Consider the following 61,054-nt stretch of genomic DNA (forward strand, 5'->3'; position numbering starts at 1 on the left):
GTCCCCTGAGGCAGCTGTTGCAGCAACGCGGACACGTGGTCCAGTGCGAGCCTGGCCATGGAGCACGTGGGCGCTTTTCCCCACCCGCGTCTTCCCTACGGTGCGCACCTGCGCGCGTGTTCTCCCCCTCCCCCTCCGCCCCCCTCTCTCTCCAGGGGCCCTTCCTGTGTTCTAGCTGGTTTCCTAAGCCCACGTCTTGCACGGCTCCCTTTTGCCTCCGCCACTTTGTAAATAAACTTTCTCTGGTAATTTGAAAGAAAGAAACAAAGAAACGGATCCCAGCGCTGGAAACGCAAGGACGGCAAGGGCGCACGCGCGGAGGGATCTGGCTCACGGCGTCCGGGGCAGGCGGGGAGGCCTCTGGGGTGGGGACGGAGGGGTCTTGGGCAGATGGGGAGGTGTCGGGGCAAGGGGGGATGCGCCGGGCAGGAAGCCAGGTGGGCGGACATCACGGAGATCAGACAGCGTGCGTGTCGCGGGGAGTGGGGGGGCGGCCGTTCACACCCCATGGCATTGGGAGGGCAGGAAAGAGGACAAAGGAACAGCGTCTGGGTCTGGTCGCCATGGGAAGCCGGAGATGAACCTCTATGAAGTGGGCATCTTATGCCCACCGTCTCCCACGCAGCCAGCACGCATCACCTGCCCGCCTTCCTGTGCACACACGGTCAGCGTTCCTCCAGAATCGCCCGGTCAAACGGGACCCCGTGCAAGTCCGGAGCCCCTGAAACGCTCCTTTGTCCTGCTGCGGCCGCTGTATCCTCCCTCTGTGGTCCTCGGGAGCAACCCAGTCCACAGGGAAGAGGGAACCAGGCTTTTGGGATCGAATTTTAACTTTTTTTTTTTAAGAAAGCCAGTGCACATAAGCATTGCACTTTCTTTTTCATTTCTTTTTTTTTAAGATTTTATTTATTTATTTTTAGAGAGGGAAGGGAGGGAGAGAGAAACATCAATGTGCAGTTGCTGGGGGTCATGGCCTGCCACCCAGGCATGTGCCCTGACTGGGAATCGAACCAGCGACGCTTTGGTTCGCAGCCCGCGCTCAATCCACTGAGCTACGCCAGCCAGGGCTAATTTTAACTCCTTAAACGTCTCTGCTCCAAACCTCCGCACTGCAAAGCACTGCTCTGTGGGACTGCAGGACCCGTGAGAGCACGCCTGGAAGCATGGATGCAGAAACATACAGATAAAAATCTCCATTTTAAGATTAAAACGTTACATAAAGACAGAAGACATTAAAACACACTGAAACTCTATTTTAGGAATTTGTTGATATCCATGAATCTATCACCTTCACCCTGCCCCCCCAATGGGCTTTTTCCTTAACAGCAGACTTTAAAACAAATTGAGACACTTTGTCCACTGAGAGATGACAATATAATGAAGATATGGTACATACATATACCGTGGAATATTACTCAGCCGTGAAAAAGAACGAAACCTTGCCATTTGTAACAACATGGATGGACCTAGAGCGTGTTCTGCAAAGTAAAGTAAGTCAAAGAAAAATACCACGGGATTTCACTTGTGTGTGGAATCTTAAAAAAAAAAGAAACACCACAAATAGTCATAAATATAAATATATTTAAAATACATAAACAAAACAGAAACACACCCATAGATATAAAGCCCTGGCCAGGTGGGTGAGCAGCTTGCTGCTTCCTTGTGTGCACCAACAGGCTGCGGGTTCGATTCCCCGTCAGGGTGCGCAGGCAGGTTGGGAGTTTGGATTCTCCCGGTCAGGGCGTGTACGGGAGGCAGCTGATCGGTGTCTCTCTCTGGCATCCATGTTTCTTTCTCTCTCTCTGCCCCCTCCCACTCTTCCTAACATCAGTAAATGTATCCTTGGGCGAGGATTCAAAAACACAAAAAACAAAACAAACAACAAAGAACAAGCCGATGGCTGCCAAAGTGGGAGGAGGTGATGAGGACACGTGGATTTTTTTTTTTCAAGCCACCCCCGGCGAGCGGTAGACAAGGCCAGGGGCAGCGTGTGTGTGCGCGCGCTGGACGACCTCGTGGCCTCGCCTGGCCCTCTCGCCCTGCCGCTCAGTGGCTACTTGGAGGCCTGCCCATCTCTGCACTCCTCACCCCGACCCTTGAGCCTGAAGAGGCTCGACACTCATTCCTCATAGCAGACGCAGCCCCACATCTGCTGAACAGAGGCAGACCACAGCACAGCATCCTCACCGCCCAGGGCGGCTTTGTGTCCACTCTGCGTGAACGCGACGAGGAGGTGTCCAGAACCCTCGGCCACCCGAGGGACTCCCGTGACAGGTCACGTTCCCCAGACACAGCCCCAGTGCGTCCCCCCCGCTGTGTCTCCTCTCTTCACAGGGACCCCTTTGTGGGGCAGGGGGCTCTCAAGTTGGCCCCCCTCTCCTGAGCCCTTCACGACCGGGATGCGGTGGGGGGTGGTGGTGAGGGGGGGCGGTGTGAGTCTGCTCTTCATGCCGCGTCCCCAACCTTGGGCAATAGTACCCGCTCCGTGCGTGCCGCTGGAGTGCCAGGCGTAGGAAGGGCTAACACGGGGACTTGGCCGTGTCATTCAAGAACCGAGACCAAGGTGTGCGTGGAAGGCAGGTCGCTGACGTGAGGGCAGGAGAAGGCAGAACGGAAGAGCCCTCCTTAGACACGGAGGACAGGGCGGAGGTGCCCGGAGGGACGGGGGTGGGGGAGGTCGGAGCGGGTTCGGGGGGCGGGGTACAAACGGTGATGGAAGGGGACGTGACTCGGGGTGGTGAACACACAGGACAACATGCGGGCCATGTGCTGTGGGACCGTGAACCTGACACCCCCAATATTTCATCCCCCCAAATCACCCCAAGCAATTCAAGAAAACTTTTTTTAAGATTTTTAAAAAGATTTTATTTATTTATTTTTAGAGAGGGAAGGGAGGGAGAAGGAGAGAGAGAGAGAGAAACATCCATGTGCAGTTCCTGGGGGCCGTGGCCTGCAACCCAGGCATGTATGTGCCCTGACTGGGAATCGAACCTGCGACGCTTTGGTTCGCAGCCCGTGCTCCATCCCCTGAGCTACGCCAGCCAGGGCCAAGAAAACTTTTTAAGAAAATAAATGAAAAAAGGATCAGTCTCTCTTGAGCAAAATAATTTAATGTTCCCATAGCACTCTACGTATCCTTCATGTGTCTGAACGGGGTACCGGTTAAACAGGGAGCTGTGTCCACAAACATACGTGTGCGTCATCTATGCACATGTTTCCAGTCATGAAACCCTGCCGCTCACGGAGTGTCTGGAAGCCCCCTTGCATCGGACGCCTTAAAAACTTGGGATGAACATAACCGTCTCCCACAGGAAGCTCATACCAGCAGCTTTCCGTAATTCCTGTACCACCGTATCCGCCCGAACCCTACCGCCTGCTGAGCATGCCCAATGCGCTCTTCCATAAGGACACGTCTCACACAGTGTGCGGGATCTCTGGGCAGTGTCTGGAATGAGCAGCCCACGGGGAAAGGCAGCATCTATCCATCCTGAATATCCTGGATATCCATCTATCCTCCTGATTTCCGGGAAACGGGGGTAAGCGGCTGGTGGCTGTATTTTAAATAGCTCCGCCTTCTCGCGGGAAGCAGGACACTGGCCTTGGGTCGATACGGGTATGGTGAATAATGGCTTGTGTGAGCTCAGTAATACTGACAGCGATCGCCTTCCGGTTGGTCCCCCGATGGGGACTCGTGGCCATCGGTTGCTCGCAAAGGGGATGGTTGTTCGGTCACTCTCCCGGGGCCCAGGCCGAGGTGGGCGGATGGCTTTGAACACGGGGCTCTCCGCGTCGCTGGAGGCCCGGCGGAGTCACGCCGTCGGTGACATCCCCGCAGACGGTGGAAGACCTGTTGCGCACACCCCCGAGTGGCAGGGTGGGGTGGGGCGGGGAGGTTACCTTTCACAAGGTCCCAGCATCCGTCTGCACCGCCCTGGGGTACACTCCCCCTCAGGCACTGACACCAGTGCGCGCACTTGACCGCGGAAGGCGTACATCGACCATCTGTCCCGGTGCGCGCTGTTAACCTTGACTTCTTCCCCACGGGGAGGGACCTCGTGGGGCTCTCGCCGGGGCCCTTGGGCGACCAGGTAGCGAGGGGAGAGCAGTCCGAGATGCTGGGTTTGCACCGTGACAGTCCCCCTCTGCTTGGGTCCTGAAAAGAAGGGCGGGGCGGGCACCGTGCGTGCGTGCGCACCTCCTGCCCGCAGGCGCGCGTGCACGCAGCGGCTACGCGGCTACGCGCTCCCTCCCCCGTCCCGGTCCTCGGGGCGACAGCGGCACGACAGGCCGGAGGACGAGGCGCAGCACATCTGCAGCCACGGCTTCCACAGCAGGTTCTGCGGGGACAGCTGGTTGGGCGCCGCCTGCACGGTGCGCGCGTGGCGCTCCGCCGCCCGCTGCATGGCGTCCACGATTTCCCAGAAGCGGGGCTCGCCGCTCGGGGTCACGGGGCTCGTCTCCCGGGGGTCCCGGGACAGGTCGAAGAGCAGCGGCGGCTCGTGGCGGGTGACGAAGCGCCCGTTGCAGAAGCACACGTGCGTGAGGAAGCAGCCGTTGGCGCCCTCGGGCGTGAAGTTGGGCGTGAAGAAAAAGGCCTTCCAGATGGACGAGCCTGCGGTGCGCAAGGACACGAGCTGGGGTCACGGGGGCGGGGAAAGCTGGCCAGGGTCACCGCCCACCAGACCACACGCCCGGATCTCGCGGGCCTGGGCTTGCAGCCCGGGAACGCCGCGGGGTGATGAAGGGTGACATCTGTGTGTGGGGGCCACGCAGAAGGCAGGGAACCGGCGGGCGTGACGGAGCCGCAGCTGCTGCAGTGCTGGGGGTCTGCACAGACGTTCAAACCCAGGCATCCCCCCCCACCTTATTCCACGCCCCTGGCTCTCCCTGACCCCTCCTGTCCTCCTCTCTGCCTCACGTCGTCCCAATCTCTGCTTCCTTAGGCAGCGTGGCTGTGGAAACGGCGTAATAAGCCCCCTTGTTTCAGCACAGAACTCACACAGGGCTGTCGTTTTCGTCCTGTAAACTGGCCCGGAAGTGTCCGGGGGGCTCTCCATAAATGCACACGGACGGACAGAGTGGGAGCCCCCAGCTCCGCTCCCTGTGGTTCTCCACGCACAGCCTGCGTGTCCGCCTGACGCCAAACGGGAGGAAGGGGCAGCCTCCCTGCTCCCGCGTACCCTGCGCTGTGCACGCACGCAGACACGCACACACACGCAGGCACAGACACGCACGAGCACGGCCACCCAGAGCCAGGGCACAGCCGGGACCTCAGAGAGGCAACCTGCCCTCTTCTCAGCCTCAAGACCGTGCAAATGTCTGTCACCCGCCGGCCCATGAGCGGGGGGCCCAGGACGGGGTGGTTTTGCAACGGGGCACAGACAGGGTCTGGGCGGGGCTGGGGGGCCTTCTGATGCAAGATGGCGACGAGACCTGCAGAACTCTCTCTACCCATGCACCAAGCACGACCGACCTGGAACAGTGTGGTCTACCTGTTATTCGCTGAATAAAGGTGTCGAACACTCCAAATCGGGGGAAGTCGCTGGCCCCAGGGTGGGCTCCATGTGCCACGAAACCCCCCCCCCACCGTGCTAAAATGCCAGAAAGAGATGTCTCGGCCCGCCACAAAAGGACGGATGCATCTCCTGTTCATTCTGCAACGTCCTCACTGCCTGAAGGGCCGGCTGCCGATCAGACACCCTCCCCCGCACGCAGACAGACGGAAGTCCACAGAGCCGTGGCCTGGCTAAGAAGCACGTGGCCGGGAAAAGCAGAACGCCCGTGCGTGGACCCACTGGGATGAGCCACACAAGACCCACGCCCTTCCTCACGCCCTGCTGACCGGTGGGCCCTGTCCATCACGCGGCCTCCGCCAGCAGCAAGCCTCCCGCCGCCGTTTCATCCGCTCGGAAGGTTTGCGTGTATCATAGCAATGATGGCAGCGGCCGTAATTATAGGTATTTAGCGAGTGACCGATCCACACACACAGAGAATGAATTAATGGGATTCACTGTGGGCGACTGCCACGGGAGCGTGCCTGGTCCCCAGGCGGCCTCCGGCCTCAGACCAGCCGGCGCCAGGGAACGTGGCCTGTCTGGGGTCTCTGAGGGAGGACCTGGGAGGCCCAGGGCTAGCGACCCACTGTCCACGGGTTCGAGGACCCATGATCCGCAGGCCCAAACAGGACCCCCGTTACCCGCGGGTGGCCACACTACAGAAACGCCACAGTTCTTCTCTGGGACCCAAACACCTTCGGATGGGCCCCCCACCTCCCGAGGGCAGGGCCACCCAGGACACCCCGCCTTCAGGACACACACGGTCCCTGGATGGGCACGGTGGGGCCCCCAACCACTTCCTGTCCGTGACCTGCACCCTGTTGCCTGTGGCTCGGACCCCGAACGAGCCAGCCCCTGGGGGTCGTGGGTTCGACGGCACGCTCTCCCAGCCCCCGTGGCGGGCAGCGTTAAACTCACGGCAGAGCGACCACGTGGAGAAGAAAGAAGACTCGGACAAGGGCTGTGGCTGAGCATGCCTGACGCCCCGGCTCACCTGGGACCAGCCCCTGGTGTGCACGCCAGGGAATGGGAACAGGGAACCTGGTCCGAGGCAGGCACACGCGTCCCCCCAAACTGTCCCCCTGCCCGCCTTTGTGGAGCCGAATCCCCCAGGTCAATGCAAGAAGAGTGACCTACGGTGCACTTGAGGTTTGGGGGCAGGCTGCTCAAACGTGAGGGGGCATGATGACATCGGTCCCTGTTGAAGTCACGTTCCTCCCCTCGCCCAGAGAACCGAGTTGCAGAGTCGTCATACTTCCAGGGTCATTAACTTATAGGGGACACTCACTCTCCATAAAAGGTGACAGGGGTTCCCGTTACACAAGAGTCGAAACAGGATTGTAGCTGTTGAGCTTTGGGAAAACAAGTCCCAAACGGTCATATTTCAGCCTCCCACTGGTCCGGACCGACCGCCGCTGGGATGCGAAGCACCTGCCGCCAATTTGAGTTCCCTGGGCCCCGGGGACAGCCAGCCCGGCCCGAGGGGCGGAGCCACGTCCTGCTGGCTGTGCCTGCCCACGGCCACGGGGCCAACACGGCCCCCCACGCGGTGGGCCGCACGTTAGCAGCGACACACGAGCTAATGGATGCCTGACCGCTGACCCCCGCTCCAGCCCACCCGGCCTGTTCCTCACCCTGACACCCGGAGGTCCCCTTCCCTCTCCTCAGAAAGGGTTCTGAGGTCGGACGGCAGCCCTGTGCCCACTAGGAATCACGGAAAGTGCCCCACCAGGCCGTCCAGGGGTCACTGGCCACCCCCGAGCCACGTGGACCCAAGAGGGCCTCAGCCAACGCACCAGGCGGGCACGCACTGATGTGTGTCTCCAGTTCACGGGGAACTCCGTGCACGGGGGAGTCACCCCTGCTCACGCCTCTCTGGCAGAACACGGTCTCACACGTGAGCAGCGTGGGAACCCACCCGCTGCTCAGCTGACGACTGTCCACCAAAGAGCTGTGACTGTCACCTCCCCCGTGAGACGTCCCGTCAAACCGCCGTGTTCACAGACCAGTCCCCCTCCCCCTCTCGGTGCACTCCGGAGCTGCTCCCCGAATGTCCACAGGACCAACAAGTACATGAAAGGCCAGGTCGCCCACCACACGCCGTGCGCGGTGGCCGAGGCGCCCGCCACGGGGACTCAGGGTCCGGTACCACCTGACACGTGAGTGAGACAGGACTCACGGAACCACGGCTTCCGGAGACCCTCGAGCCGGACAGGTGACTCCATCCAGCATGGCTTGACCGTGATTTCTGCCCTTTGGTGGCTGGTCTGAGGCAGGGGATCGTAAGACCCTGTGTGAGAGGATGCGTCTCTCCAAGAAGCAGGTTTGATCCCGGGCAGCGGGGGGCTGCTGCCTCTCAGGATCGGGGTCCCATTCCCCCCATGGACCCCTGTCTCCTGTCTCCCCCTGCCCCGCTTCTGGGAACGCCCCCTCACTCCGTGTTTCTGCGGCAGCCCCCGACCCAGCCCCCGACCCGACACCCGCCCTCCGGCCTCTCCCTGGGCGGGGCCGCCTTTATTTCACTGCGCTTTTTGCAAAGTTCAGGGCATCCCTGTCCTTTTTTAGACACTGGAGCATCGCTGAAATGGAGCTGATTGCATTTTGGGGGGCTCCGTGGACACAGAGGTGGGGAGAAGGGCAGCTCTCCTTCCCTCGAGGGGCGAGACCTGCGGTGCTGCCAGCGCCCCTACCAAGGGTGACGGCGTCCCTCCCGGGGGGGTTTGCACGGAGGGACACGTGGCCGGGACAGGCACACATGGCCCTTCCAGGCCTCGGCCCTGCGGCTCTGGGGTCCGCCCCGCCCCCCGAGAGAAGCCCCCAGGGCAAATGCCTGCACATAGAGGTGAAACTTTGTTTTCTATGGGGGAAGGTGGTTGGATGCCTGCGGGTTACGGAAAGGGAGCTGTCCACTTTAAAAGTAACGGACACGGAGCACGCTGGATGACCTGTCCCCGGTGCCCTGGCTGCATGCACAAGGGTGGGAGACGGGGGTGCCAGCAGCCGGCGAGAGCCTCGCTCTGACGTGGAGAGGAGCCCCCGGTCGGCAGTTACGAGGCGCCCGGGCAGAGTGGCCACCTGGAGCCGCGTCCCCCAACACCCCCGCCGAGAGGGGGGCTTCGGCTCACCTCCCGAGAGCACACTGTGTGCCCCGTCCAGCCTCACCGTCTGCCTCAAAGCCACAGCACAGTGGCATGAAGAATCTCTGCATTTCCACCGACCCTGAGGCACCTCAGTGACGTGAACAGGATCTCAGGTCTACGTTTAAATACATGGGGGGAAAAAAAAACCCCAACCCTGATGCCTGCCCGCTCACTTGGGGTCATCCGCTGGTCCCACGTGCCCCTCTGGGCCGGCCAGAGGACAGCTCTGCACGGGGAGTCGGAAAACCCCAGCGCGACACCGTCCCTCACAGAGCCCACGACCGGAAGGACCCAGCGCCCAGCCAGGGAGGCCCCGAGAGCGTCTGAGCCCGTGAGCTCAGCCCCAAAGATCTACGTCTAGAAAACCCACATGATCCACGACGCCCCACACACAGCTGAGTCAGGACCCGCCACCCTGAGGCTCCCGGGGGGCGGGGGGGGGGGACAGCAGGCGAGCATTCCCCTGCGGGTCAGGGCGCCACTGTGCACAGCGCCAGGACGGAGAAAGCTCCTGGAGGGCGGGCCCAGGACGCGGCGTGTCCCAAGGGGCTGGGGGCACCGCAAAGCATCCTCCAGGAGAGCAGAGCAGGCAGGCCCTCGCGGGCGGGCGCAGGGAGCTGCGGGCCCCCATCAGCGGCGGCGTACGGAGGAGGGGGGCTGAGCGCAGAATGGGAGGGGCGCAGGGACACGCGGCGGTCCGAACGTGAAGGAAGGGACCCCGTGCCCCGCCAGGCGGCAGCGGCTGCCTGTCCCAAAGCCGGAGCCGCCAACCCCTGGCGTCCACGTGGTGGGCGCCACGTCCGCCGATGTCCGGCCCGCACAAGGGCGGGAGCAGGAGGAACGAGAGAAGAGGGGAGGTGGCACTCAGAGCCACGCACAGTTGCCCGGCAGGCCCCCCCTCCGTGGGTCTCCATGGGGATGAGCCCCCCCAGCACGCCCCTACACACGCACGGCGCGCGGGTCGCAGGCGGCAGCCGAGGCAGGGGAAGGTGGGGGGCGGGCGACTCACTGTTGCGCGGGTGCCAGCGCACGGCGTTCAGGTAGAAGTTGCAGTAGTGGAAGAGGAACTCGTGCTCCGAGTGCCGGCTGCGGCTCTGAAGCAGCGGCATCAGGTCCCGGCCGTCGATGACCCTGTGGGACACGCCAGGCGGGCGTCAGGCGCGAGGGACGGCACGGTGCTGGGGCTGACACCCCCCGACGCCCGAGGCATCCTTCCCGGGAAAGGGGGCTGCGTCGTGGTCACCGAGTAACCAACACAAGGACGCCAGCTGCCCAGTGTCGGGTGCCGTCCACCATGCGGCGAGGCCAGCCGCGCCCCGCCCCGGGCAAACTCCTGCAACCCTCCAAACGGCAGCAGGAGGTGAGGCCGTTGCCCTTCCGTGACGATGCGATAAAGAATCACGGGCAGGGAGAACAGGGAGCTTCTCCAAGCTCCCGGGACCAGCAGGAGCCCCTGGGAGGCAGCCCCGGCTGGCCGGACCCCCCACACTCCGAAGTGTTTCCCCCGCTGCTTCTCCTAAAGCCCCTTTCCTGCCTGCTCCCTGGGCACCTGCCCCCAACCTGAAACAGTGTGGGGGCCCAAAGAGAGTCGTGAAATAAGAAGGTAAGCAAAATCAAGTGATGTTTTAAATGCAGAAAATCCTAGGGAAAAAAAAAAAAAAAACGCTTGTACAGGAAAGCGTGTATCTTTCACAAAAGGGACGCCAAGTGTCTGTCCAGAAAGGCATTTTTGTCCTTGAAATGTTCCGACGCATCAACTCTGAAGCGTCATGGTTGAGGATGAAGGAGGGCCCCTGATCAGCGTTTGCAGGCAGGGAGCTGCTCACCCGGGTCGCGGCCACACGGAGGGGACCTATTTGCGAGCATCTACGGCACGGCTGCCCGCAGGTCACCAGCCGTGGGCTCAACACCAGCAGGTCGCCGGTTCGATCCCCCGAGGTCAGGGCACACGCCCGGGTTGCGGGTTGGGTTCCCAGCCTCAGGGCTGATGGGAGGCAACCCAGCGATGTTCCTGACATCGATGTCTGTCTGTCTATGTTTCTCTCTCTCTCTCTCTCCATCTCTCTGTTTCTAACTTTCTCAAACCAGTAAACCCTGGCTGGCGTAGCTCAGTGGATGGAGCGTGAGCTGCGAACCAAAGCGTCACAGGTTCGATTCCCAGTCAGGGCACGTGCCTGGGTTGCAGGCCACGGCCACCAGCAACTGCACATTGATGTTTCTCTCTCTCTCTCTTTCTCCCTCGCTTCCCTCTCTAAAAATAAATAAATGAAATCTTAAAAAAAAAAAAAAAAAAACCCAGTAAACATATCCCCGGGTGAGAATTTAAAAAACAGCAACAACAGCGGCCATGGGTCTTGAACCCTCAAAGCTTGAGCACGGCCAAGCTGCATGGTGTTGCCTTCCTCGCACGCGCCCGTGTGTGTGTGTGTGTGTGTGTGTGTGTGTGTGTGAGCGGGGCTGGGGAAGGGACGTCTCACGGAGGAGCGTGAAAACCACAAGAACCTCAGACGTGAGCAAGGAGACAAGCCCGCGAACCACGGGAGGTGGGCAAAGCTCTCCAGGCCTCCGCTGCGGCAGAGCGGCAGTGTCCTTGTGCCTGGGTCCCCTCCCTGCCCCTCTGCGCGTCCCTGGCCGCTGGGACGTGCGGCCCCGCGGCGGGACATCAGCCCGGCGGCCCCCCAGCCAATGAGCACCGTCTGTCAGCCGGCTCCCCTCACCAGCCCCCGACGGCGGCAGTGGCAGCGTGCTGGGGAGTCAAGGTTGAACTTCAGAGGAAGACATGGCATTTAGGACTCGCTACGTGAACGTGCACACTGGGGAGCAGGGCCCTTACGTGGGGGCCCGGCTGCTTGCCTTGCCTTGCTGCTGCCGCCGCCACCGCCAAGGGGAGCAGGACCCCAGGTGTGCCATAGGGCACGGCGGTTCCAGGGGGCGGTGCCTGGTGGGTGTGTCCTTGGGCAGGAACAGGGGGCCCCGGGCATGTGGGAGACACATCCGTGCAAGGCCACACTGCACGCCCCAGCCCGGGAGTCCACGTGCCAGCAGGACAGCAGCCCTGGCAGAGGGGTTTCTGCGTCCCAGCTGCCCCCAGGGAGGGCCCCGCGTGACCAGTCCCACAGCCCACCCGACCCCCAGGTCTGACGGAGACCCGGCCCCGCACCCCCCCAGCCCCGGGGAGTTCTCCGCGGCACGGTACCTGTCCCGAGGCAGCTCGGCCCCCGCGAGCGTGGCCACCGTGGGGAAGATGTCCATGTTGCTGGTGGGCGCGTCCACCTCCACCCCAGCCTCCAGCACGCCCGGCCAGCGCAGCAGGCCCGGCACGCGGATACCGCCTTCCCAGTTGTTGCCTTTTCCTCCTGAAAGGCAAGGCGCACAGGTGGCAGGGAGAGCTGAGTCCTCTGCAGGCTCGTGCCCGGGCATCCTCAGACAGGCAACGCAAGTGTTGCAAGGACACAGACAACGCTGCCTTAAAAAAGTGACCCAGGAGGCAGGCGCTGCTGTGGGTCCTGCACGCCCCGTGCCACCTGGGGTCCCCCACGACGGCCTCGTCACCTGTGAGCCTCAGCAACACAGCACTTGCAACCACAGCCTCAGTGTCAGCGTTCGAACCCACGCCTACATTGTCCCAGCCTCGGGGAGCAAAAGGGTGGCACCCCAAAGTGCCCATGCCCCACCCCCAAAAACTTGGGGCTATAGGACCTGGTGTGGCTGAAGGGGAGGTTATCGGGACTCCCCATGTGGGTCCGGGGTCATCATCAAGGTCCCTACGAGGAACAGGGGGGGACACGGGGAGAGGAGAGGCAGGGGCTGTGGGGAGAGAGGCCCCAGGAGAGGCTGCGCTGGAGGCTTTGGAGGTGGGGCCAGGTGACAGGCCGGGGGGCCAGGTGACAAGAGATGCGGGAAAAGGCAGCCAGGGTGCACTCCCCGGGAACCTTCAGAGGAGCCACAGTGCTGCCGGCACCTCAGCTGCACCCGGTGTCCACCTCTGAGCTCCAAGGCAACGAGAGGATGCACGAAGCTTCCAGCCACCCGACTGGCCACAGCTCATTATTACGGCAAGCCCCGGCTGATAAAGAACCGTCAGTGAACCACGGGGCTGCCGCTGGCCTGCGGTTAGGAAGGCGTGGCCACCCCAGCTCCCAGCCGCCGTTCAGGACCCTCGACGCTCTCCCTCTCACCCCGTACGCTCAGGTCTGCCGAGGCCACCCCCCCACCCGTGACAGCCCAAGGCCGGTCCCCAGTCCCCCCATCTGTGTCATCAGCCTTCCGCACAGGCGTCAGCCAGCAGTGCGGGGGCACCTGTGCCTGGACCGAGGCTCTGCAGTCCCTCCCCTAAGGAACCCACTGCTTGCTAGCCACGGCCATGACCTCGGCGGACGGCCACGGCCAGCAGCCATGACGCGACCTCGGGAGCTAGCAGGTCTGGGGGCAGAGAGCGAGGCGGCGAGGGGACCACCGTGCGCAAGGCAGCCTGCAACTACGTGTTTGCCGACGCCGGCGGCTATAAAACAAGCAGAAATCGACGCTCTCCACGGGGGCCGTGTCCTCCGGGAGGCAGGACAGCCACGCCCAGTTTTACGACACGGGAAGACACGTGTGGGTGTCCGCCACCGCCCTGAGATAAGGCTGAAGGCAGGCGGGGCGGACGCAGCACAGCTGGGCACGGTGGCTCCTGTTCGCATGTAGCACACGGCTCCATGTGTGACTGGGTCTCCTGTGCCACACTTCCCAGGAAGCACACGGCTCCATGTATGACTGGGTCTCGTGTCCCGCACAACAGGACGCGATGTGTGTGCCTCTAGGTTCTGGGGGAGCCCGGCAGACGGGACCGCCCCTTTAGCCCCCTGCTCGGTGGCAGGGACATAAGGAGGTCCTGAGCGCGGCCGAGCGCCGGCAGAGCCCCGCGGGTGCCGGGGGACCCAGGACGGCGCGGCGCGTGGGAGAGCTGGGGGCCCGGGGCCGAGGCGCGTGCCCACCTTTGTAGATCCCGTTACTGCCCCCGTGCACGTCCCCTCTGGCGGTCACTTCCTCCACGTGGGCGCCCTGGTCCGACGAGAAGTACACCAGGGTGTTGTTCGCCAGCCGCAGCTCCTCCAGAACGTTCAAGATCTGCCCTGAGGGGAAGGAAACCGTCCACGTGAGAACACGGTTCGGTCCGGACGGAGGAGGCGCAGCCCAGGTGGCCTCGTGGGCGTGTCTGCCCGTGACTCAGGGCCGGAAGGGGAGGGGCGTCCGCCGCTCTCCCTGGTGGACCGCGAGGGACAGGAGGGGTGACCGGGGCACGCGCCGGCAGGCCCGAGCGGCCAGACAACCAGCAGAGTCAGTCCCGGAGCTGCGTGGCACCCATCAGCCACCCCGGGGGCCCTGGGCAGTGCAGGGCGGCTCCGCAAAGGGACCCGATAAAGTGTCCTACGGGACTCAGGCTCATGGGTCATCGGTCACCGTGTGGAGGAACTGGCCAGGAGACACAGGCCAGCTGTCCACGGTCCTCGAGTGACCAAGAAGCCCAGCACGTTGTCCTTATTGACTAGAAAGAAGAAAACGCCCAACCGCGGATGTCCCTCTTGTATGAAGAAATCTGTCTACAGATACTTCGTGATGGATTGCTTCTTACAATTCTTATGGTAGGTACTCAGGTCCCAAGCCACCCAACGCGAGTTATCGATACCGCTCCCACGTTCCTCTTTCCTGTCCTCGCCTCCTTCCCCCAAACCTACCCTCGCGTTCTGCCCCCAGATAACAGCTCTGCAAATCCACAACATCATCCCCGTGGAGAACCACCACCACGGCAGCTCTGTCTGCACGCACACACAGGGTGTGCTCACGTGTTCTCCTGCTTACGCCACGTGGAAGCCTGCTTATACCACCGTGAGGAGACGCGTTTGCGTCATCCGCTCGACCAGGGACAGCGGCCATGCTCCGGAAAGATACGTGAGCGGCTCCATCTCCCACAGGGAGGGGGCGAGGAAGCCAGGAACCAAGCGTGAGGTCCGGCTCTGAACCCAGATCCCCGAGCTCCGCGTGGTCACGTGGATGGGCTCCCCGAGAACCACTGGGCAGTAAAAAGGACACTGGCAGTGTGGGGGTGTGTGAATTATAGGTATGCCCTGGAATATCCCCACACAATGCACACGACAGCCACCGTCTCCTTCCAATGAACCCAGGACGAGGGCCAGGACACAGGATGGGGCATAGGGTAAATAAGTGTGGATCAAAGTGCAGATGAGAGTTTTGGAACATCCCTGCCGGGCAGGAGTGGGCAGGGGTGTGGGCTCCCTGGGCAGACAGTCCAGAAATCTCTTCAGGTTCCGTGACCCCTTGCAGGGTCCCTTTCCGACCCGCAGGCTAGAGACGGCATTGAGCATCTCCTAGCACAGTCAGTCGTGTGTGTACAATGCTGCGAGAAGTGGCCAGGAGACACTGAAGTCCCTCAAGTATAGTGGTTGTGAGTCACTAAGTGTTTAATTATTACCATTGTGGCTGTGGCTGCCGCTAGGCTGCTGCTGCTGCTGTCCCTCGGATTACGAAAACACTGCCCGATAGCCTAGTAATACTGTTTGAATTCACCGGTCCGCGGCCTCTTGGATGATTGACGATGCTATCTTCCTTACGGAAATGATTTATAAACTTTGAGACGGACATGCAAGGCAAAAGGGCATCCCAGGTGGGCTGGGGACCATGCAATTAAGCTCCAGGCTTTGCAAAAGGGGTAACGTTATGACAGACTTTGGGTAGCCCAGAGGTGAATGATTTATAAGGTAAATTACTTGCAACGCCCCAATCAATACTCAGCACAATGCATGTGTGAATATGTATTACAGCCTCACCTGTGGGTCTGCCTTGGCCCTACCTAGCACCTCCCAATCCTTTCCTTCTCTTATGACGTGCTGTTTACCGCTCCAGGCTAAGGTCAGAAACAGCCTCCTTCTGCAGAAGATTAACAATTTTGCCATGAACGCCCATGTGGCGGAAGCTCCCGTTATAAGCAGCAAAGAGACAGAAAAAAACCCCACACAATGCACGTTCCCTCATTTGGTTGGCTTATCCGACACCCTGCTTGGGGTCAGGCTTTGCAGGTGGGTGGGCGCACCTGGAGCAAACGTTTAACATCAAGAATAGGCTGATGACGGAGGGGGAAATGAGTCTTTGCAGGCCAGGACTCAGCCGCAAGAACAGGGGCGTTTAAAACACACGCCGGTGAGAGCAGAGTCCCTGACGGATGAGATGCGTAGGTGGTGCGTCAGCTCTGGGGGCAAACGGGTGGGTCGGGCGGGGGGTCACGGAGCAAGAGCAGGGAACACGGTTTCAGCACCGACAGCCACCCACGACGGGGGAAGAGGGACAGTTAATCCAATTAACGTCTCATCTCAGAGCCCCTGGTGGCCACAAGCTGCCTCGGTCCCCAACCGCAGAGGAGCCCTGGGTGCCGGCTCTGCAGTGGGAATGCCCTTCTCTCTCCTGTTGACAGCTGGCGTTGTTGTCCGCGTTCCCCGGGGGACAGGAGGCCCCGCCCGGACGCCTGCATCTCCGGGACCGCCCGCACCTGTGCAGACCAGCACTCCTGCAAATGAACAGACGCCCCAGCCGGCCCCTGGAGCGACTCCCAGGGGAGAGACCCACACCCGTCATCCAGGAGAATGAAGGGCCGCCCACCGGCCGAGGTGGCCCGTGGCACCCACACAGACAAGGTCATACAGGGCAAACTCAAGTGTATGCAGCACCCACTAAATTATTAGGTGTGTTGGGCGCCAAGACAGCGGCCGAGGAATGTACGTTGTGCAGGGGAGATGCCACCGCTGCCCACTGACCCTCAGGGTCCCAACTCCGCGTGTGAGGTCCTGGCCAAAGAGTCCGCGATTTCCACCCAGATCTCACGGACCGAGACCCTCCCTGACCAAGGCCATCTCTGCCGGTCACCGCCCTGTGCAGGAGGATGCAAAGCTCCGTGAGGGTAAACGCACAAAGAATCCCCACCACGGACGCCTGGACCTTGCTTGTGGATGAGACAATCCCCTCTGTGTGTCAGAATAACATGCGACGTCCCTTCACGTCCCTCTCCCGCGTGGCCTCCCCGAAACGCAGCTCCAGACGAAGCTCAGACGTCACCTTGTGTCCCCGCAGCCAGGTGCTCTGCAGAAGTGGGGAGGCGGGCTGCGGCCCCCTGGCCCCTCCCCACCACCCGGCCCCTGTCTGGGCTGCTCAAGCACTGCACCCGCCCCTCCCTCGGGACACACCCCCTTGTCCCTGTCTGTCCCCTCCCAGAGCTCCCGGAAGTATCTCGAGTCCCTGAGTAGCCCGAAGTTTTCTTAAGTGTTACCATCATTGTATCTCTCGTCCAAGATACAGTGGGCGTGCTGTCGGCATCCAAAACTGTAACTAGGGAACGGACCAGCTCTTTCCCTGTGGTTCACTGCTGAGTGGGTCCCCTGCGTGCCTCGGCCTTTCCCACTCCCGGGGCAGCGGTGTGGGGGGGCTCTGCTGGGCCGCCTGCCCCGCCCCCACACACTCAGCAGCCTGAGGCAGACGACGCACTGAACCTTCCCCCAAGCCTCACCTGCCTCCCCCCACAGGACGGGGGCGGCGACCAGGTCACACAAGCTGTGCACAGCACACAGCGGGTGAAGGTCACGGCCGGGTGGCACGGGGCACTCAGTTCAGCGCTGGTAGCTGTGATTATGGAGGAAGGTTGACCTCACCTCGACCTGCGTCAGAGCGGCAGGGTTCTGGCTGTCCCCGAGTGCTTTCACGGCAAACAGACCCCTTCCAGAGCCCTCCCACCACACCCGGGGGTTGGGGGGGGCGGGTCAGCCTTTCCTCAGCTGTCACTGCCATGCAAGATCTGCAGCCATGCGGCTGAGGAAGGCACTCACGCCCCCAGCGTGGGCCGGGCCGTGGCGGACCATTAAGTCACTGAGCCTCTCGGGGATGCACGTGGCCTCACGGGGACACAGACACCTGGGGTGGGCAGAGCCGAGCTCCCCCGCCCACGGAGGCCGCCTCCTGCCCTCGGGAAAGGAGCGCTCTCACAGCAAGAGACACTGGAGAGCGGCTTTCCCCCGGGTGCTTCCGTGGGAGCCGCCTCCAGGGCGTGCAGGGTTTCGGGGCGGCCAGCGCCCTCCCCGAAGTCAGCCCGTGGGCATGCAGAATGCTGCAGTGCACTGCTAGGTGATGACAAAGGGCCCTTCTGAGAGAGCAGGGGCGACCCTCAGCACGCTCCAGTGCCCCGGGCTGGCGAAACAGCAGAACCGCCCGGACAAACGGACGCCACAGCTTAGGGGGAGGGGCTTGCTTTTGGGCAAAAAACAAACCACAACAAAAATAGAAAACAACAACAATAAAAAAACCAGACCTCCAAACAACCACTCATCTCTTAACGTTAGATAAGACACAAACACAGATCTGAAACACTGAAAAACAGGCTCCTTGTTCCACTCGAGGGAGACCAGTGATGAAACCAATGCAAGTGGTACTTTCAGTCAAGTCCGAGTAGACAGCACACAAATTCGTGTGTGATGGTGGCCGTGCCGGCGTGGGCTTGCTCGCCAGCCAACCGCGTCCTCGGACTTGTGTGAGAAGCCTGTTCCGTGGGAATATCACACTCATTAAAGACACACCGTGCCCTGGCTGGCGTAGCGCAGTGGATGGAGCGCGGGCTGCGAACCAAAGCGTCGCAGGTTCGATTCCCAGTCAGGGCACATGCCTGGGTTGCAGGCCACGGCCCCCAGCAACCACACATGGATGTTTCTCTCTGTTTCTCTCCTTCCCTTCCCTCTCTAAAAATCAATCAATAAATAAAATCTTAAAAAAAAACACACTGTGTTCCCCTGGTTCGCACCCCAATGCATCCTCCTCACTGGCACCCCAAAGCCGCGGAAAACGGAACTGATCGATGCGCCACGTGGAGGAAGGGAAAAAATCAAAGGAGGCAGGCTTGTCCTCGAAAGCCAGGACTAGAATGCATTCTTGTCACAGATCTCACGGGGGGGGGGGGCACTCTGCGATTGTTTTCCCTGGACTCCCCATCCGCCCTCCCCTCTGCTGTTGTGCAGAGTCACAGAGCGACGCGGAAAAGCACACACAGAAACTTGGAACCCGCCTCCTCGGAATCCCTCCCGGGCAGGCAGATGGTGGGCGGGAAGTCCGGAGACCCGAGCTGTGTGTCAGCCTCACAGATGTAGTTAGTTAGAGAGTTAGGAGTCAGCACACGGGGCTCGTGTGCCTCTTTCTGGGGACGGTGCTCCTTCCAAAACTTAAAGGAAGGAAGGAGAGAGTGAGAAAGAAAGAAAGAGAGAGACAGGGAGAAGGAAGGAAGGAAGGAAGGAAGGAAGGAAGGAAAGAGAAAGAAAGAGGGAGGGAGGGAGGGAGGGAGGGAGAGAAGGAAGGAAGGAAGGAAGGAAGGAGAAAGACAGAAAGAAAAAGAGAAAGAGGGGGGAAGGAAGGAAGGAGAGAAAGAAAGAAAGAAAGAAAGAGAGAGAAAGGGAGGGAGGGAGAGAGGGACAAAGAAGGAAAGGAAAGGAAGGAAGGAAGGAAGGAAGGAGAGAGAGAAAAAGAAAGAAAGAGAGAGAGGGAGGGAAGGAAGGAAGAAAAGAGAAAGAAAGAAAGAAAGAGAGAGGGAGGGGGGAGAGAGAGAGACAAAGAAGGAAACAAAGGAAGGAAACAAAGGAAGGAAGGAAGGAAGGAAGGAAGGAGAGAGAAAGAGAGGGGGAAGGAAGGAAGGAAGGAGAGAGAGAAAAAAGAAAGAAAGAGAGGGAGGGGGAGAGAGAGAGACAAAGAAGGAAACGAAGGAAGGAAGGAAGGAAGGAAGGAAGGAAGGAAGGAAGGAAGGAAGGAAGGAAGGAAGGAAGGGGAAAAGAAGGGGAAAAGCAGAACGCGTCCCTGCAGCCACCACAGCAGGGGGTATCATGACCCTCAATTTGCTGCTTGAGGCCGAGCAGTGAGCCCCTGACGGACCCCTCGGTTCAAGCACACCTGAAGCTGAAACGAATACACGCCATCCTGGATGGAAATCGGGATGGAGCAATGAAATAAAAAAAAAAAAAGAAAGAAAAATAAAACTACCCTCCACAACAGAAACACGGTGGAACCGTTCAAGCACTCCTCCAGCGCCTGGGCTGCAAGGTGAAAAACCACCCATGCAGCACACACAGAGGACAGGACGGAAAAACAAGACACAAACAAAAAAAAAAAAAAGGAAAGAAAGCACACACACAAAATGCTCCAGCGGCCTGGCCGACTGGTGGCCTTGGGAGCATGTAGTCCAGGCGGACTGGGCGATGCAGACCCAGGACAGTGCCCCTGCAGAGGGCCGACCCGGGCTGGACGGGAGGCTCTGGGCCCGGCGGCCTCCCACGCCCCGGGCTTCAGCCACATCTCCCCCTCCCCTCCCCCCAGTCCCCCCCGCACGGCGGGATCCACGCCAGACCCCCGAGCTGCGCCAGGGGCAACCACAGAGAGAGCTCGGTCGGTCGTGGATGCTCATACGGACGCGCCCGCCACGCCCTTTGCGAACAGCCTGGATCACACGTCTCCGCAGACGTCTGCGGAGACGAAACGCCCCACGTCGAGACACAGGGTCTCCGGGAGCCGGGGAGGGGACATGGAGGACAAGGACATCGGGAGCCCTCAAAGACGCGGCCAGAGGAACACGAGCTCCAGGAGGAGGAGACGGAGCAGCGCACTGTGGCGGCGGTGACACCCCGGGCAGCCCCAGGGGACCCCGTGGGAAATGCACCCGGGCTGCTCTCGGCAGGGGAACCCGCCGGTTTGTGCCACAGACAGCGTGCTGCCCACACTGCGCTGTCGTCACCGGACTCCGGTGAGGTGGGGGCTCACGCTCCGGCCCCTGTCTGCATCACCTCTTTGATCGCCACCCCCCCACCTCCCCCACATCCCTGGAGACACATCCCTCCCTGGGCCACCACGTGGTGTCTGTGGGGTTCCCCTCTCTGTGCCCGAACAGAACCACCCGCACCCTCTACAAAGGCATGGGGGAGGTGCGGAGACACAAGGAGGACGCCCCCCCAGCCCCCACGGCGAGGCGGCTGGAAGCCGGCAGAGACTGGGCCGCAGCGGAGGGACGGACGGACGCCCTGGACACCCAGACCCACGTACCCACGCTCCAGTCCATCTCCTCGGCCGCATCCCCGTACAGGCCGTGCTGGCTCTTCCCGGCGAAGTCGGCCGACGCGAAGAGGGCCGTGTGCACCTGCAGGCAGGAGAACACCAGCAGGAAGGGCGTCTCGGCGTTCCTGGGGGGGTGGGGGGACAAGCCCGGGAGCGGGGTCAGTGCACCCGCCGCCGTGCTCGCTGGGGTCACACGGAGTTCGCTGGCACCAAGGCCCCTGGCTTTGTTATTGGGGGGAGGGGAGGGAACCGAGGGTCTCCGTGGGGAGACTCACGGTCGCCCTCTACAGGCAGCAGACTGCAGTGCTGGGTGCGCCACGGAGACCACCTCCCCTCCCAGCGCAGCACGGCGGGCGATGCCCACCTTTCTTCCCCAGCTCTGCCCTTCCCTGTCTGTGGGGGGGGCGGGGGGGGGTTCACGTGAATGCAAACCGCTCCACGAGGCTGTTCCCTTCGGAGTACACACACCCTGCCACCCAGCCAGGACGGGACCTCGAGGTGTCCCTCCTTGTACCAACACCTTTCTTTTTTTTTTAAACTCAAGATGGATAGAAGTTTTTTTTTTTTTTTAAGATTTTATTTATTGATTTTTGGAGAGGGAAGAGAGGGAGAGAGAAAGAGAGAGAGAGAGAAACATCCATGTGCGGTTGCTGGGGGCCGTGGCCTGCAACCCAGGCATGTGCCCTGACTGGGAATCGAACCTGCGACGCTTTGGTTCGCAGCCCGTGCTCCATCCACGGAGCTACGCCAGCCAGGGCTCCAACACCTTTGTCATGTCAGTTCAACTCTACATCCCACCATACGTCTAGGTCTCACTGTAGAACGGACCTCCCGGAGTTAACGCTCCGTCGTGAACACGGACACTTTGGAAGCCAAACGGAGCCGTCTTGGAACCGGCCCAGATCTGTCACCGAGAGAGTTCCGCGGCGTCGCGAAAGTGTTGGTTAACTCAGAGCCCACCTAACTGTGCTCGGTGGGAGCTGGTGACAACACACAGATGGTGGCTGAGAGTGGCATGTCCCTGCCCAGGTTCGGTCCCTGTGTGTGTGTGGGGGGGGCCAGGGGGGGTTGCATCCCAGGGGGCTGAAGGGGATCGGTGAGTCACACCTCTTGCCCTCCACGTCTGGTTGGCCCCCGAGAAACCCACCCGCCAGCTGTCTGGCTCCGTGCGCCTCGTGGGAGCTTCCCGCACACCCGTGTGCCTCCTGTGCCTGCCCTCCTTGTCTTGACTGTCCCCTTAGTAAACCCCACAGTGCTCCTGGGGGACAACTCATTGCCACCGCACGGCTTAGAGGGAAAATGGAAAGAGTGTAAGACCTGGCTGGCGTAGCTCAGTGGACTGAGCGCGGGCTGCAAACCAAAGCGTCGCAGGTTCGATTCCCAGTCAGGGCACATGCCTGGGTTGCAGGCGGCAGGCCCCAGCAACCACACATGGATGTTTCTCTCTCTCTCTCTCCCTTCCCTCTCTAAAAATAAATAAATAAAATGTTTAAAAAAGAAAAAGGAAAGAGTGTGCATGACTGTCCTCATCGCCTCGGCTGTAGCCACTGCAGGGGAGCTGTGCCCCCCCCGCAACGCCCTGCCCCCCCATCCTGCGGCACTGCGGTACCCACCGGCGGATGAACTGGGTGGCGTCGTCCGTGAGCCTCTGCGTCAGGTTGTCGTAGGACAGCGGCTGCTGGACGATGCGGCGGTCCCGCAGCAGCACGCAGTTGAGGGGCCGGAAGTAGTGCAGGAAGCCCAGCAGGGCGCCCAGGATGCCGGCGGCCAGGAGCAGCAGGCCCGCGAAGACCAGGCCCGGCACACGCAGCAGCCCCAGCCAGCGCAGCGCCGCCAGGGTGAGCAGGGCGATGGCGATCACCTGCAGCGGCGCGAAGGCCAGCAGCCGCAGGGCCGCCTTAAACACGGTGCCCCCGCCGGGCTTGCAGTCCCGCAGGTTGGTCACGGGGATGCCGTGGAAGTGGTCGAAGCCGTGGCTGGACGGGTGGTGGCAGAAGTCGCTGTTGTTGTGGCAGTGGGTGCCCAGGTGCCACTTCCCTGCGGGGGCGGGGAGGGGGACAGGCGGGCGGCACGCACGGTCAGTCCCCCGAGTCGCCCCTTCCAGCAGGCTGGAAAGCAGGAGCCTTCCGCCTGTGTGTGGTCAGCCAACGTCCTATCCTCCACTACCCTAGACTGTTCCTGCTTCCTTTTCTACAGCCGCAACGGCGTCCCCCAGTCGCTCTACCGCAGAACAAGAAGGGAGGTGGTGGCGGGGGAAAAAAATCTAACACACACCGTGACGAAACCTGACCCACAGGATCCAGCACGAATAACGCCCCTTCCTAATGCCCTAAAAAGCTTGTATGAGGAAAAGCATGAGCATGCAATTCTGCAGCAGAATGATCCACCCACAAGCACGCCCTAGGACATTTGGGGTGAAATGTCCCAATTGCTGTCCATCTCGTGCGGGGCACTCACGCACCCTACCTAACAAGCACCCCAGAACAGTCTTACTTCAGCCAGACTCTGTATTACATGAACCTATGTAACTATATAGGAGAAAGGCATGTTCTTCTGAGATAGATTTTTTTAAAACACACTTTCTTAAAACGAAAGTCTTGCAACCAACTTGATTGTGTCTTGTGAATGTTAAAACTGGAAAGGAATCCTTTCTTCAAAAACCTGCCCCCGAGGCATGAGGAAATCGTACTGGTAACTCGGCAATTATTTTAACGACCTGTGAACATTTCTTATGAAATGTTAATTACACCGCTCAACGAGTGAGGGCCTCACCAAAGGGAGGGAAAAAAAAAGATGATGGTTTTACGACAACATGGGCGGGGCACGAGAATGGTAATTGCACCCCATGAGAGTTTGCGGGCTCCGCCTTACGGGTCCCAGGCTATCAACTAGAGGGGGACCCATGATTCCTATCGATGGATAAAGTCCACATGGCAATGTCGACCAGACGGATTGCTGTAGGGCCAAGGTTTAGTGTGAAAAAGTAGGATGAAGACCGTCGTCCATAGCATGGTGTGTCTGCATGGTTTGCATGCGCCGTGTGACTATAATTATGTCCATCATCTACCATCTGTTCCACCTGTCTGTCTTAGTCATGCATCTACCTGTCGTCCAGGTCACCTATGGATCCGTCATTCCCGTCTGTGTCTGTCACTTATCTATCTTTCCATCTACTTGTCTGTCCGTCCATCCATTCATGCGTCCATGAGCCACCTCATCTGTGAATCTGTGTATCCTTGTCTCTGTCTATCACCTGTGTCATCTGTCCCTTCATCTACCCACACACCCATCTGTCTGTCCATCTTCCTGGGTGCCTGTCATTACCCATCACCTGTCCCTCCATCCGTCCGTCTCATCCCTGGTCTGCTCTGTATCCGTATGTCCACCCAGTGCTCCTGACTCTCCATCTGCCCATTGCCCCATCCACCTACTATCACCTGCACCTTCCACTCCACATCCATCTTCTTCCTTCTGTCCTTCCTTCCACCTCCCCACCGATCCATCTCTCTGCTTTCTCCCCATCCTTCCATCCATACATGTACATCCATCCATCCATTTATCTTCCTATCCGTCCATTCACCTTCCCATCTGTCTATGCCTCTATCCTCCATCCATCCCTCCCTCTGTTCACACCCACCCACCCAGCCATCCACCCATCTACCCACCCACCCATCCAACCAGCCACCCACCCACCCATCCATCCCTCCCTCCATCCACCCACCCATCCAACCAGCCACCCACCCATCCAACCAGCCACCCATCCATCCCTCCCTCCATCCACCCACCCAGCCAGCCAGCCATCCACCCATCCAATCGCTCACCCAGCCACACACCCATGCACTCGCCCACTCACCCACCCACCCACCCATCCAACCAGCTACCCATCCACCCACCCATCCATCCACCCATCCATCCAACCAGCCACCCATCCACCCACCCACCCACCCAACCAGCCACCCATCCACCCACCCACCCATCCAATCAGCCACCCAGCCCTCCATCCATCCACCCATGCACCCATCCACCCACCCATCCATCCATGCACCCAGCCACCCAGCCACCCACCCACCCATCTATCATCCATGCATCCACAAACAAACGTGCATAAACCCACACACAACAACACGCATGTATACATTCGAACAGCCCAGGCGGGAGCACTGTGCTCTAAATTAGAACCCACGCCATTTTCTTCCTATTTCCATTGGTGCCCACAGCACCAGCCGCGCGGACCCTGAAGTGCCACCCACTCCCTGCCCCCACCCGCGGTCAGCCCGCCCCGCCCGCCCCCGCCCGCCCCCGCCCCGCCGCCCCGCCGCCCCGCACACCTATCAGCGCGGTCGCGTAGCCTTGGCCCTTCAGAAGCCTGGCGAAGGTCACCTCGCTCTGGGGAAGTCCCCCGGAAGAGCCCAAGAAGAGGAACACTCCGATTCGGGCCTGGGACGCCATGCCTGGAGCAGGGGAGGGGAAAGCCGGCGTCAGGCCCCCCGGGAGCCCCGGAGCCCCCGCAGGTGGGAGGCTGCCCGCGGCTGGGGGGTGGGGGCGGGGGGAGGCCCAGGCCCGGCGCTGCGGCGCGTACCTGAGCGGATGGGGTAGCGGCCCGTCATGAAGGCCGCCCGGCTCGGCGTGCACAGGGGCGACGCCGCCAGGTGCTGCGTCAGCTTCACGCCCTCCCGGGCCAGCCGGTCGATGTTGGGGGTCCTAGGACAGAGGGGCCACGGTGTTGGCGACGCCGCCGAGGGAGCCGCTTTCTTGGTGGCTTGGCACGACGAGCCACGGCTCAGGAATCCGGGGTGGGGGGGGGAGGGTCGCGTGGGGTGGAGACCCGGAGGGGGGGTGGCAAAGAACCCAAGACCCCGGATGAGAAGGAGCGAACCCACGAGGCGGCCTCACGGGCCCGGGTCTGACGTGTCCGGGGGCCCCCCATGTGCCCGCGGAGGGCTCTGAGCCCGGGGGCGTCTCCCGCAGCCCCGGGGTCCCAGCAGAGGATGCGCGTCTGCAAATGAGCTCGTGGGAGGAAGGGCAGAGAGACGGCTCACACGGCCTTACGCTGCCCCCCAGGCACCCGTGCCCCCCAGGGACTTCTGGGCCCCCCAACGAGAAAGCCTGGACATAGCTCCTGCTCCCCAGCCGCGGCCCAGGGGAGGCCTCTGACCACTCTCGGCAGCCTCTGCCCTGGCAGCTCCCGGGGTCGTGTCTGTGTGTCCCCCGGTGACCAGCAGGGCCCAGCAGGAGGCGTGGGCCCCGGACAAGGGACCACATAGGCTGTGACTCCCTCCCTCGGCTCCTGGTTTCAGCAGTTGCTTTCGCAAAGGCTGCCCCGGACTGTGTTCTAGGGCAGTGTGTTGTGGAAGTGAGGCCACCCCGGGGGCCCCTCCCCGGGAACGGGCGGGCCGTCCCCCTGGGGCAGGGTCACTGCCCACTCCCGGGCACCCAGACCTGGGCGGGCCCCGGTGGTCCACGAGGTGGACAGCCCTGGCGGCGAGGGCGTGCAAAGGATGCGGGTCGGAGGGGGCAGGGGTAAGGAAGTGGGGCCACCACGACGCCCCCCCACCAAAACCAAGCCGGAGGCCAGGACGGTGGGACAAGACACACAGGGAGGGAACCAGAGGGAAGGAGGAATGACTAGGGCATCTTTCTAGTGATCTCGCTGCGCGGACGCCCCACACCACCCTCGCTCGCCTGCGGCCGCACCTGCCCGCCGCACGCCTGTGTCCGCGTGGGTCTCCGTGGAGACGCCCGCCAAGGCGCGCCACTGGGCCGGCGCGTGGCGACCCTCCCCGGGACCTAACGCCTGTGCCCGGAGCCCCGGGCTCACGCCCTGGCCCTACCTGAGGGTCTTGTTTCCGTAGCAGCCAGGGTCCCCGATGCCCAGATCGTCTGCCAGGATGAGCACGAAGTTGGGCTTGGGGGCCGCCCGGCCCCCAGCGGTCCCCAGGAGCAGGAGGAGGAGCAGCAGAGGTCTCTTCATCTTCCTGTGAGGGACAGAGGCACAGGGGAAGGGTGTGTGTGTGGGCTGGGGCCGCTCAGCTCCTTCTCCGGAGCCTTCTCCCTCCCCGTGCAGGTGTCCGGCGGGGCAGCCCGTCTCCAGAAGCGTGCACGCTCAAAGACGCCGCTGGGCAAACCACGTCATCCTCTCTCTGCCGTGTCTGCTCCCCAAGCAAACCTTTCCTGCGGCTCGGACGGCGAGGCCGCCCCGTCCGCACCCTGGGCCAGAACACGGCATCTGCTTGGACCGACCGACTCGGCCACACCCGCCGTCTCTGTCTTCTAGAAGGTGGGCTCCGCCATCAGTGAGGCGTCACCTACCGGGGCCCTGGAGACACACCCGTTCCAGGAAGACCGCATTTTCCCTGTGGATTTTCTTTCTACAGTTGGCTGGCAGAATCAGCCTAGTAGCTTTTTAAAGGGTAACATAGAAGCACGGGAAAATCCTTCCAAATGCAAGGAGCTTGGGGTGCGGAGCCTGGGTGGCCCTGGCTGCTGGCTGAGGGGCCGGACCCGGCAGTTGCAGACGGGACCTCGTCCGGCTGGTGCAGCCGCCACCAGGACACGTGCTCAGGGGATCGCCATCCATCACCCACCTTCTGCGAGAGGCTGTGTCTCTGCCCCCGAGCAGTCAGCCGGGATGGCGGAGAATTGGTTTCCATGACAACAGGATCGCGGCCGGATACCCCACCCCATATTCACATCAGCATCGCTCATTAATAGCCAACATGCACCAACAACCCAAGTTTCTGTGGGCAGATGAATCTAGAAAGATGTGCTGTAGACACGGTGGAATACTACGCAGCCCTGAAAAAGGAATCCCGCCATCTGAGACAGCACGGATGGACCTGGAGAGAGTTACCCCCGGGAAAATGCACCAGACATAAAAAGACAAACACCATAGGTCTCCCTCACCTGTGGAATGTAGAAAAAACAAATACCCAAAGAAACAAACGAAAGTTGAACTCCCAGAAGCAGAGAATGGAACGCTGGGTGTGTGTGAGGGGCCGGGGGAGAGGGGGCACTGGGGAGATGGTGGTTACAGGGTGCAAACAGGGAGGTATAAGGTGAATGAATTCCGGGGGCGGGGGCCGGTGCCCAGCGCTGTGATTAGCTTGCCATTATCACAACCATTATCGTTGTGAACGATACCACGTTGCGTGCTTGAAACTTGTGTGAACAGTGGGTCTTAGGTGTGCTCCTCACACGGGGAAGTGGTCCCTATGCGAGATGACAGATGTGTGGCTTGACTGAAACGTGTTTGTGTGTCAAACATCGTGTTTTCTCTTCACGCTTATCACTGTATTTGTTCATTATTTCGGAATAAAGCTGGGCAGGGAGCGGGGGCAGGGCCGGGAGCCGAACATCAGCCCATCTGCCCGCCAAACTTAACAAAAACACATGAAATAAAAGACTTCCAAAATGACGGAGCACCACACAGAGGCTACTTGGAAGGAGTATTGTCACCTCTCTCTCCCTTTGCAACGAGAAATCACCGACAATTTGACGGAATCCGTTTCGATGCAACAGGTGCCTCTTTTGTCTGCGTTTTCTCCTGTCACTCGGGGCCGGCCATAACAACGCTGTACGAGTATTACAGGGAGGACGACGTTATATCGATTGGGTACTAGACACCACGAGGGAAGCACAGCTGGGGCCAGCGGTGGTCACTGGGGCCAGCTGTGGTCATCACCAGCAACAGTGTCACAGTTTCATGCAGACGGGATACAGCCACAGCGTTTTAAACAGAGACTCCCTGGGGCCGACGCAAGGGGCCCCGGGGACACCCCTCTGGTCATATCACGGCTTGTTGGATCCCCTGCCCTGGAGCTTGGCCGGACCTGGAGACTTGGTTCTCAGGAGCAGACTGCAAGGAGGTGAGGACGCGTCACTTCTGGGATGCGGTCACCCAAGACTCTGATGTCCGTCCGTCCGCCCGGCCAGCGGGCGTCGCCTCTCGCTGGGTTTGGATGAAGTGACTCGGCACACATGCAAGGGCCCCGTGGCAAAGTGGGGCGCAACGCCTCCAGCCGACAGCCGTCAGGGAGTGAACCCCACCCGCAGCCCCCTGAGTGGGCCTGCACACTCTTCCCGCCCCGGTCGAAACTTCTGAGGAAACCACCGCCCCCTGGTCGGTGCCTCCACTGCAGCGGGAGCAGCGGCCGAGCTGCGCCCGGACTCCAGACCCATGGAAACCGGGGCCTGAACACCGGGGATTTCAGCACCCAAGTGCTTTGGCCTCTCCCTGCGTAGCACTGGGCACGGAGCACCAGCTCTCGGCAGGAGGCGCCGCTGTGCTGGCCAGGGTCCGAGCAAAGCTCCCGGTGGGGCTGCCTCCCCCTGTAAGTCACGCTGGGTTCACCCTCAGAAGATGTGTCCTTCGCAGTGAGTGGCGGGAATCCACACACGGCGTTTAAAGCGATATCACTCGGCTCGCCGACCACACGGAGGCGAACGGCTGTCTCACGCAACAGAGTGGGAAGCGGCAGGCATGGAAGCAGGTGCCTCCGGGAGCCCAGACAAACACGAGTCCCAGAGAAGGTGCCTGGAGCACCATTCCCGCTCTGCGCGTGTCTTAAAGTTCCACCGAAACTGGCCCTGGCTGGCGTAGCTCCGTGGATGGAGCGCGGGCTGCGAACCAAAGCATCGCAGGTTCGATTCCCAGTCGGGGCACATGCCTGGGTTGCAGGCCATGGCCCCCATCAACCGCACATGGACGTTTCTCTCTCTCTCTCTCTCTCTCTCCCTCCCTTCCCTCTCTGAAAATAAATAAATAAAATCTTAAAAAAAAATTCCACCGAAACCGCAGTTACTCAGAGACCTCCTTGGGGCTACTGAGCTGTTCCGGTCGACTCCAGCCACTTCTGAGCTCTTCCAAATAGATTGTGTTCCGCTGCGATTTCACTTTGCTTCTCCACGGACAGAACTATATATATAATATCGTAGATGTGCATGCATCCAAACACACATATATGAGTGCATACCTATATGTGTGTGTATATACATGAGTCAGAGAGTCACTCAGGGGACCTCATACGATTTCCTCCACGTGCAGATGGCGGAATCCTGCAAGGGTGGGCCCTGTTTCTGGCGCGTTTGTTTGCTTGTCTGCAAAAACCCTCACGGTGGGGTGCAGACGAGTCTTAAGAATAGCAGCGCTCAGACGCGGAGGGTGTCATGACCCCGAGAAGGACGTCTCCCCAATCCAGAAGGCAGGGGAGGCACTGAGACCTTCTTCTTCGGGGGGACAGGCGCGTCTGGCTGGCACCCTCAGACAGTCAGGCTGCTGCCTGGTGGCGCACGGACCCAGGCAGAGGCTGGAGCGGGCGTCTGGCCTCCGCCACGACCGTAACCGCGCCCCGGCGCTGGCGCCCCCTGGAGCTCCATCAGCACAACCTGCTCGCCCACACTCAGACAGAGAGAGCGCTCCGCGGTGCTGCGGCCTGGCTCTCGGAAAAGGTGCCGGGACGGGAAGCCGGGAGACAGGAAAGAGTTCTGGGGCGCACGCGGACGGATCCTTCCCAGACAAAGCTGGGGTTCGTTGCGCGGATGCGCGCTCCTTGGAAACAGACAGACGCGCCCAGGAGTTTCTGCGCCTTGTGGTGAGCGAGTTCGCGCACGGGCAGAACTTGTACACCAAAAGGAAGCGCAAGATTTCGGGAAAAGCCTATTCATCGTGATTTAGGTCTGTATTAATGTCTGCATCGCCCCGTGCTTCTTGGTTAGCACGCGAGGACACTGTACCATGGATAATCCCTCGAAATGGGCCTTGGGCAGACACCCGCAGGCCTGGGCACGGGAACACCATCCGCCCAGTGAGGGCCGTTTGAAACTTTGAGCGCGTTCATCGCCACTCGGAATCCCACGACGTATAAACGATCCGCATCGCAAGTAAGCGGGCTGTATTGTTTCCCACGAGCATGAATTAGAACAAAGTGTAAATAAAGACATTTTAAATGATTCAGAGACACTTTGTTGATTAAAAAAAAAGCACTTAACCATTCCATGAACAAGCTCCCAAATATTAAAAGTGTGCCCCATTTAAAGAACGCAATGGCGTTTCCAAACAAATGCAATGTGGCCCAAAAGTGAGATTTAAAAAAAAACAAACACGATTTTAAGGAAGGAGGGGTTCCTCAAACTGAATTACTAGCAAGGACAGAGACAAGAGGGCGTTTTCCTCACTGGAGATGGAATCACATTAAGTCAGTTGATTAAACCGGTCGATTAAAGAGGAAATGTGCACCCGACTTACAGTAACCACCACAGGTGGATCTGTTTGGGTGGCGCCGAAAGGGCTCATTGAAAAACCGGGAAAAGACTTCCTTACGAACCCTCTTGTATACAGGAGGGAAAAAAAGGAGCTTTTGCTCCATTCAAACTACAGAGACATGAAATTCGGTTACCCAAGTGTCGCCCAACAGATGTCCCGTTGTATTTAATCCCACAGAGAAACACAGTCGGGTATCCCGGCAGGAAGAAAGCCATCTAAACAGGTGTTTCGGCACGTGCTCGTACAGAGCTAAACACCTAACCTGCATTGCTTGCGATTTTCCCCTGCACGAAACTACACGACCATCACAGAGCCCATTGAATTCATTCAGGAGTGTTGATAAAGAAAGAGCATTTTTTTTGCAAAGTGAGCCCGGCCCAAGCTCCGTGCTGACATTTGACAGCTTCAGAACAGCGCGGGGGGTGGGGTGGGGTGGGGGGGAACTCGAGGTCCCGGGAGACTGGAGACTCTATGGCCACTAGCCCGGCCCCCAGCCAGGGCCCCGTGTCGCTGGCCCAGCTGCCACAGTGCATGGTGTGGAGGGAGGCCAGCCCGTGTGTTTGGGGGCAGAAGAAGCTCGTGACGTGCACCCCTCACGCGTGGGGTGCGAGCCCTTGCATTAAGTCCCCAGGGAGCTGTCCCCCTGGTGCGTGAAGTGGCTCAGCTGCCCTCTGGCACGGGCAGGGGCGCCCTGCAGGCCTGGCCTTCGGGGAGCTTTGCCTGGGCTCTGGGCCGCAGCCCCGCCCACAGCCTACAGTGCGACTCCACCCTCTCGGGTCTCCCCACGCTTGGGGGGTGTGGGAGCGGGGCTTCTCAAAGACCCATCCCCATCCCCACCTCCCTCCCCCGAGAAGGGCCACAGCCTGGGTCCCGGCCCAGGATAGGCGCGAGTTCAGGCGTGGGCGGCCCGCCTAGAAAACCAGACACAGATGTTTGGCGGAGAAGGAAAAGCCCGTGGTTTGCACGTGGAGGGCTCGTCCCGATCCTGCCGTTCCCCGCCCCCCACACCCCCCATGCTGGCTGGACGCATCCCAAGTCCTCTGTCGCTGTCCCGTCTGGGCACCAACACTGTCCTGACGCAGGCAGAGCCCTGCAGCTGGGCGGGGACCACTGTTACAACAAACAACGTTATTTCAGCTACGATGAGGCAGCGGGGCCCAGCCCGGCCAGCCGGCCGAGGGAACGCCCAGAGTGGGGAAGGCAGCCAGAACGGTCCAAGCCCCAGGACACCCCGCTAAGTGGGCGGCCAGCCGGCTGCGGCCCCTGAGCTCACACTCCGGCCCGCCAGTGAGTTCCCCGCTGTGCGAGGCCCGCAGGAAAAGGACAGTCGTCTGCCTGGGTGTCCGGCGGGGGAGGCGGGGGCCCCTCCCTGCCCGCCCCAGGAGGTCACAGCGGCGCCACTGCGTTTAACAGCTAACAGATGTGCGTGTAACTTCCACAGATTGTAAGGATGGACACAGACTTCTTTTTTGAACATTTCTGTTTGCAGTGCGCCGGCGGGGCGCTGGCTCCCATGGCCCGATCAGAATCTGAGCTGGCCAGACCTCGACACCTGGCCAGGGGGCCCCCCAGATAGGAGCCTTCCGTGCGTGGCTCAGTCCGTGGTCCCCTGACGGGTGCCAGCCCCTGCCCTCACCCTTCTGTCCCCAGATTCGGCCACCCCAGCCTGGGGACCCGGGGAGCACACCCCCCTTCTCCTCTCCCCTCCCAAAGTGGGTCAGGGGACCCACTCTCCTACCTCCCCGGTCACAGCAAGCCTGGGAAGGGAAACCTCACCGCACGCTTCCTCGCGCACACAGGGTCTCAGAAACCAGCCAAGGTTCCCACAGAGCTGGGCGGCCGTCGCTGGGCGTTCTCCAGAACCCTGCTCCGGCGGGGGAGGCGGGGCCCCTCCCTCGGGGGTTACACAGCGAAGGGGGAGAGAGCCCCACCCATGTGTCTGTGTTCACTGCAGTGTGTGCGTGTGTGCATGCCGGCTGTGTACGGGAAACGGGCCCTCAGCCTCCCTCCCCGTCAAGGCGCAGAGACCCAAGGCAACGCCGCAGCCCAGCTCGCGCCGACGACAGCAAGCGCCCAGCCTCCCATTCATTCCCAAGGACTGGTAAAATCGCGCTGAGTTCGCATCCCGGCGAAGCCACCGCCGGCAGCTGTGCAAAGCGTCCCGCTAGGTGGCGCTCGGCGCGCCCGCCGGGCTGCGCAACCGTCCTCTCCGTCCGGTTCCCGAGCGTCTCCGCCGCCCGCGGAGGACAGCCCCGCGCCCACGCAGCAGCCCCCGCCCACTGTGCGCCCTCCTGCTCGCCCGTGGCAACCGCGGACCCGCTGGGTGTCTGTGCACGTGCCCTGCGTGGCTGGCTGCTCCCACGGGGCACCGCGTTTGGAAGGGCCACCCACGCCGGGGCACGTGCCAGCGTGTCCCTCGCCATGGCGCATCCCGGCCACACCGTCTTGACCGCCTCAGCCACGCACGGACACTCGTGTTGCTGCCCTAGGGACACGCGGAGCACTGCCAGTGTCAACAGCCCCCTGCAGGGTTCAGCTGGGACCCCTCCACCGTTCTCGGGGTGGGGGGGGATACACAATAATGCCTCCACGGCGGCTGGGGCATTTGGCCCGCTCTCCCACAGGCGAGGCTCCTCGTTACAATCACCGTGTTTCAGGCCCGGGAGAGCGTGCAGGACGCAGTGAACGCTACCGGTACTAGGAGGCAGAGTAGCATCGTGCGCCCCGCTACGGGGAAGAGACCCTGGGCCGCCGCGGTGGGGGGGGGGGGGGGAGCGGCACGGTCCACACGTAGTTGTCTCTTCTACGTGGGTGCAGAGGCCGGCACAGCCGATCAAGGTCTCGGAAGACCACCCGTCTGCACCGAAGCCTTCCACGCCTGTCTGCAGTCTGCCACTGGTGCCGGCAGAGGGCGGTGTGTCGAGGCTGGGGCGGGGCAGGGCAGCAAAGGACGGGTCCCTGCCTGTCCCCATTGCCCGCCCCTCCCCCACAGAGCTCTGGGCTTTCACCCTGGGCCCCCACCCCATCGGGGGCAGGAGAGCGAACAGAGAATCCCCCCACCCACTGACAAGCCGGCAGCCAGCTGCCAATCGGGGTCTCAGCCGTGCTGGGACCCCGAGCCCCACTGAAAGGGGTGGGGGGACCCCCAGCCCCATTGAAAGGGGTGGGTGGGGGGATTGCATCTCACAGCACCGGACGCCGGAGGGGCGCTATGCCCCCTGGAGTCTGCAACCGAAACCACGGCTGTACCGAGGGGGCAGCTCACACAGCTGCGGCCCAGATGGACAGAGGGGCCAGAGGCTCCCCAAGGGCCAACACGGCTGAACTCAGGGACCATGGTCCACTTCCACCCTTGATGTGAGCCCGCGTACATGTCCGTACAAGCAGCGTGAGACGTGAACACGGTAGCACCATCCGACGCAGCCTCTGAAGCATCCGTGATCGCAGCGCAGATATCAAAGAATCCGTCAAAGAGGACAAGCACGTTGGATCTTCCCCAGGCCACCAGTGCCCTTTGCGTCCACAGTATCTACATGCGGGGACAATCCATTAACAGAGCTCATAGGGAGCGTTTCAAGGTCAGCGCCAGCCGAAGAGAGGTTTGGATACAAAGTGTCCGTCCATCTGAACGTGGGGAAGGAAACTCGGAAGAGACATTCCCACACTCTCGCGCCCTTTGAATCAACGTTTCCGTCTCCAGAACGTGGTGCTGTGAAACTACCGAGACGCACACGGCGTGTGCCCGTATACTCCCACCCACATGAGGTAGCGGTCCGGGAGGCTGGAACCGGGAAAAGGTTACATAAATCACAGGAGAGCACGTTATGCAGACCTTGACATCTTGATTCCTGAAGAATGTTTTTGTTTTTTTTTTTCCAGGAAGAAAAGCTTCGTGGGATAATTTTAGGTCCAAACAGGCAGATTCTGACCTTAAGTAAAGGCAGCATGATTCCCAATGTAAAAAATATATATTTCTATGTGGACAACGGACGGGTTCTGTGTCGGCACACACACAGGTATATCCATCCGTGGAAAGAAAGATAACACGATTTTATCGGTAACGAGTTTCCAGTGAGTGTGACTGCCAGTGTGCCTTTAGGTGGCTTTTCGTACATTCTTTTTTTATAAAGATTTTATTTATTTATTTCTAGAGAGGGAAGGGAGGGAGAAAGAGAGAGAGAGAAACATCCATGTGCAGTTGCTGGGGGCTGTGGCCTGCAATCCAGGCATGTGCCCTGACTGGGAATCGAACCTGCAACACTTTGGTTTGCAGCCCACGCTCAACCCACTGAGCTATGCCAGCCAGGTTCTTCCTACATTCTTGTATTTGCCAAATGCTCTGCTCGTTTTTATAATGAAATAAAAAGCCCCCAACGTGTACATGAATCACTGTCTTCCCGCCCGTGGAGACTGAGTCAGAGTTAAACTTCCCTGTCGGGAACCGCCCTGCCTGCTATCAGAAGCTGTAACCCCCGCCAAGGCTAAGCCTGAGGGAGTGGCCTTGGACCGTAAGCCGGCAAGGAGACAAAAGCTTATCTCCCTGGCAGGAATGCTGCTTCTGCTGCTTCATTCTAAACTGAACCCCAAAGCTTGGTCGGTTAGCCAACGACGGGTAAGATTCCCCAAGGGGGGAATGATCTAAGACAGGCACGATCACGTGGGAGGCCCCCAAGAAAGGACTTTGGGGGCTGCAGCAAAAGGGGGTGATGGACCCTCGCTCCTCGGCTTTGACGTAGCCTGAGTCCTCATCATCTGGGAGAAAATCTCCTTATCTCTTGGTTGCCTTAGTTCCCTTGCTCCACCTAAGCCTGAAACAATGACAGGGTGGTGCAGCTCTGCTGAAAAGGGCAGGTTCCTGGGGTGATCAGGCCTAAGAAAGAACATGTAAATTCCTGTGAAACCTTCTTTGTTTAGAGTGCTCTCAGCTGAATGAGAAGGGTCCAAGGAAGAAGTAAGTTTGTTCCTTAAAGTCTTACAGCTCCTGGACCCTGACTCAAAACAGGCCCTCAGACTTCCTTGTTATCTATTGTTTGATCCTTACTTCCTAGCAATGAGTAAGGAGCTTTTACCTGAATTCTTATGCAAACGAGACCAATAAAAAGCCTCTCCGGAGGGGGAACGGGGTGCTCTCCCCACCAGGGAGGGTGGCCATGGCGCTCCCCACGTGAGGAGTGGCCCTGCTGTTCCTATCCCCCCACAGGACCTGGTTGTCTCTGTGCATGTTTTTAGCACGTTTTGGTGAGCCTCCGCAGCTGAGATGGGCACTGCTGGCCGGTATCCACCCGCACTTCCCAAACCCTGCAGTGGGGTCACTGGCAGGAATGGGAACCAGAAGGAAGGGAACCCTGGCTCCCACTCGGCCGGGAGAGGAGGCCCCTGTTTCAGGCAGCTTCCCTTTGACGGGCTCCGAGCTCCAAGTCGAGTTCTTCTGTCCGACAACGCGCAGGGGCCCTTGTCGCACAATCGCAGAAAAGTAAGATTCCCTTTGTAGAGACATCTTTCCAAGGCCGCATTCTTCCAGCACATGCACTCGCTAGGTGATTAATAAGTGCCTGGCGCGGAGGACGGAGTGACCAGTTTCTCGCGGGAGGAAGCTGCAAAAACCGGCATTCAAGCCCTGGCTGGCGTAGCTCAGTGGACTGAGCGCGGGCTGCGAACCAAAGCGTCGCAGGTTCGATTCCCAGTCAGGGCACATGCGTGGGTTGCAGGCCACGGCCCCCAGCAACCGCACATGGATGTTTCTCTCTCTTTCTCCCTCCCTCCCTCCCTCCCTCCCTTCCCTCTCTAAAAATAAATAAATAAAATCTTAAAAAAAAAAAACCCCGATGTTCGTAAAGTTCTCCAAAAGTTCAGATGTGAGGTTTCTCAAAATGACTTTTCAGCTATCGTTTTGATGAGCAGTGTTATCAAAAGGGCTTCACACTTATCGGGCATTGGTATGCTAATGTCTCCGGAAGCTAAGAAGGGTATTAGGCGGTTTTCTATTTCTCACAAAGAAAAATGTCCTTGAAAATACATTTATTCTGGAGTCAAAGGTTTCTTTTCTTTTCTCAGAATAATGAGTAGGATATTGATTTTAAAAAGCAAAAGACACAAGTAAGAAAAGAGATGCCATCTGACTTGTAAGTGCACATTAACTGTATATTGTACAGGTTTTTTTTTTTCTTTATTTGGAGAATGTTACAGTCTCCAAGTAAAGAAACCTGACAGACCGTTACAACCAGGTGGCTCCGGGTTCACCTGGTCTGAGAGATTCCAGTGAAACTGGACACACTCATCTAATCGCCACCGGCTCTGAGGACAAACGAGAAAAATGTAAGGACCCCCAGAGACTCAACGAGGGCTATAAAAATGTAGAATTCACCCTGGCTTGTGTAGCTCAGTGGATGGAGCGCGGGCTGCGAACCAAAGCATCGCGGGTTCAATTCCCAGTCAGGGCACATGCCTGGGTTACAGGCCACGGCCCCCAGCAACCAGACATTGATGTTTCTCTCGTTCTCCCTCCCTTCCCTCTCTAAAAATAAATAAAATCTTTTAAAAAATGTAGAATTCGGGGGGGAAAAATGTCCACTTTCCTTGCTGATAGCAGGGGATGAGAAGGGGAGGACATTAGAGGGTAAATTTCCATGACGTCATCCGATTATTGTAGGGCTGCTTCGAGTCAAAATAGAGACACAAATTACATAAGTTACTATAGACACAGTAACGTGATGGTGTATGGGTTTAATAAAACGGGAGATACAAAGTCGTATCGTTGTATCGGTGACCACAGTGTTGTAACAACGACTCACCATCCACTAATTGTCACTTTAAAGTGAGAAGGCCGCGGCCCTGAATGATAAGATCGATCTAATTACAGACATTTATTCTCGGCTTCCGCCACTCCCTACGGAAACGTGACGAAGCACGCCGACTCGCTGGAACAGGCACTATTTCCTGAGGACCGTGAAGGAGACCTTCCTGTGTACTTGACCCCGCGAGCTGTGGGTCAGTCCGTAAAGAAACCGAGGCAGCCCGTACACATCGGGGCTGCCGGCCTACGTGTCCCCCCAGAGCGGACGCAACGCTCGCCAAAGAAGGGCCCGGCCCCGGTGCGTCCGTAGCTGTCTCCATGGAAACGGAACGCCTCGCCCCGCAGGTGTATTTCCACGCTCGTTTTTTTAAGAACGTGGAACAAGCCTATAGCTTTACGTTCTGCAGCCAGCGCCGCCCATCAGGACGGAGCGAAATGGGGTTTGCTAGTCCTCATGGCAACAGGGGTCCACAGGCCCGCGGCGCCGGGGCTACGCCTGAGTTGGCGGCCCACGCAGAGACGAATTCGGAGTGGGGGACGGGAACAGACCGCATCCTGGGGCAGCCCCCCTGCGCGCACGCGGAAGGGTTCCGCGCACGCAGTGACCAGAACACCGGAGCCCCGCGCCAGGGAAGAGAAACTGCAGCTGGGCGGCGCACGAGGGGGCGTGCACGTGCATCTCTGCGGCCACGTTCTGAACGCGCGTGGGGACGAGCACCTACCACGTGCTCACGGTGCGTGAAGCAGTTACGTGGCACAGCAACGGGGGCGGGGCTCCACGGTGCGTTTGCAAGCACCACCAACCCGAGAAAAGAGGCATTCATCGTCTTCAGTGACCGGGACCAGGGGTAGCCACGTCCCCCTCACAGCAGGGAGCACCCCCCACACCCGGGCCTCGCCTGCACGGGCCCCGCACAGCAGCTCAGAAACCAAGCCGGGGAACGCACCCCCTCCTCCAGCAGGAGCAGCAGCAGCAGTAACGCACGCACAGGTTTCCCCCCCAACTCAGCTTCTTTGGGAAAACCGTCCCATTCTCCAAAACCGCAGGGGGCGCGCTGCTATGCAGGACGGAAAACAGAAAGCGCCAGACGAGCGTCCACACTGACAGGCACAGATAGCAGCGCGGTGGACGCCAGACGGCGGCGGGGGCGCGCGGAGGTGGAAGGGCATTCAGGCCGCGCGATCTCGGGTGACCGGCGGAGGAGACTGGACTGTGGGTGGCGCGCACCCAAGGCCACGTACTGGCGGTGGGCCACCGCTTTGCACACCCAAGCCCTCTGTGGTCTTTCAAACCAACGTCCCCGCCACAGTTTCAAGTAGCGGAAGTTGGAAAAGGGACTCTGATTCACCATGGATACTTGTTCACGTTGGCTTTGCTTTCCACCTCCCTCTGTGTAGGTGAGCGTCTGCGTTTTTCTCCGTCGGAAGCTTCAGGAAGGGTGAGACGTGGATTGGTGTTGGTGTGGGATGATCACGCCGCACAGTGAGGAACACAGATCGTGGGCGTGCACCCTTGAAGAGTCTGGCTCGAGACCCCTAAACCCAGGGCAGGACCTCCCGCCTCCGCAGAGGGCGCCCTAGGCGACTCCCTGCCCACCTCCTACAAGGCCCGCCGACACAGCGGCGCCCCCTGGCTCCGTCTGCAACCCAGGGCGCATCCGGGGGTCAGGTTTCACTGCGCTGTTTCACAATGTTTCCAGTTTGTCTGGCATTGGCCTAAAGGGCCTCACGCAGACTTTTCGGGAAGAATGTGGGTCGAAGATCTCATAAAACACAGAGCATTCTGGATTCTTCCATGTCCTTGTCAACAGACTTGGGTTGGCCCTTCCCGGCAGGGACTCAGCCAGGCGTTTGTGTGTCCAGCCTCCTGCCTCCTCCTCGGACGGGTGCACGGGGCACCCCGGGGGGCCTCCCTGCCGGCGAGCACTCGGTTAGGAGACCCCCTCCAAATGGCCCCCTTTTCTCCGGGATTTCGCTCTTCATCAGCCTTCCCTCCTAACCTGGTGGAGATGTTTCAGGTGGGAAATTATCTTCCTCCGACGTGTGTGGTTCGCAGCGCGGAGCTCGGCCACGTGCAGTATCTTCACTGAGACCGCCCGGTCCACTCGAGAAACCTTGCCATTACCCTGAAGGGATTCTTAAAAACCACTCTCTGTCCGACGACGGATGGAAGCAAAATACGCCCAGAGACAGTGGGCAGAGCTCATGCAATGGAAAGGCCTCTCATAAAAATGTGCCTTTACAAAAATAAAATAAAATAAAATATAAAAATAAAAAATAAAATAAAATATAAAATATAAAAAATAAAATAAAATAAAATATAAAAATAAAAATAAAATAAAATATAAAAATAAAATAAAATATAAAAATAAAATAAAAATAAAAAATAAAATAAAATAAAATAAAATAAAATATAAAAATAAAAAATAAAATAAAATAAAATATAAAATAAAAATAAAAATAAAATAAAATAATAAAATAAAATTGAATTAAAAGCCTCCTAAGAAAACTTCAGCGTCTCTAGACCTTGCTTGGGTGGGCAGCACATTGGAAACGGCAGGCTCAAGATGAAAGCATTTTGTCCACGGTCACCGATGTCGTTCCCCCCCCTTGCAAGGGGGACTCGAACAGGCTGTCCCCAAGCCCCCAGAATGCTGCCGGAGGACGCCCTCTGGGACCGCCCCCCCGGGGGGAGGGGTCTCTACGTGGGTTAGACGGAACGAACGCGGTCATGAGGAATGTCGGAGCGGACGTTTCGGCCCCGTGGGAAACCCCCCACGCCCGCCCCCCGTGCATTAAGCCCGCACTGTGAATATATACGGTCTCAGTTCATCGCGAGTTAAGCGTGAGCCTCCTGACACGCACACTCAGCGACTGCATCCGGGCCCTAGTTCTACGCACTTCCAGTGGGGTCCACCGCCTGCCCACCTCCCCTCCGGACCAAAACCACCAAAAAAATTAAAAAAAAAGGACTCAGAGCACGTCCTCACCAAACATACAGTGATTTTGCAGAGCAACACACATCAAACTCGACCAAGCCAGCGCTTAAGGCTCCGAGAGCTGGGTCAGAAATCAAAGCCGACCCCCCGCCACTATCACTACAAGCATTAGGAAATACTTTCATCTGTAAAGCGCTCGGGAAATTTGCGTCTGGAACAGGGAGAAGGAGCCCACGGTCCTCTTAACGAGCCCAGGACAGAAACCCCGGGAGACGGGGGGTCCGGTAAGCGGCTCAGCCCTGGCCATGGCTGGCCGCGGACCCCACTGCCCCGTTGCTAAGCCGCCCCGATGGCTCACTGCGGCGGGAGCGTGCTCTCTGCTGGAGGGCTTACACCTGGGGGGGAACATGCATCCTGCAAGCTCACCCTGTTCCCATGAGTTCTGATGCCAGGGCAGCCTCCTGAAAGCAAATGGCCCCTGGATGTTGTTCTAAGAAGGGACAAGAGATGGTCAAGTCCGCTGTGCCTGGAGCAGGGTGTCCCTGCCTGGGTGCTGTCCACCCAGGGCTCCACGATGCTTTCTCGGGGTGGGGTGGTCTTGCGCACACACAGGGGGGACGCAGAGCACCATCCCTGGACCCCACCCACCGGATGCCCGGAGCTCAGCCCCTCCCAAGGAGGTGAAATCCCAAAGGCCTTCCGACCTGGCCCAGCCCGCCCCTGGCGGGAGTCATCGCCTGGACCCGGCGCTGTCTCTGGCAGCCGGACCGAGAGCGCAAGGCCGTGTCGGAAGACCCTCCCCCGCCCCTGGAACCCTCGATTTGTTCCCCGTCACCCCAGTGGGCGGGCTCACGCAGGAACTGATACGCGTCCCCGCACAGAGGCCACGCTTTGCTCCTCACGCCCGGCCTGGGCGCACAGACACGGGAGCTTCCGGAGGGCCCAGGGCCGCGGAGGGGGCGTCAGGGTCCCGAGCCTGAGCCTCAGGGGTCCCGCCCACACCCCCCACCCCCCACCCCCCGCTTCTCAGCATCCCGCCCCTAGGAAGTCCCCCTTTTCCCTGGGAAAACGTCTCCACCCTCATTCATGCTCCCTGTCGGCCGAGTGACCTTGGGTTGCAACACCCTTTCTGGACGAAAAGGACACGGGGACGACCCCACACGCGTGCCACCCCTAGGGCGTCGGAATCTTCCCGAGGGCCATGAATCAGGTCTCCGGTGTCTTCACCCGCCAGCCCAGGGGAGGCCGGCCCCCGGGGACCGAACGGGCGACGGCGTTTTCAGAGTGACGGACAGACACCGGCGAGGCTGCTACTTCCGCGGGTCGCGGCGGGCAGACGGTCTCCGGGGCTGTCCTCCGCGGGCCTTACCGGGTGGGCAGCAGTGAGGCGGGCGGGTCTCAGCGGGGAGGGGAGGGGCGCATGGGCTCCGCCCTGTGAACGCAGGCGAAGGTAGAAGCATCACAGCCCGCACCAGCCGGGGCTGCACTGTCAGAACGGCTCTCCCTTGCCTGGTGAATCCCTGCGCCTCCGTCTTTCTCCTTTCCGCTCTCGGACCAACGCCTGGCCACCGGCGGGCCTCGGCCCAGCAGACACCACCTCCGTGAAGCCCCACCGGATTGCCCCGTAGAAACTCGCCTATCCCTCCATTGTCCACCACCGCAGCGCCTCCCCCCTTGATCGAGAGCCTGCATCACGCTTTGCAACAATGTCTCCAGTTGTCCTGTGACCACCTGCCGTCTGTCCTCCTCCCAGGCCCCAAGGACAAAGAGGGCAGGGGACGTGGTCCCCCACGGCAAGCTCTCAATAGAGATAGAGCTGGGGTCACGAACGCCCCCTGCTAGGGCTGCCCCCCACCCCGGCCCGCCACCACCCACCCACGGGTCCGTGGAGCCCGGGAAAAACGTGTTTGCTTCCCGGCTGGAACCCGTGAAAACAAGGATACTGTGTGCCCTGTTTAAAGTACGGCCCATTCATGTTTCAGGGCCCACCCACACGCTGGCCTGAAACACGGCCACGTACATTGTAACAGATGACTTGGCTCCGGAAGCTGAAAATGTTTCCTAACGCGCCCCGAAGAGAAACTTTTGGCGCCTCTGGTAGGCAGCCCTGCGGAGCCACCCAAACGCAGCTTTGAAAACGCCACAAAGGTGGCCGTGAACATTTCTGTACACATGGGACACTTTTTCGTCGCTGACCTTCAGTAAGACGGAACGTGGCCTACGCCTGGAAACAATGTACGAACGCCAGAATCTATGGTGCATGCTTTAAAATACAAAGTATCACCCCGCCCGGTAAACAGGATGCACAAGAGGGCAGGTCAGACAGGCGCGCTCCAAAGCCCCAGGGGCCCTTTGCTGGCAGAAGCAGCGTTTAGCAGGCCAGGTGAAATGACAAAGCATATTCACGCCACACGGGATTTCTCCGTGCCACACGGGATTTCTCTGTGCCACACGGCGGAGACGCAGCCCCGCAGAGCGGGGAGCCTGTGTTCCTTTCGAATCCACGACCCACACACAACGCGAGGATTTGGGGTGGGTGAGTTTCACACCCCAGCAGCCCCCGTGCCTGAAGTACAGCTGGCTTTGAGTGGACGACATGAAACCCAGCCCAAAAGTCAGTGGAAATGGACCACGGTGACCCAGGGAGGAGAAAGCGTCCCAGCCACGGACGCAGCTTCCTTGCCAAGCAGGTGGCTTGGATCTTGCCCGTGAACTTCCCGTGTGCCATCTCAGTTGCGGCAGCCACGTGCCGGCCGTGCCGTGGATGGCTCTGTGGTGGCTGCTGGCTTTTGTACTCAGGCTGCTTTCAGAGGGTCCGTGGCTGGCCGGGCATTTCAGATGGACGGCCACCGGCGGTGAACACGGTCGTTGTCACTCACACGCCGGCGTCTCCGCCTGCCAGACGGCATTGGGGTGCAGCTCACCTGCCCGTCAGAGGCTGCAGACACTCATGCTTTCTCAGGCCATGAGTGGGGGTCGCCGGGGGGACACCCCGCAGAAAGGGGCCTTCCCAGATGGTTCGCTGGAAGTGGGTCTCCCCCAGTCTTCACCCTTCACCTTTCTCGGTGGGACCTCGCTGTGTGACCCTGTCTCTGCCTGGGAACGGCTTCAGCAAGTGGGGTGCGAGGTCACCCCGGGCCCCGACACTCGGCAGGCCCGCCTTCCCAGACTCATCTTTTGACCCCGACAGCGGACAGTGTACTGAATTTAAAAATGCCTAACTTCAGCCCTGGCTGGCGTCGCTCAGTGGATGGAGCACGGGCCGCGCACCAAAGCGTCGCAGGTTCGATTCCCAGTCGGGGCACATGCCTGGGTTGCAGGCCATGACCCCCAGCAACCGCACATGGATGTTTCTCTCTCTCTCTAGCTCTTTCTCCCTCCCTTCCCTCTAAAAATAAATAAATAAAATCTTTTTAAAAATGTGGAATGTTTGCAGCATAAACGGCGCTTGTGCTTGGGGGCTTCAGCGGAGAACAGAGCCCCCCGTCCTCCCCTGGCAGACCCCCTGCCGCTGCGGGTGACAGTGGGAAGGGAGCTCCTCGTGGACAAGCACACACACAGTCCCCTCTCGGCCGGCCCGGGTCTGGGTCTCGGCCCCTCAGAGCGTGCCCCACCCCCCCACTGGGGAAGACGCCGTCTGCAGGGTCACGGCTTTGCCGCTGACGGCCTCAAGCGGGTGCCTGACTCACGGGGACGCTTTGTCCACTCCCGAGCGCGGGCGTGAAACCATGATGCAGAGGCGGACTCCTAATCGCTTCCTTTCCGTGTAAACGCGTCCACCTTGGTCGCTGAGGGGGATTTACGGGGCGTGCTGGCTCTCTCAGGGGGAGCCGTGTATAAACGGGCAAGTAGTTCACAAACAACCCCCACCCCTCCAGCCCCCGTCCCCACCCCCACCGGGCGCAGGGACGACCCGCAGAGGAACACCGGGCACAGCCACAGAAAAGCCATCTCGGCACACGGCGCCGCCGATTGTGGCCGGGCCGCGGGGCAGAGCAGGAGTGTGTGGCCGCCCGGCTGCCCGGGACGCCGGAACTGGAGCCCAGTGACCGAGATTTGCGGGACAGAGGCTGCTGGGGGCTGCCTGGCCGGGCGCCACCCCGGGGGTGGCAGGGAATGCAGCGGCCACCTCCGCAGCCCAGCCCGGCCCATGCGTGGGTCCCACATCATGCGTGGGTCCCAGGCTGCCCTGTCCCCCGAGCGAGTCTTCAGACCCGCTGACACGCGTCCTGAGCAAACTCACAACACGCTGCTGACCGCTAGCCGTCCCCGGGGAACGGCTGCAGGAGCGCCCCCCCCCACCGCCCCGCCCTGCGCCTCCTCGCGGGTCCAGGGGACCCTGGCCTCGCTCCCGGAGGTCCCCCTTGGAGCCCAGAGAGAAGCGGCGAACGCGAAACGGACGAGGCGCAGGGAGCCGTCACAGGAGTCGACGTTTCCCACGACAACGTTCGTTCCGGGGGGGCCGCTGAGCTCAGGGGCGGCCAGGAACCTGCGGACTTTCCGCCGATCGTCCCAGGCAGCCGAGAGCCACCTCATGGGTGTCTCCAATACGGGTCTCACGGAGCACACACGTAGGTGTGAGCCCAGTCACTTACACGCCGGCGTCCTGGGGCCCGTCTCCTTCCCCTGATCACAGGCTGGGCAGCCTCCAGGAGCTGTGTCTCGTCTGAAAATGCTTCGTCTGGAGTCCCTGAGCCCCTCCTAGGCTGCAGTGCCTAAGGCAACGCCGCCTCATCTCCCTGCCGGTCAGCTGAGCGCGAGTGTGTTTACCCAGGGTGACGCAATGGGACCTGGACGGGGACGCAGGCTCGTGCCCCGCACCGGGGACGGCAGCTCCGGCTAGGCCTGGGACGCGCACTGTGCCAAAGTCCACGGGCCAGCGGCCGCACAGGCCCCAGGCCTCGGAAGCACGGGGGACCCGTCGGGGGCTGCGCTGGGGCAGGGAGAAGCCCGGCGGTGGAAGAAGCGTGGGCGGCCCGTGCCGGAGAGCAGGCCGGCGGAGGAGGCCCGTCCAGCAGGCCCCATGGGGGCCCGGCTCCCAGCCCAGGGCTCCACTCACCTAGTCCCAGGCCCCTGGCGTGGCAGGCAGCTGCCTGGAGCGCCGGCCAGGCTGCCACCCGTGCGGTGTCCTCGAAGACCGGTCGAGCCTCCTCGGAAAACACCCGCAGACCTAGGTCTGGCCGAGCAGCCGCTGTGGGCCCCGGGGACGGCAGGAGGGGCCCACCAGCACCCGCAGGCAGGTGGCTGCGGCCCTGGTGTGTGTGCATGGGTCCCCTGCGGGCCATGTGACCCTCCCGTCAGCTGACCTGTGTCTCCTTCCGGGAGTCCCCCTGCTGTTTACCGCCCACTGGCGGCAGCGTCCCCAAGGCCTGCAGGGCATGGAGAAGGCGGCCCGGCCGAGGCCGGGCAGAACCGGCCGGGTGGCCTGCCTGCCGGGGCTGCTCCACAGCAGACGGCGTTCCTCGGAACGCCAGCTCCGGCAGGAGATGTGGTCATTCTGCTCCGGGCCTGCCACTGTAGTGCATGGTGCGGACAGGGCAGCACCCGTGGTGGGAAGCCGGCTGGGGGTCCCGAGAACGTCCAGCCTAGCATGACTGTGGGCAAGTCCAGCCAGTGCACTCCCGGGTGGACCCCCCCCCCCCACCAACAGAAAGGCAAGCAGACCCTCCCACACACACTGGCACAGCCCCATGCCCGAGGCACCACTGTTCACGACTGCCCAGCGGGGGAAGCCCACCGCACGCCCGCCAACAGGTGGGCGGACCAGCCGCAGGGGGTGGGGGCACAGGGTTGGGGACACAGAGGATGCTTCGTGGCCCAGGAGGGTGTCGAGAGCCCCCAGACAATGTGGTGGTGGGTGCAGGCAGCAGGACATGGCCAGCCGCCCCGCATGTGCACCCAGAGCAAGCCAGGCCACAGAGAGAGAGAGAGAGAGAGAGAAAGAGGGAGAGAGAGAGAGAGAGAGGGCTTCCTCCGTGTGCCCGGGGTCCACGCAGGAGCACTCAGTCTGCAGAGCCCCCGCAGAAGGCACACCCACGACTTTGAGACGCGGCGGCTGCCCGCGCCGGCAGGCAGACACGGCCACGCCGGGCAGACGGCCAGAGCACCTGCCCGGTGTCTTCCGGGCCAGCAGCCCCGGGCCCCGAGGAGTATCCTTCGGTCCCGTGCCCTCCGCACGCTGGCAGCCGAGGAACCCCCCTCCGGGTTGGGGAGCGCGAGGCGGCCCTGAGCTCCGCTCCTGCCAGCCCACACCCCGCCGTGAGTCACGCGCCCTCCGGCCCCAGGCACGCGAGAGTGGCGGGCGGGCGGGCGGCACCCTCCTCGGGGAAGGCATTCCTCACCCGTCACCCCAGGTGACTCGCGGTGACCAGTTCCTGGAGCCCACCGCCGCGGCGGCTCCTGACGCGTCCATCCTCGGATACCACCCCGGATGCCCACGGGGCCTTTCGACACCCGCGTGCACGGGTCGCCCATGGGGCGTGGGGCCGTCGGGCGGGGCAGAACGGCTCTTATGGGGACACTCAAGGGAAGATGGGCATCCTTTCCCCACCTTCGAAAGGGGACTCGAGAGAGAGATGGTGCGGCCGCAGGCTGCAGCGGCGGCGGGCCCTGGAGGTGACCCTGCCCGCCAGGCGTCCGGAGGTGTGTCTGACGGTCACCCGCTGCGGGCGGTGCTCCTGGCATCCCGTGGGCGGAGGCCGAGGATGCTGCGAATGCCGGCACAGTGCAGGGGGCAGTCTGTGACAGCCTCGGGGGCTGCCCCCACCCCCACATCGGCCGTGCGGAGCTGCAGAAGTGGCTGGCAGCCCAAACCCTGCCTTTCTCGTGTTTCAAAGCTTCTCCACACCAGGGCGACTTCAGCCCCTCCCCGCCCACCCCCTGGGGAGACACGCGACAGTCTCCGCCGTCATTTCCCTTGTCACCACCGGGCGGGAGTACCGGGCGTGCCCCGGAGACTGTGGGGGCAGACGGGTAAACACCCTACTGTGTGCAAGACCCCCCCCCCCCTTTCCAGCGAAGGATTGTCCAGCCCCAAGAGCGACCGGACTCGCTGGGAGAAATCACAACGTACCGACCCCACACACTCACCACACCAGTTTCTTTCTTCTCCCCCAGACACGCACTTGGATACGGTTTTTTTTCGGGGGTGGGGGGGGTGAGGGTTGTTTCCAAGTGAATTTTCTGGGACCACAGCGGCTCGTGAAAGTCCATAGGTTTCAGGGCCGCAGCCCCGCAAACCGCGCTGGGCTCCCCGTGCTGCTGTGCGCTGCCCTGCCCGGGGCACACAGGTCTGCTTCCACCCGCACTCCCGTCCAGTTTTCCTCCTCGGCCCGCCCACCCCTGTTCTCTCTGGTGGTCGCCGTGCAGGCGTCTGTGTCCCTGAGGCTTTCTTTCCTGCTGTTTTTTTTTTGGCTTGTTCCTCTTCGGATCCTATACACCATTTGCCTCTGTTCTTTCCTCTGGCCGGCATCCCCTACCTGGCTTTTTAAAGGTCATCACGATGGGCCTTCCCCTCTGGTTTCCTCCCAGGCCGGGCCGCCGCGGCCCCGGGGAGATTTCAGCGAGTGAGAGTTTGCCTGTCAGGGGGTCTGGCCTGGAGAGAGGTGGTCAGGCGTGGCCCAGCCACAGGGACCCACGTGCACAGCCCTTCCGCCCGGCTTTTCTCGTTGGGTCGGGTTTTCTGACCATCCCAATGGGCTTGCAGGGCTGCGGCGTGCGGGAGGCTCTCAGTGGCGGACACGGCCTCGGAGGGTCCCCGGGGAGCGTGGGCGACACTGTAATTATTGGGGGCCCAGGAGGGAGCGGGTGCAACTACACGGTATATGTGTCACCCGATGCTCAGAGTCACGTGACTTTCAGATGACCCCTTCCCTGCCTGGCAGGACACTCCCAGGGCCTCGGTCTCCAAACGCCAGCGCTGGGGCCAGAATGTCTTCGCACTTTAGAAGCCCACGGCTCCTGAAAACATCCAAACAAATGCCGGAGACCGGTGGAAAGACCCCTTCAAGGGCTGGCTGCCTGCAGGACGGTGGTTGGAATCCGAAATGGACACTGTAGCTTTCTTCACAACCGCACCCCTGCTGTTCTACAGGCCGTTGAGCCACTCCAAGCAGCCCTGGCTGGCGTGGCTCAGTGGATCGAGTGCGGGCTGCGAACCAAAGGGTCGCCGGTTCGATTCCTAGTCAGGGCACATGCCTGGGTTGCAGGTCCCCAGTAGGAGGCCACATGAGAGGCAACCACACCATGATGTCTCTCCGTCTCTCTTTCCCCCTCCCTTCCCCTCTCTCTAAAAGTAACTAAATATCATCTTAAAAAAACAAAACAAAACAAAAGTCCAACCAAAGCAAATTTTGGAACAGCGTGAGGTGATTCAGGACATGAACCAAAGTGACTGTAGGTAGTAGACATTCCCCAATAAGTGGGTCTATCAAATCATCCACTCATTACGTCGTCCACCTAAACGGGACCTGTGATTGCATGTCCGTGATATGCCAGCACACACTCGGGCGGGATGTGCACACTCGCCAGTACGTGCTGCCATCCAGACGCTCTGTGGTTTCGGACCCAGGGCTGGCCGTCAGTATTTGCGGGGCTGCAGCTGGCAAAGCGTTGTCCCGTGCAGGCAATGAGCAGTGCGAGAGGTAAAGAGTATGCAGGTAGCATGTGTATGTATGTACACACACATATGTATATGCAATGGCAGACGTGTCCTGTGACAGCTGGCCCCTTCGGCACAGCGCTGGACAGCAGGGGGCTGTCCCACACGCCAAGGGCCCTGCCCGGAAACGTGATGGCCCTTCACGTGCGGGGGGGTCAGTCAAGGCTGCCCCCCCCCGCCCTCCGCTTTATATTCTCTGGGTCAGAACCAGGGTCACCACGGCGTGAGTCACCCCAACCCAGTTTCCCATCTTTCTCTGTCCTTTCCCTTTAGGGTCTGGGCAGAGGGCTGCCCGCCTGCGGTGTGGGCGCAGGACTCGGGAATCAGAAGGGGGGGGGCCCACAAGCCAGCCCGTCGACGCTGGCGAGTATCATGGCCAATGTCCGTGCGCACACGGATAACCACGGCGTCTCATGTCACATGTGGTCAGCGCCTGGGACACCCGCGCCCAGGGGCCGGGGTCGAATGAGCTGGGGGACCGTCCAGCCGCAGGGCCGAGCCCAGAGCTTGTGCCCAGCTTTCCACAGGGGTCAGCCCGTCCGCCGGATAGCGAACGGGACACGAGGGGCGACCGGCAGCCTCCTTCCAGCTCCCCGAGGCCCCTTCCTGCCTCCAGCTCCGCCACGCGAACCCGCAGTGGCTTTCCCCTCCAGGAGACAGAGGGGGCGACTTTCGGGGCGGGTGGCGGCGCGCTAAGGCACCCAGAAGGCAGACGGACGGAAACCTCCCACAGTGCCCACGGCACGGCCCCAGCCCCAAGCCGCGTCCGGCTGCCACTGTCCGCGGCGCCGCGGGCGAGGGCCCTGCTCTACGCTGGAGCTCGGCCTCCTGGGGGCCACATGCCCGCTGCGTGTCACCGCTGTTGCCCTGCACTGAGGGGACATGGGACAGCATGTGGAGACACCTGTGGCCGCTGCTGTTTGGGAAAGGCGGGGCGGGGGGGGGGCACTGCCTTCTCGCTGGCAGCCTTCTGAACAGCCTACAGCCATGCACAGGGCAGTCGCTACTGTAGCTACTGTAGCGCGGAGCTGGCTGTGCTATGGGGAAAACAGTTACAATGGCAACTGGGAACAGGACCAGCGGGGAGGACAAATCAGCGAACAAAGAGAACCCCTCTGTGCACAAGACCCTCCCCCCGCCCCGATCCTGGGCTACCCAGAGGAACGGGGGCCCCTGAGCCCCCTTTGACCTCCAGGCCCCCTATCGGAGCTGCACGCCAAAGCCCAGCCCTAGTGGCCGCCCGGAACTTCCTCCTCACGGGAAGCAGTTTGTTACTATTGACATTGGCACTCGCAACATTTCATTCCACTCGGGCGGGCCGGGCGGTTGTTTTCCTGCCTGGGCAACCCGGCCCCCGGGGGCTGCATTTCTGGCCCGTCACCGTCATCATCACCGGGACATTGCTGAGTGCCTGCCGCACAGGGAGGGCTCGCGGCTGACTCAGGGGCCGGCGGCTCCGGGGTTAACTTGCGCGGCAGGCAGGAATGTTAATGAGCAGATAGACGTGCAGATACAGCCAGGGCTGCAGAACCGGTCCTGCAGACTGACCCACACGCCCTCGCCTCCAGGGGTCTCCGTCAGGCCCTGCAGGGAGGCCTCCCCAGCGAGGTCGGGGCTTGTTTCTCGTGCAAATAAAACGAGGCGTTACATCTTGTTACGTCTTTTCTTCTCTCTGGGGGGCGTGCACTGAGAGCTTCCACGTAGCTGCCTGCTGACGTCATCAGTTGCTATGCTCTCCGCTCAGCATGCAGGAAGACTGGGCAATCTGTCCGTCGGTGCGTGTGCATGTCCTGCAGACACTGGTTCAGGGACCTAACCTGTCAGCTGTTTGTCAAGGCCAAGACCATACACCACGGGGCTCATCTCTCCGTCAAACAGCTTCGCCGCTTCTAGGAGCAGCACCTTTTGGAAGGCGGTTCTGGTTCCCGTCCCGGTCCTCCCACCCGGGAGGTCAGCACGCAGGACAAAACCCACGGGGACGGGAAGAAGGAGACGAAAGGCCACCAGGCACTAGGCCCCTGTGTGCACATGAGCGTCATTCCCTCCTGACGGTGGGAAGGGGCCACCTCACCACGGCCACGGCTGTTCCTTGGGAAGCAAGAAAGAGCCACACCCTGGGTGATATGCTCTGGCGTGCACGGTCTCCGAGGGCTCCCCTCTGCAAGGGACAGAAATTTCCAGAACAGAGCGGTCGGTTTCTGAAGCACATACTCGCTTCTGGTTGACTCGGCCCCTTTAATATATAAAAAAACGGCCCGTGTCGCTGAACACCACGTCAGACCCAGGAGGAATGAATACACACTCACGTAAAACCAAAGCAACACAGCCTGTTCGGAAACACGGGACCCCGTGGTGTCCGTGCGTGCAGTGTCTACGTACACGTTTCTGAATTAGAGAGAACACCGTGTTCCGTTTCCGTTTTTCAGGATGCCCATGCCAAATTTTCTCATGACAAAGTTTGAAAAGGAAGGGAGAAAGAGAGGGCACGAAAAGCATCCATGGGCAGTTGCCTCTCCTGCGCCCCCTACTGGGGACCGGGCCCGCAACCCAGGCACGTGCCCTGACTGGGAATCGAACCTGCAACGCTTTGGTTCACGCGCCAGCACTCCATCCACTGAGCCCCACCAGCCAGGGCCTCAAATTTCCTTTTTAGAAAAGCAACGGAGAGTAAGGTGTGAGGAGAACCCATCTTCCGCGGCATGTGTCGGGTGCCACACATATCTCATTGATATTCCTTGTCTCCAGCTCAGAAGCAGTGGTCCTGAGTGTGATTCCTAAGTTTAATGAACTCCATTTCTCTTCGGAGCAAGCTGTAGCTCAAGCAAAACCCTCCTTTTATTGTCTCCTTTCGTCTCCCGGGTCTGGTCTTCGGGTTCTCACGTGATGCCAAGCTTGCGTTTGCAAACTACCACTTCCATCCACAGACAAGCAGAGAAAAGAGTATTCGCCTCTTACTTTTTTTTTTTTTTGTCCTTAAAGACACAGTTTCCGGGCCAATGAACAAATAAAGACATAGGACACATTGTTGCAGCTGGGTTTAAACACTTTTTTTTTAAACCATAGACTACTGCAGGGAACAATGTAGCAACTTTTGCACTAGCTGGTAGCTCGCTTGTTTAGAGTTTCTACCTGATACGCCAAGGTCAGGGGTTCGATCCCCGGGCAGGGCACGGACAAGAATCAACCAATGGATGTATCAATAAGTGGAACACGAATGTCTCTCTCTCCCTGTCTCTCACCCTCTAAAATCAGATACAAATTTAAAAACAGAATATACAAACTCTCATTCGTCCCCCAGAAGAGAGTTTAAAACTCTAGGCACCATAGCCAAGACTTCGCTCTTTCTTTTTTTTTTAAGATTTTTAAAAAAATTTATTTATTTTTAGAGAGGGAAGGGAGGGAGAAAGAGAGAGAGAGAGAAACATCAATGTGTGGTTGCTGGGGGCCGTGGCCTGCAACCCAGGCATGTGCCCTGACTGGGAATCGAACCTGCGACGCTTTGGTTCGCAGCCCGAGCTCCATCCACTGAGCTACGCCAGCCAGGGTAGACTCCGCTCTTTCATTTTCTGCCATGAACCCACCCTGCGCACGCACGGTCCTCTCCGCAGAGGACCACACACGCACGCCTGGAGCCTGCTTCCCAGCCAGATGCCCCCGAGTCACGATTCCCAGGATCCTCCGTCTCTGCCTATCTCACCATCTCAGCAGCAGCAGCAGCAGCAGAGAACAAACAGAAATCATCCAACTCACCACTTCCGATGAGGCTTTCAGAGCAGGAGCGGGCTCCGGCGGGGCGGGGGGGGGGGGGCGGCTCAGATTCCTGGGGACCTGGGATTCCCGGGGGGGACCTGGGACGTGGCGACGCCTCCCTGCAGGGACCTGGCCAGCTCTCGGACAAGCAGCAGCAGCAGCAGCACCCCAGCCCGACGTGCTGGGGTGTGAACAGCCGCCCGGCGGCCCGGGCAGTTATATGGACCATGGCCCGCTGTCGGGTCACCGCTGGGTCACGGGCGAATCTATCATAAAAAAGTTATTCCGGGGTTCGTGTCTGCCTGTCGGCGCGTCCCTCCCGCCCCACGTGTTTTGGATATAAATCAGGGGGTGACGCTTTCGGGACTGCACTGCAATCTGGATCTGCCCTGCCGGAACCCTGATGCGGAAAGGTGGGGGCGGGGGAAGGGAGGCGAGATCGCTGGGGACGTGTGTGTGCAGAGCAGGCAGCCAGAACAGGCGTTTGTGGAGAGTGGGGGGGTCAGGGGAGGCCACCCACGTGGCTGTCGCACAGGTCCCAGGGGGTGGTAGGAGCTGGGGTCATGTTTTGATCGCTCCGCCCGCCCAGAAAGCGTGGGGTGTGAGTCCGCCCACCTCCCCGGCACACGGAGCCCCCCAGGAATTCGCTGTGCCGTGAGCAAGGCCGCCGGGCACCCGGGTGGGCGGCAGGCCGGCAGGCAGGCAGGCAGGCATCCCGCGCTGGGCGCCGGGTGACGAAATCAGCGGGGACTCCGCTCCCACACCCCGCGGAGGCCACAGTCCCGGGGAGGCAGCTTCCACGGCCTCCTGGGGGGGGTCTCCCGGACTGCTCTGTGTAGGGGGAGGAAGGGAAAAAGAAAAAGGGGGGAAAAAAAACCCCAAAAACCCTAACGCGGCATCGCGGTTTCCACGAATGCACGTCTATAAATAAAACACGGCCTCTCTGTCCTGGTTGCGTGTGCAGCGCCTCGGGCCCTGGGGAGGCGCTCGGGTGACTAACACATCCCGCCTCTGCCAGCATAGCTGGCACGTGAGGGGTGGCCCCGGGGTGACGGCGCGGCGCAGTCTGAGAAGGTGCTGCAGCACTCGGGCAGGGGGACGAGCCTGGTGGCACCGAAAGAAAGACAGCATTGGTGCTCCCGGGGCCTTGAGACAGCAGCTGGTCCCAGCCAGGTCCCAGCGCCCGCGGGACACCCTGCTCTGGGCCTGCTCCAAAGCCTATGCATGCGGGCGGAGAGGGGTGCTAAAGCTCCGTGCATTTCAGGCGGGGGCTGCCCCCACCCACCCCCACCCCACCCCCCAGCGGAGCCGAGCTGCGCTTCTGGTGGGCCTGGAAGGAGGCGCATGCGGAGGGGGCAGCCTCTGGCTTTTTCCTGCCCCTGCCCCGGCCATGCATGAGCACGAAGCCGCAGCAGCAGCAGCAGCAGCAGCGAGCTCTGCTGAGGCAGGCCCTCCCTCCAGCAGAGGCCCATGTCCGTCTGAAGGGCACCCTCACCTGTTCCTGAGAGCCGCCCCCTCCCCCGATTCCACCCCATCAGCTCCTCCCCAGACAGGGGTAATGAATGGCTCTGCTCCATCTGAGCGCCTCCCCCATGTCAGCCCCTCCCCACCTTCCTCCTCCTCCTCCTCAAGGAGGTCTTGCTGAGCAAAAGGCCAACGGCTGCAAGCCGGTCCCCTCCGTCGCTGCCCATGGGTCCCCGAGGCCATCGGTGGGGTGTGTCTGTGTGGGGGTGATTCAGGGGTGCAGCCCAGGCCGGCAGAGCCCCCTCGGCGGCGGTCCCAGGCCCGCCCAGCCTTGTCCAGAGGACTTGGGTGCCGGCCGGCCACCCGCCGTGTCCCTGGGGAGGCGGAGTCTGACCTCGGCCTCCCTGAGGAGTGTTGCACGCGGAAGGCTGTCCATCGGGCTGAAGAGAGCAGAGCACCCCAACCAGGGGCGGCGGGCCCAGGATGCTGAGGCCTCAGAAAGCTCCTGGCCAGAGGACCCATGTCCTGTCTCAGCTCGGGGTTGGGGGGGAGGACCACACAGTGCCCAGCACCCAGTGCGCTGACCATCTGCGGTGTCCCCTGGTGGGGGGGCCCTCAAGCTAAGGGCTGTTGGATGAAGGCTTTATACATTGTATATGAAGACCTTTCACCTTAAGCTTCTTAAAGCCACACACACATCTATTGACATGTGTGTTTAAAGACATTAAATTAAATTAAATTAAATATGTTGACTTCATGTAAAATGAGCTGTCCTCGTAAGTTTCTTATAGCCACAGACATCTGTTTCCATATATGATATGTTTCTACATTTCTTTTCTTTTTAAGATTTTATTTATTTATTTTTTAGAGAGGGAAGGGAGGGAGAAAGAGAGAGAGAGAGAGAGAGAAACATCCATGTGTGGTTGCTGGGGGCTGTGGCCTGCAACCCAGGCATGTGCCTTGACTGGGAATAGAACCTGTGATGCTTTGGTTCGCAGCCCGCGCTCAATCCACTGAGCTACGTCAGCCAGGGCTCTACATTTCAATGAAATGGGTTTAAATGGTGTACAATGATCTCTCCCATTAAGTTTCTTTTCTTTTCTTTTCTTTACTTTTAGAGAGAAGGGAAGGGAGGAAGAAAGAGAGGGACAGAGACATCAATGAGTAGTTGCCTCTCGGGCGCCCCTAACTGGGCACCTGGCCCGCAACCCAGGCGTGTGCCCTGACTGGGAATTGAACCCACGACCCTTGAGTCTGCAGGTCAGTGCTCAATCCACCGAGCCACACCAGCCAGGGGCTCCCCTTAAGTTTCTCCAAACCACGCAACACGTGCCGTTTCTTGCACACACCCCCTTCACGTGGGTCTGTGCTAGATGCACCAAATGTTCCATAAAGACGTGTCCTCAAGTGTCTTCAAACGACACAGCCAACTGTTTCACACACCCAGCGCGTGTACAAAATACTCATGCGTTTAGATACGCACGTCCGGTTCCCCCTAACCCTCACCACCTCCGGTCCCTCTCACTCTCCTTCTGTGCAGTGTGCTGTGGGGGCGTTTGCTATGCTCCGCTCCCCATGCATCGGCACCCCGGGGCCTGGCTCACGCCCCACCCTGGTCCCCGGCCCTAGCGGGTGGGGGACGCAGAATCTGACTCCCAGGGGACCCCAGCCGCCGCGTCGGAAACCACGGTGGGCAGGACTCACCCGGCGGGAAGTTAACCCATCTTCCTTTCGCTGCACCAGGCGTGGGTGGCGTGCTTGGGAAACGCCGTGTTAGAAGTAAAAACAAGCAGAGCACTGGGGACCACGGAATAGCTGGTTTTCACTGTGGACACGTGGCTGGTGGACACCTTGCTTGTGGGCTATTACCAAGGGACAGGGCCACCACGCTTTCCTGGTTTAGGTTATTCCCGGGGAGGAAGAGGGGGCAGCCACCCGGCCACTCCCACCTGCCCCTTGCCTAAGGCAGGTAGTGAGCTTGCTGCCCTTCTGGCCGCGCGGCCTTATGTACATGCAGACTGCAGAAGAAAAAAAATGTGTGTGTTCTCGTTGATTTTTTACTAGCTTTTCTTTTTTCTTCTGATGCTCTCCAGAAAATACCTCCCCTCCTCCCCTTTGGGTACAATCAGGAATGTACTGGATGTTCACATTCATTACCGAAAACGCGGAGGAAAACGGGAAAACAGGCTGTGCGCTCCCGCCCGCCCAGGCCTGCCCCTCCCGCTCCCTGCCAGGTGCGTGGCCTGGGGCAATGCGCTGCTCCCTCGCAGCCTCCCGAGAATAATTACCACCACAATCATTGCGTCAAGGTCCGGGGGATCGTGAAACGGTGGTTGTTTATGAAGGAGGGAGCGGTCCTCGCTCGTCCCGGGAGGGCAAGGGGTCGCTCTTCTCCAGCTGTCCCGAAACAAAACGCCGCCAGCTCTAACCGCGAACCACCCGCGGCTCTCCCAGCCGGCCTCTCGGCGCCCGGAGCCCCGTGCAGCCCGTGGGGGACTCCGCCTGGCATGCACGCCTGTCCGCCGGGCGAGGGATTTCCGCCCCGTGGGTCCTACAAGTCCAACCCAGCCCTCGGCCCGGCGAGGCCGGGCGCGGACGCTCGGGAGGCTGGAGGGCGCGCACGCATGCACGCAGGGCCCTGGGCAGCCCCGCTTGGGACTCGGGGAGAACAGACCCTCGGGGACCTCCGCCGGGAACATGCCCACGCCTGACAGGTGCTGCAGGGAGGCAGCTACGCCGCCCGCGAGGGTTGGGCCAGACCCCAGACAGCAGAGGGAGTGAGGAAAGGGAGAGAGAGAGAGAGAGAGAGAGGGCAGGGCGGGGCGGGAGACAGGCGGAGAAGGCGGGGAAAGGGAAGGAGGCGAGGGCCGCCCGGGGCGCACGGCAGAGCCGGGCCCGCTTCCAATCACAACCTCCCAACCAGAACCGCGGCCGCGGCTCCGTGCCAAACGCAACATGTACTGCAAACGCGGGCAGCCGGAAACACCCAGACGGCAAACAATGGGAAAGTCCAGAGACGCGGAGACTGTACACGCACTGGCATATACAGGCTGGGGCCCTGCCTTCCCCTCTCCCCCCCCCAAAAAAAAACCCTCCCGGGATGTATTTGTAAAAACTTGTGTTTTTATTCTGCCCTGTTTAAACTTCAGTCGCCTACAAAGGGCTCTCCGTCTGGGGCGATACAGCTATGGAGATGTTTTTTTGCACAGCTCAAAACCGGTTTTGAAGTTGTCCGTTCTGATGCCTTTTAGTGCTTCTGCGGGGTTTTTTTTTTTGTTTGTTTGTTTGCTTGTTTGTTTGACCTTTTCCGTGTCGGCAAAACGTTTCCCTTGGGAGACTTTTTTTTTTTTTCATCCAGAGACACAAAAAAGTGGCTCGAGGGAAGAGCAGGTGACCAGGGAGGGTGAGGCTTGGGGGTCACGCCGTTTTGGGTCAAACCCTGCTGCACACTCAGTGCGGGGTGGGCAGGTGCGCTCGTAAACCCCCATCATGCAATGGGTAAACACCGTGAAACTCTTAAAAAAAACAGAAGTCATTGCAGCCAAACACAGCCTCTCACAACAACGCCAGCTGGCGCACAGATACAGATGGAGTGTTCCTAGAACACTCGCTTGGCGGGGAAGCCTGTATTACAAGGGGCCTGTTGTCCAGGAGACAATTCCGGGCTATAGAGAGAGGTCCTCTCTCGAATCTCTACTGCCATATGTCTGTATCTATCCTTTCTTGTTTTACAGTAAGTGTCATGTTGACGTGTACACGTTGGTGAGAAATGAGCGTGTTTTTAGCGGCCCCGCCACTGCTTGGTGAGCTTTGCAGACCACCTCCTGTCAGCTGGCCGGATCTTCCCCGTGGCATCCCATTTGTCAAGGAAAGTCAGCAGTGGCCCTCGGGGGGGAAACGGTTTTGCAAAAACAAGCTGGGACAGCCCTCCTGGCTGGAGGGCTCCGTGGCTTGGAGCATCATCCCGTACACAAAAAGGTTGTGGGTTTGCTTCCAGGTCAAAGGCACATACACACAGGTCGAGGGTTTGACCCCCGGTCGGGGGGGGCATGTGCGGCAGGCAATGTGTCGATGTTACTCCCTCGCCCTCGCTTTTCCTCCCTCTCTCTCTAAAACAAATGAACGCCCATCCTCGGGTGAGGATTCTAAAAACGGACGTGAGCAAGGAAATAAATAAAAAAGTCAAAAGGATTTGCGATTTGTGGGAGGAAATCCGTCCGGATCTTCGCAGATGCTGCCCACCGCTGTCGGAGCGATGGAACGCTAAAAAGCGTCTCGGCGGCGGCTGCTTAGAACCCCCTAGAGAAGAGCAGGGTGTCACAGCTTCGCAGGCTGGCCTGGGGCAGAGAGGCCTCTGGGGACTCGGAGCTGGGGGAGGGGAGGGGGTCCCGCAGCCACGCGGGGGACACTCCTGGAGGGTGTGGAGAGGGGCTTACACAGGGGAGCCAGCCGCGTGTCCACATCACTGGTGGGCGGGGAGAGGCACCCAGCTTCCCACTGCATGTCTTCCCCAGGGGCCCTGAGGTCTCTGTGGTTCCACCCGGGGGAAGGAAGGGAGGGAGGGAGGGAGGGAGGGAGGGAGGGGAACTCCCCTCCAGCACTTTGGTTCCCGTTAGCAAACAAAATGGACTGTCGTACAACAACAGCCAGAGCTACAGGGGCTAGCACAGGGCGAGGGGGAACCTCATCCGGGATCTCTGCCCCGGCACGCCCGCCACCTTCCTCACCCGAAACCCTGAGTCTGCTCAGCGTCTCACCCCACGTCTAGGAGGCGTCCCAACCCGGGCCACTCCCAACCTCCTTCCCGGTGCCACCTGTGCACCCACTCTCGCACGGGGTTGTTGCCCGGTGTCCAATTCTCAGTCCTGGGCGCGCATCCCTCTCCAGAACACTCCTTTCATCTCAGGGACCCAACAGAAACGCAACGTCGTGACACCGGGCTCTCTGAAGAAGAACGGCTCTCTGGTGTGCGGATCCGCGGCTGTGCAGACAACGGACAGAAGCTGAGCTGCAGAGTTCTAAGGGACCCCTCCGGCAGGTGCGCGCCGGCACACCGCGGGCGCTTCGCCCGCACCAGTGGGAACGCATCTGTCACCGAGGGGATCCTGTCCCCCTAAGACGCACGTTGAGTTCCAACTGCCCGGGACTTCGGAAGGTGGCCTTATTGGGAGATCCAGTTTTCAGGAAGGTAATCAACCGGCAATGTGCCCCTCAGGGTGGGTGGTGGCCTGTTACGCCCGCTGTCCTTCTCCAAAGGGTAAATTTGGGCACGGAAATGGACACACAGGAAAAGGACCATAGAGAGATCATGGGGCGGGGGAGGGGGGGCTGGGACCGGAAGGCCGAGTACGAGCCCAAGAAAGAGGCCTCACAGGAAATGCACAGGGCTGGCCCGTTGTTGCAGGACATCTGGCCTGCAGGACTGGGGGGCTGGACACAGCTCTTGTTTAACGCCCCCCCCACACCCATTTCATGACCCTTTCGGGGAACCACCGAGGGCGTTCTGCAGCACACCCCCCCCCCCAACCGATGGCTCCCTTTCCTCTCCCGGGGTTCCCCACCCTCAGTGGAGAATCACGTTTGGAGCAAGTGGGGGACACTCTCTTGACAACAACAGCGCGCTCTGTACAAAGATATAACTTAACTGAAGGTACGTACACACGGTTGGTAGTGCGGAGCTTGGCCCGCCTGCCTCCTCTCATCTAACGTCCCATTTCACACACGAGGAAACTGAGGCGCCAAGGTCCCATTGCCCTGTATCCTTGAGGAACTTGGTGAATCCAGTGCACATAGGTGGGGCAGGTCACCACCAACACACACTCACACTTTAAAGTCTCTGGAACGTTCTCACCTCTGCTTCTTGGAAGGTCCTATCCTGATGCTTAAGCGTGCACGGGCAACACCACCACAGAACATCAACAGAAACTCGGACAAAAATGCATCCCTGAGAGAGGGGTGAAAATGTTTGGCGCGCGCCCGCAGAGGCCCAAGGGCCCCCCCCCCCCCCGTAGCTCTCGGTGAGGCCACCAAAGTTGCATTCGCCAAGGTTGGAAAAGGAAGAAAACTCAGAGCAAGCAAAGACTGATAGCTCAGAAGGAAGGCAAAGACGACAAGGCATTTTTTAAAAACCTTATTACGTGTCTTTCCTATCCGATTCTGGCCCTGGGGGTTTGCCTGGGGCCAGTGCGCGAGCTAGGAGGCTCCAGCGGCGCGCTGGAGGTGCCGCCGCCGGGTCTGCAGAACCGCGTGCCCCGCGCATGCGCCCGGGCCCCGCCGCGCACGGGGGGGGCTGCCGAGACCGAGTGCCCTGCGGCTGCTCGCAGCGACGCCAGCCCGAGCCTCTCTGCACGTCTCCCCCCGACACGCGCGT

At 60.4% G+C, this 61,054-nt stretch overlaps 1 protein-coding gene and 1 long non-coding RNA gene across 4 annotated transcripts; both read right to left on the bottom strand.

Annotated features, from left to right (window-relative positions):
* Positions 1-2,992: 2,992 nt before the first annotated feature.
* STS (steroid sulfatase) lies at positions 2,993-46,121 on the bottom strand. Of its 3 annotated transcripts, XM_045855917.1 has the most exons (11): positions 45,871-46,111; positions 42,130-42,243; positions 26,650-26,793; positions 25,398-25,519; positions 25,147-25,269; positions 22,432-22,855; positions 20,807-20,943; positions 13,672-13,809; positions 11,892-12,051; positions 9,705-9,826; positions 2,993-4,612 (listed from the first exon to the last, which is right to left on the bottom strand). In XM_045855917.1, exons 3-11 carry the CDS (start codon positions 26,787-26,789, stop codon positions 4,236-4,238), a joined length of 1,743 nt encoding a protein of 580 aa, XP_045711873.1. In that variant the 5' UTR covers positions 26,790-26,793; positions 42,130-42,243; positions 45,871-46,111; the 3' UTR covers positions 2,993-4,235. The 3 variants fall into 3 exon arrangements, with proteins under 3 accessions (XP_045711873.1, XP_045711872.1, XP_045711874.1); XM_045855916.1 differs by lacking the exon at positions 42,130-42,243 and having other exon boundaries at positions 45,871-46,121; XM_045855918.1 differs by lacking the exons at positions 42,130-42,243; positions 45,871-46,111 and adding an exon at positions 45,407-45,498.
* An 11,666-nt stretch (positions 46,122-57,787) lies between these two features.
* On the bottom strand, positions 57,788-59,849 carry LOC123829996. The gene is made up of 2 exons (XR_006787677.1): positions 59,511-59,849; positions 57,788-58,983 (listed from the first exon to the last, which is right to left on the bottom strand). It is a non-coding gene; the product is annotated as an uncharacterized LOC123829996 (long non-coding RNA).
* Between the last annotated feature and the right edge of the window lie 1,205 nt (positions 59,850-61,054).

This window comes from Phyllostomus hastatus, unplaced genomic scaffold (genome assembly GCF_019186645.2).
Source record: "Phyllostomus hastatus isolate PE091 unplaced genomic scaffold, TTU_PhHast_1.1 phas_scaffold_12, whole genome shotgun sequence".
NCBI classification, from domain to species: domain Eukaryota; kingdom Metazoa; phylum Chordata; class Mammalia; order Chiroptera; family Phyllostomidae; genus Phyllostomus; species Phyllostomus hastatus.

Bases quoted from the DNA above. Each gene is read 5' to 3' on its own strand.
- STS (XM_045855916.1), bottom strand. From the start codon at position 26,789: ATGAAGAGACCTCTGCTGCTCCTCCTCCTGCTCCTGGGGACCGCTGGG. The intron at 13,810-20,806 runs GTACGTGGGTCT...CCTTCCCCTCAG, and splicing joins GGAGATGGACTGGAGCGTGG to GGCAGATCTTGAACGTTCTG. The intron at 4,613-9,704 runs GTGAGTCGCCCG...TGCGCACCGCAG, and splicing joins GCGCTGGCACCCGCGCAACA to GCTCGTCCATCTGGAAGGCC.